This window comes from Pituophis catenifer, unplaced genomic scaffold (genome assembly GCF_029215685.1).
Source record: "Pituophis catenifer annectens isolate HBS135680 unplaced genomic scaffold, rPitCat1.0.hap2 SCAF_14, whole genome shotgun sequence".
In the NCBI taxonomy this organism is placed as follows: domain Eukaryota; kingdom Metazoa; phylum Chordata; class Lepidosauria; order Squamata; family Colubridae; genus Pituophis; species Pituophis catenifer.
Genome location: NW_027256894.1, coordinates 22675919 through 22743643, shown reverse-complemented (window position 1 = coordinate 22743643; position 67725 = coordinate 22675919). Strand labels below are relative to the sequence as shown.

General features: G+C 45.2%; 2 protein-coding genes across 2 annotated transcripts; one reads left to right on the top strand and one right to left on the bottom strand.

Annotated features, from left to right (window-relative positions):
- Positions 1-576: 576 nt before the first annotated feature.
- On the bottom strand, positions 577-19856 carry KLF13 (KLF transcription factor 13). The gene is made up of 2 exons (XM_070953620.1): positions 19310-19856; positions 577-1003 (listed from the first exon to the last, which is right to left on the bottom strand). Exons 1-2 carry the CDS (start codon positions 19854-19856, stop codon positions 711-713), a joined length of 840 nt encoding a protein of 279 aa, XP_070809721.1. The 3' UTR covers positions 577-710.
- Positions 19857-39796: 19940 nt separating this feature from the next.
- Positions 39797-65805, top strand: TRPM1 (transient receptor potential cation channel subfamily M member 1). The gene is made up of 27 exons (XM_070953825.1): positions 39797-39919; positions 41742-41821; positions 42001-42196; positions 42847-43060; positions 43601-43725; positions 45205-45376; positions 46753-46927; positions 47420-47543; positions 48426-48498; positions 49232-49332; positions 50297-50470; positions 51202-51336; positions 52011-52061; positions 54176-54316; positions 54573-54602; positions 55493-55785; positions 56077-56305; positions 56534-56650; positions 57006-57137; positions 57578-57706; positions 58050-58301; positions 58963-59137; positions 60178-60198; positions 61102-61246; positions 62372-62574; positions 63610-63742; positions 64536-65805. Exons 1-27 carry the CDS (start codon positions 39797-39799, stop codon positions 65776-65778), a joined length of 4986 nt encoding a protein of 1661 aa, XP_070809926.1. The 3' UTR covers positions 65779-65805.
- The last annotated feature ends 1920 nt before the right edge of the window (positions 65806-67725 follow it).

Below are 67725 nucleotides of genomic sequence, written 5' to 3'. Positions count from 1 at the left end.
AGAATTGTTTCAGCATGAAACGATAAAAAAAAAAAAGAAAAAGAGGGGGAAAAGTGAGGACTGGTTGATTGAAATTGTGGAGGAGATGGTCCAATCTCTTCAAGGGTTTACCCCAACTGTGAAATCAAATCGTTTGAGTGCAAAGATTGGCCTGACTTTCTTGCTGTATTGCAGGAAAAGACCGAAGCCCAGTTCTGAGTGCAAATGTCTTTATCAAACAAAGCTGCTGCTGGAGGTGTCTTCATGGTACATAAATAGATACATCCCTGAGTAAGAGGAGAGTTTGATGGAAGAAAATTAGAATCAACCTGGCTGAAGAGACATTCCTGGTTTTGCATTTTTGCATTTTTGTTGCCCTACAAAATTCCCTTTGACACCTGAGCAAAAGAAAAAAAAACACTATACAAAAGAGCATCTTCTTAAGGCTTAAAAACACACACACAGAGACAGAGCAAAAAGAAATGTCCAGAAAGAGGTTCCTGGAAGGACCATGAAGAAAAACATGTAAAACTCAAGTCCTACTCTGCCAAATAAAAAATCTGCAGCAATGTTGCAGGAGAAAAATCCCCCCCACTCTCTCTTATTCCCTTCAAAACAGGGCCAACGTTTTCTCTTGCTTTGCTTAAAGACGGGGTGCCAAGCGAAGCATGACAGAGGAGGCAAAGGACCGGATGCAAAGGCGGAGAGCAGAGTGCAGGCGTGGGGAGGTTTTAGGGGGAGCTGCCGGGACTGTCCCTGGGGCTGGATCCATCAGACCGGCTATAGTCACTCAGAGACCCAGTCCTGGAGCTGCAGCCGCTTCGTCTCTTGAGCATGCTGGGATGGAAGTTGGCGTGACGGCGGGCGTGCTTGGTGAGGTGGTCGCTCCGCATGAAGCGCTTTTCGCAGAGCGGGCACGAGAACTTCTTCTCACCCGTGTGGGTGCGGAAATGCCGGGCTAGCTCGTCCGAACGGGCAAACTTCTTGTTGCAGTCTTCCCAACGGCATTCAAAGGGCCTCTCGCCTGCAGGGACACACAGAAAAGAGAAAGAGGTCACCTCCTTGGTTCAATTCCGTCTTTTATTACGGTCACCCACCAGAATTCAAACATTAAATAAATAAAATAAAACAGAAGAGAACAAGAGCTAATAGTGTATTACAGTTGGGTGAGTGTGATCATGGATAGATGGCCAAAGTCTGCCTAATTTGATAGACATTGTCCAGGATGCTATAAAACACTTCTATGGCTTTCCCGCATCTTGGTTAGTGAGCTTATCTTCCTGGGCAGTCCGAATGCCTGTTTCTAGGGAGGGCAGTTTAAAATTATTATTTTTCCCTTCCTGTGGACGAAGGGATAATAAACACGCTGCAAAGTTGCTTGAGGTTTGGTGGGCAAACGAAGAAGGGGCGGCGATGAAATTGTCCATCTCTTTTGTCCCTTGATTTATATCTGACATGCTCTTTTTAATATAGCAAACCCATAAATTCAGAGAACAAACAATGGGGGGAGGGGAGGGGGATGTCACCACACCTTCATAAATGCAGAAGAGAGGATTATTGGTCAAGTTACTGGCAGTTTCTACAGCAAGGAAGATGAGCAAACAGACATAAATTGCAGAAGGTTGACAAAACAGTGTGTCTGTTCCAGCTCAGCTAAAGGACTTTTTTTCCCCCAGTTCCCACCTATTAAGGAACAAAATTGCATTTCCTTTGGATTCTCAGATCAACTTTGTCTACCCAAAGGACAGAAACAATTGCTACAAGCTTGAGGATCAAACAGCCCTCCCACTATTCCTTGTGGGGTAAGATCCTATTGCTCTATTTTCCTGTCATGTCGGAGGTGGGTCTATTATGTTACCTTAGCCCTGTGTTTCTCAATCTTGGCATGTCAGCCCTGCCCCGACTTGGTCCTTTAGGCAAGAAAGACCCTCTACTCCATTTGTAGTACAAGGTATAGTTTACTAAAAGCCTAGTGGATTACAGTATAGCAATGGCAGAACTAAAGTTCGTGCACCAAACTTTCCTGGTTAACTTTCCCTGTCCAGTTCATTCCTCTTGCTAGTCCCTTATTGTCTAATTATATTTGAATCAATAGTTTTAAGAACTGTCTCTTCAACGGTGAGCTGTTATGTTCCATTACCAGCGCTTTGACCTTGAGATGTTGTCTCTAGAAGGTATGATGAATAGTTAGTCTTCCGCCCCCTCCTAACCAGCTCCCTCCTTCCGTGGCAGACTGGCAGATGGCAAATGCAAAGCTCAAGTGAATGATGGCAATCCTGACATGGCAACTTTAAGATGTATGAACTTCATCTCCCAGAATTCCCCAGCTAGCAATGCGAGGGAGTTGAAGTCCACACATCTTAAAATGGTCAAGTTTAGTTTATTTGATTTGTATTTGATTTGTGTGTGAAACATTGCTCTAAGACAGTGTTTCTCAACCTTGGTAGCTTGAAGATGGGTGGACTTCAACTCCCAGAATCTTAGCTGAGGTATTCTGGGAGTTGAAGTCTGCATATCTTGGTAATTTAAGATTGAGAAACACTCCCTTAGAGACCAACTGAAATGCTTCACAGTGTTTATCTATTTATTATATTTATATGGCAACAAACAGACTATGGGTGGCAAACCATCATAACCTAACTGAATACCAATATTTCCATCAGTTGACAGTGCTGCACTGTCCTCCAGAATTCTTCTTGAGGCTGGAAGTTAAGCAGAAACAACAAGGAAGGAAGGCAAGATGACAAATGACAACATCTCCAGAGCATATTGATCAAGATTTATTAATCAACCCTATGAGAAATATTTCTAGCATTGAGTTTTCTAATAGATAGATCTAACTATCCAGGATGTCCATTTCTTCCTTCCCAAAATGAGGGTGAGATATCCTTCATTAGATGAAGATAACCAATGATATGGTTATTAAATGACTTAATCAATAAAGATTCTATTCTATTCTATTCTATTCTATTCTATTCTATTCTATTCTATTCTATTCTATTCTATTCTATTCTATTCTATTCTATTCTATTCTTCTATTCTACTCTACTCTACTCTACACTCTACACTCTACACTCTACACTCTACACTCTACCCTACCCTAGTCTCCAAAAGGTTTCAGAGTTTATTTCATGTGGTTACACGATTCTGTGACCTTCAGTTGAGGAGGCGACAGAGAGAATAAAACCTATTTATGTTCTCCCATGACCCCCAGCAGGATGTTTGATGGCCTCCAACTGCCTGTTCTCTTGGGTATCACATGCAGAAGGCCTGTCGTGATGGATAGATTTGAACTTTTCCACTGGCTCAGGCTTCCAAAGGCAGCCTCTGAAGCGGCTCCTTTCTCTCCCCTATCTGTACTCAGAGCTCAGAGGACCCCTCTATACAGCATCTCCTGAGCTCTCCTATTGTCCCTTTCTCTGCAACCAGGATGGAGGGGTGGGGAGGATGTGGTTATACAGTATCAAGTGCCCTATTACTGGCAGGAAAGAAAGCAACTGAGAAAAAGAGAGCAGTAGAACTCATTGCCTCATATTTGTTAAGGAACAAGCAGTGTGGCAAAATGTCTTGCATCAGACTCAATTCTTCAGAAGCCACCTGTGCAAAACAGTTGCTGGGCCCCTGGAAATATCTGTTGGCTATTAGGACATGGGCTACTGCTCTTCAAACACGGGATCATCCTGTTGGTACAACCAACACCCACAAGAATAAAAAAAAAGAGCAGAATAACAAAAACAGATTTGGAAGGAACCTTGGAGGTCTTCTAATCATTCCTTACACAAGAAGGAAACCTTGTATCATTCTAGACAAATGGTTGCCCAGTCCCTTCTCAAAAGCCTCCAGTGATGGAGCAACCACAACTTCTGGAAGCAAACCGTTCTACTGGATGATTGTTCTCACTGTCAGGAAATTCCTACTTATTTCTAGGTTGCTCCTCTCCTTGATTAGATTCTCCATCCATTGTTTCTTGTCCCGCCTTCAGGTGCTTTGGAGAATAGATTGACTCCCTCTTCTTTGGGGCAGCCCCTCAAATATTGGAACACTGCTCTCATGCCACCCCCAGTCCTTCTTTTCATTAGACTAGACATCCCCAATTCCCACAACTGTTCTTCAAAACATTGAATCGAATGTCCGTGTCTGTCTTGAAAACGGGTGCTTTCTTGGTTCCATAGCAGTTGATATTGGACCATGCCTCACCATCAAGAATAGGACTTTGGCCAAAAGCATCTACCATCGAGATGCAGGTAGTCCTTCACTTATGACCGTATTTGGCACTGGGAATTTCGGTTGTTAAATGAAGCAGTTGTTAAGCGAGTCATCACGTGACCAGTCAAACTTACAACCATTCCTACTGTGGTTGTTAAGCAAATCACATGGTTGTTAAGCGAATCATACAGTCATGAAGCTCATCTGGCTTCTCTAACTGGCTTCGCTTGTTGGGAACTGGTTGGAAAAGTCGCCAATCGTGAACAGAGGACACTGCAACCAGTCATAAACTAAGCGCCCAAATTACAGTCATGTGACCTCAGTGGTGATGCGACAGTCGTAACTTCGAGGAGAAGTCATACATCCTTTTTTTTCCTGAAGCCATCATCCCTTTGAACCAACATTTAATGAATGGTCGTATGATGAGGATGACCTGAACACTTCCAATCTAGGGAGGGATGGAAGGGCTGTTTCTCCAGGGGGTGTAATAGTGCAGGGGTCCCCAACCTTTCCAGATTGGCAGCCTGGCACGGGGGTGGTGGTGGAAGAGAGGGATGGTTCTGTGCAAGGTGCACACCTGTGCACAGCTCCATTGTGCAAGTGGAGCTTCACACATGAGCACAAACACCCACCGCTCCCACGAGTGGAGCTTCATAAGCAGGTTTGCCCATCGCTTGTGCAGCCCAGTTCCAAACGGGCGAAATAGAGTATGAACTCCATGAGTTTGTAAATTAGGCTTGTTCTGGGCATAGAACCAACCCCCCTCCCCCCCAGCCAGAATATTCGTTTCTGCGGCAGGAAAAAGTGCTGGGAACCACTCCGGTGATAGGCCAATCATGCACAATTTTTGGGGGGGGCGGGGGTGGAATTGCACCGGCTAAGCAAACCAAGGAGTATTTTTAAACAAAGCGTCCTTAAATAAGGCTTGCCATCTTTGGGCAAAGATCTTTCCACTTCCCCTGTTTTTTGTACAGGCACTTCAAACTGACCAACAGGCTGAACCTCAAAACCTCCCTCTGGGCAAATGAGATATTTGGGGTTTGCATAAAAGGTGCTTTCTTTCCAGGGTTGCATCAAAGGAGAAAAGAGAGAGAGAGAGAGAGAGAGAGAAAAAAGCCGATCTTAACCATTGGCCTCTTTCTTTGAACTGAACGCAGAGCTATTTTAAGCCCAGCCCTTTATTTATTCCCCTTGGAAGGTTTTCATTTATCTTTGGGGTTTCCTGGTTGTAAAAGCCCAAAGACTTTCAGCATAGACAAACTCCAGGCTGTGTGTCATCAGGGTTTGATTTCGGTCTGAACTTCGGAGTCAGCAAGGCTATTTATTCCTTCCTAGATCTGTGCCACCCTGGAGCTGGAAAGACCTCTTGGAAAAGAGGGCTCGGTTTTTCCATGAATAATTTGAAAACGAAACCTCACCCTTCCTTCCCTCATGTCCCCTCCTTGCTTTGGCACCTTCTGCCTCCACCGTTCTTGAACGGGTCTCATCCTGACATCACTGAGCTCCTCAAAGAATATGGCTTGGTGACTCCAGGAGCAGTTGACTGCTCAGGAGTCACCAATGACTCAGGACAGTTAATTTCAGCGGTATAGAAGGATGGTCTTTTATTAAGGCTACATATTATGGCCTGTCGCCCCTCCCTTCCCTCCCTCCCTCTTTCCTTCCCTCCCTCCCTCCCTCCCTCCTTCCTTCCTTCCTTCCTCCTTCCTTCCTTCTTTCCTTCTTTCCTTCTTTCCTTCTTTCCTCCCTCCCTCCCTCTCACTATAGGCTTCCCTTAAGCTCTCCCCCAAGGAGCTGTAAAGACTCCTGTCATAAGACCCATTAAGGGTGCCTGGCATCTTTGGAGCCGCAGTTCCTTATTCAAGTTTCAACACATCTCCCAACGGTGGGGTGGGGGAAAAGGTTGGCATTGCTCACATGTTTTTTTCAGTAGCTCTGTGTGACACTTTCCACAAGGCTGCTAATGAGAACCAGAAAGGATGTTTCTGTGTTTTGCAGCAATCAGTTCATTGGCTTTAAACATAATAAGAGGGGTAATGGAAAAGTTGTGTAGACAAACAATAAAACCAAAGCAAACTCTTCCTTCTTTATTTTTATGCACACAAGCCAGGAAAGCAAGAAACTCTGCCAAAGAGGTGAAACTTGAGCGTGTCTCCAGGTAATCCTCGACTTATGACCACAATGGAACCCCAGATTTTTGTTGCTAAGCAAGACATTTGTTCAGTGAATTTTGCTCCATTTTACTGCCTTCCTTCCCAGGGTTGTTAAGTAAATCAGCTGTTAAAGTGAATCAGTTGTTAAATGAGTCACACGGTTGTTAAGTGAATCTGGCCTCCCCATTGACTTTGCTTGTCAGAAAGTCACAAAAAGGGATCAAGTGGCCCCCGGACACTGCGACCATCATAAATATGAGGCATTTGTCAAGCATCTGGATTTTAATCAAGTCACCGTGGAGGTCCTGCAACAATCGTGTGAAAAATGGCCCTAAGTCACTTTTTAAAGTGCTGTTGTAACTTTGGTCGCTAAATGAACTGTTGTAACTTGAGGACTAACTGCATAAGGAACCTGCTGGCAAAGGCACTGGAGAGCACGCATTTTCCTTCCAATTTGCTGTCCAAATGGACTGTTGATCCGGGAAGCGGCATAAATGAGCCTCCATCGTGGAGGTCCATCCTCCGAGAACTGAGCAGCCACACAGGTCTCTATACACCAGAGGTCTTCAAACTTGGCAGCTTTAAGACTTGTGGACTTCAGTTCCCAGAATTCTCCAGCCAGCTATGCACAGAGAATTCTGGGAGTTGAAGTCCACAAGTCTTAAATCTGCCAAGTTTGAAGACCTCTGGTATAAACTGATCTGGATAAGGGGTGGGGTGGGGTGGGGGGAACCGTGGGACCTTTTGAGAGGGCATACATACAGGCTACAAAGAGTGTGTACTCAAGGATTAATTGCAGATTTAATCCGGGCCATTTCTGAATGCGGGCCACACCTGTGCCTGACTCATCGTAAGTACACGTGGGTGGATTACAAAGCCTTCTCGGAAGAACAGCTGTCAGGGCTGAGGACGGGGCTTGCCAACGAATGTTTGCATGCAAACAAAATCATCCAGCAAACAATTGGGAGACCCTGAGAAAGCCGCCTGGGTGCCCAGGCTGTGCGTGGCATCTGCTCTTCTGGGGTAAGAGCGTTTGCAGTCCTGTGCAACTAATCAAGGAGAGAAGCCATTAGGAGGAATTTCCTGACAGGGAGAACAATTAACTGGTGGAACGGTTTTCCTCCAGAAGTTGTGGATGCTCCATCACTGGAGGTTTTCAAGAAGAGATTGGACAGCCACTTACTTGTCTGGAATGGTCTAGGGTCTCCTGCTTGAGCAAGGGGTTAGAAGATCTCCAAGGTCTATCTTCTAGATCCTTGGCCCACAGAATTTGGAGGATGCCCGTCCTGTCTGACCAGATTTGAGAGGTACAGACGACTGAGGATAGATAGTCCTTCAAATAACCTGGTCCCAACCTACGGAAGGCTTTAAAGGTGACAACCAGCATCTGGAATGGCAGAAGCACCCTGGCGACCAATGCAACTCATACAGTAGAGTTGTACTGTTATATACCCCAGGAATCACAGATTTGCTCATCCTGATTAAAATGGACCAATAATAACCTCCTAGCCTTGAAAAAGTTTAAAACTTTGCTTAAATTCCCCAGACTGAGCCACCAGTGAATTGAGAAGAAACTCATGACCATCATCTCTGAAAATACTAGAAGGCAAACCTGAGGAAAATACAGTAAACCAAGCCAGAGGCTATGTCTTGTTTTGTAAACCATCTCAGATGACTCAGTCAACCAAGATAAACGACTGGTGAAGAGAACTGCTAGGCAATTTGGTCTTGAGTAATATTCATTTTAGGTCAGAGGTAGAATTGAAAACATCAGGAGTTGCACAAAGAAATATGTCCTCGGTCTTTTCCAACATGAAGAACCTCAAGAGGTGCTGAGCTCAATTCCCAGAATTCTCAGCAATAACCTGTTGACTGGGGAGTTCTGGGAATTGAAGTCCCCAATCTTGAGGGACTGACAATTCAACTTCTTCGGCATTTAATGCAGCAGCTCCTAGCAGTTTTCCAATGCAAATTCCACATGCTGATTTAACTTTTTAAAATCATACCTGGTCAGGAAACTAGATATCTCAGAAAGCGTTTTCCTCTCTATGAATCATGAAGCACAGTTTAAAAAATAGGTGAAGCTTCAGTTGGATTATTAGGGATGGCTTTTTTGATTCTACCCTATGGATGCCCCCCCTGATCTTGGTAGAGAACTAGTGCGTTTTGCAAAGTAATTCATTTTTATTTCAATCTGTAGGTCTTTGTGAGTTGTGGCCTATTCTTAAATTGAGAGTCGATTAATCCCATGCTTTAATTAAAATAAGTGTGGCCCTAGGGTGCCTTTTTCTGATGTTGAAAAAAAAAGCAGAAGACAACGAAATTCAGCAGACAAATGATCTCATTTATTCTTTGAAGGAAAAGTCATTGTCCACCATTTATTTTTATTTCCCCAGGGAAAGTAACAAACCAGAAATGCATTGCTTATAAAGAAGAATCCGCCATGCTATTAACTAATTGAAAGAGGTACTGCCCCAATTATGCAACTAAAGATCTGCTTGCTTAATCTACCAGTTAAGTTTTGCAGCCCCTTTTAAGTGAGCCGTATCTAAAGATGACCACAGCATTGATCATCTGAGAGTCATAACCGTCTTACCACTGCTCCCTCTGTACTTTGAGACCCATTTCAAATACAAAGGACACTCTGCTTCATTGCTTTTAGTCTCTGAAATGAAAGCAGTCCTCACTTAGAGACCTGCTTGATCTTCTGACTTAGATGGGTTGAAAATTGGGAATTTGTTTTCCTTTGTTGTAGAGCACAACACAAAGGTGTGGAATAGCTTTAGTGAGAGAAGGTTTCTGAGGGTTGCTTCATTGACAGTTGCCCTCTGAAATGGATTGAGCCTTCTTCTCGTTGGTCTTGTTTTCTGGTGGCTTCACGAATAGAAGTCTTGGTCCCGATAAGGAAGTGGTTTCCCACTGTCTTCTTTTGCTGTGTGGTTGTTTGTCTGAGTTTAGCTTTCAGATCTGAGACTTCCAGATGGTTCTCTAGACAAACAATGACTATCCATACTTGGTTGACTTCTTCAGGACCAGCCAAAGACTGATCATAATTTTGTTGAGTTCCAAAAGGATTGACTGGTCTCTTCTATGTCCTTCTAGCTGCTTCATAACCCCGATGTGGAAAACACACAGCCAGTTTCTCCTACATAACTTTGCATTTGTGACTCTAGAAAGTTGCAGACGACTTCTTTTTGAGAGACAGACTACGATGGTTGTGTGCATTGTCATCACCCTTTGAATGTTTTGCCTCTCTCTGGCACTCAAGCAGGAAATGTAAGACAACCATCATCCTCCAGCAATAGGAAAACATGCTTTCTGCTCAAGTCAAGTGTGCAAATTCAGATAAGGTTGAAAGAGGCATCGAGGCAATTGAGGCTGGTGGTTTTAAACTATGTTCTGAAGAAAGAGATTAAAAAACAAAAAAAAAATGTCTCATTGCCCTGCTAACTGTGTACTTCTGGTAGGTTAAGTAGGACCCACAAAACGCCTGGAGCTCCAAGGTGCAAAATCTGTTTGCTCTTGCAGAAATCCCTTTCACTTCAAAGTGGGTTGTGCAAGAGGTTTTACTTGTGCCTTGTGCTCCACAATGTTTTCTCCAGAATGATTTGAAATATTTTTCCCTTTTAGTGTTGAAATATCTTAGGAGACGTCTCCCAAGTTCAGCCAACTGCTAACGTGTCCAATTTCTCCCTTAAGCACCAGTGAATCTCCTGGACATGAACTGCTGAAACGACAAGCTCTGCAAAACACAGGCTCGATTTGTCTGGCCGCTCAGCCTGCACTTAAATAACCCTCACTGTCTGGCTGTTGTCTCACCAGCATACAGTAAGATCATGATCTCACTCAACCACGTGAGCTACTCTCCAGCGAAAGCCAAAAGGGGCGACCAGTAAACAACCAAAGTAGAGCCATCCAGGGAGCCTTTAAGAAGGACGTCTGAAGCGCATGCCCTCAATTTGGGCTGTGGCTATGCCTTCCTGCTTTGGCTCCCTCAGCAACATTTCAGATCCAAACAGTTAATCCAGGATTCTTTGGAGGGAAACTGGGGAAGGAAACGCAGAGGCCCACTTGAAGTTATAAAACAGAAAAAGGAATCACGTGGCCGCCTCAGACGCATTCTAGGGTTCCAGGTTTGGACATGCCCCAGCCGCGCACAGCCAGACAAAACAGGAGTTCAACACATGTGCGCTGAGATGTAAAAAAAAAAGTTGCTTTTTTAGAACCGATCGAAATGAAATGCTTTGTGTTCAACTCTTGTCAAGAGAGCAGTTTTGCTCCGTCCCTCCCCATCCTAAAATGTAGGATATGCAGGACTCAATAAAGGAGAATATTTGTAGCTCCGGGTTGAAATGAGGCACCTTTAGTGCTTTCTGAGCTTGGTTGTTTTCTTGCAGATGTTTCATGGCCCAAACTAGGTAATAACTCTAACTCTAACCCTGACAAAATGTCTGCAAGACAAGCTCTTAGAGTACCAAGGATTCCTCATGCAGGACTCATTTCACTTGCTTTAGATGGTAGCCGAGACCCTGCTCTGGGTCTCTTCATTTGTGTCCCAAAGAGACACAATGGGACAATTGTGAAGATTAGGAGAATAATCTAACTTTGGGATTCCCCACTGAGTAACGTGTGATGCTCCATGATGGTCTTCTGCTGAAATTTCTACCCAACATTTCTTTCTTTCTAGGAAGAGATCCTCTTCACTTGAACTTTCTGACTGGTTACAGATGGTTGGTTTGTTCGATTTGGAAACTGGGAGAAACTGATGGTGTGTTTTTCACATCAGGGTTATGAAGCAGCTAGAATACCTGAGGAAATTCTCTGAAGGACATAGAAGAGACCAGACAATCCTTTTGGAACGCAACAAAATTATGAACAATCTTTGGCTGGTCTTGAAGAAGTCAACCAAGCTTGGATGTAGTCAGACCTGACACATCTCCTCACCATGAAGAGGTCCAGTATTTCCAACCAAAAAGTGTTCCCCATATAAGCCTAATTCTACATGTCAAATTGTGACCTGAATGATTCCCCTTCTGCTTCTTTGAAGACTTCCCTCCAAGCTGGTCTCCCAACCCCATCATCTTCGAGACATTTCCCTGGAAACTCTACCGAGAAGAAGCCAAGAGAAAGCTGCTCTATTTCTTTCAATGTTGAGCCTGCCCAAACAATTCAAAATCATCATTGTTTCCCTATCCACCCTTCCTTGATGACCAAGGGAGAGTGTCCAAGGAGGTCATTAACCCTGTTAGTTTCCTCCTGCCACCTTCAAGACCACCTCTTTCCAAAATCCAAACACCCCAACTTCTGAAGGACCCCAAAGAAGATCACGTCCTCTGTTGCTTCCACTGGATAACAGAAGAGTTAAAATCCCGCCTATTCGGAGCACACCAGAAGGTGAGGCGAAAGATTATTTTGGGAAACATATTTGATCGTGTGGACACTCCAGAGACTGCGAAGCAGGATTAGAGCAGCAGCAGCTGAAGAGAATTTTTTACAGGCTGGCTCAAAAGGGAGCAATTAAATACGCAATTCCCTTCCCTGATTCAAAAGCAATTTGACCCAGCAATAGAAGCCTTGAATTAACTGGCTTTCAACTCAGGTGGATCTGATATTGACACGGTGCATGCGGGATAAGTTCCTAGTCAGATGGAATTAAAAACTGCCTGCTGATATTCCTCAATATTCCTGCAATTGCTCTTGGCTGCCATAAACTCATTTGGAAAACATTCTTCCTTCCCCTAATGTAGGATTTGGAGTGAAGTTGCTAAGATTCACAAATACCTTCCAACTCCAGAGAGCTGGGCAAATCTGCTTTAATCTGCTTGCTGGGTAAATACATATTGTTTGTTTGTTTGTTTTTAAAAGAGATTCCATATATCAGCGTCCGTTGTGCCTTCTCCGTTTTCTCTTCGAAAGAGCAGGACAAAACCTCCTGTCTCCAACATGAGCTTGATATGTTAACAAGGCTAATTAGTCCCTTGGCACTCCTTTGCCATTATCTCCAGCAAATGTTGCCAGGGAACTCATACCGGGGGCTGTTGGCCTCCTCATTACAGTAAAGAAAGTGGGATTGAGGGGGTTGGATAAAGAGAGGGCTGAGGACAGAAAACGTTCTTAATGCTTAGTTCTTTTGTCTCCGGCCAATTCATTACAATGAGAATTATAGCTCAAAGCAATTAAGACGCCGAGACCACACCAGACCTGCACCCTGGGTGTCCAGATTCCAACGGAAGGAGTTGTTTATAAGTGCATACCTCAAAATATAAAGTGTGAATTTAACCAACAGGTTTTGAAAACAGAGTTGGTGAAGGGGCACAGATTAACGGCGAGTGCCAACTTTGAATGTTTCTGGCAGCCAACACCCAGCCTCCTTGATGGGCTGCACAGTTAGAGACGTCCTGTTGACCTGCCTGATTTGGAGTTGTGGAAATTGAAAGTGCTTGGCACGTTTCTTGGATTAGAGCAGGGGTGAAACTCAAGGCCCGGGGGCCAGATTCAGCCTGCGGAGTGCTTGGAGACCCCTGCCCTACAGAGTAAGAGAGATACGAGGGGAAAGCTATCATGTTACTTTTGTTAATGTTGATTCTGTTCTCCCTCTTTGCATGTAGCAGTAACCAACTTCTAGTGTGCTTGAGATGGACAAATGTTTGTCAAACATGGATTGGGGCAGTGAAAATCAAATATTTCTTTTATCTTCTCCCAGCTGTTCAAGGAAAACACACTTGCTTGAGGAATGGCAGCTTTCTGTGCCAAAAAAAAGCTTTATTTTTTTTGCTGAGTGTTGACATTTCTGAATCTAATGAGCTAGGCCTTGCCTCCTCACTATTCATTTATAAGCAAGGAAGGTGTGGAGACCCAATGAAGAAGAAAACATTAATGATCCATAGTGAAGATCTCCTTTCTGTGTCCCTCAGATCCCAGCCAGAGGTGGGTTTCAGCAGGTTCTGACCAGTTCTGGAGAACCGGTAGCAGAAATTTTGAGTAGTTTGGAGAACTGGTAAATACCACCTCTGACTGGCCCCACCCCCATCTATTCTCTGCCTCCCGAGTCCCAGCTGATCGGGAGGAAATGGGGATTTTGCAGTATCCTTCGCCTGCCACGCCCACCAAGCAACGCCCACCAAGCCATGCCACGCCCACCAAGCCACACCCACAGAACCAGTAGTACAAAAATTTGAAACCCACTACTGATCCCAGCGCAGGGAAGGCAAGTATTCATTCAGTCCAGGGTCCAATCTGGACTCCTTGCTGCTATGCAACAAAGTCCCAAAACTGGAGGGTCCTTGGTGGTCTCTGAGCTTTGTTGTTTCCTTACAGAAGTTTTCTTACCGTATTCTGGTAACATCATATAACCTAGATGGGTAATGAAACATCTGCAAGCACCAAGGACCCCACGCAGTTCAACCCTGAGCTGCAAGCATTCTCTTGGATTGCTGCCATGTATGGACTTCAAACGCTTCAGACAGCATGCAAATGGGAGCTATCACTGATGGTGTTACCTAGATGGGGAATGAAACGTTTGCAAGCCAACAACCAAGCTCAGAGCTACTGTGGGAAGCAAGCCACACTCACTTGCACTGCTGATGTTACTTGGTTGAGTCATGAAATGTCTTCAAGAAAACAGCCAGAGAGCACCAAGGATCCTGCAATCCTCCTCCTCCTCCTCCCTTACCAACCCCACTATCTTCTAGCACTGAAGGTGTTCCCTTGTTAGGTAATGAAACATCTGCAAGAAAACCACCAAGATCAGAGACCACCAAAGACCCCACAGTCCCCCTCCTCCTCTTTCTCTCCTTCCAAACCCCACTCCCTTCTAGCACTGATGATGTTCCCTAGTTGGGTCATGAAATGTCTTCAAGAAAACCACCAAACTTGGAGAGCAACAAGGACCCCCACAATTCTGAACTACAGGTATTCTCCTCTATTGAATTCTCAAAACAGCTTTTGCTCCTGCCTCAATTCCAACTGGCTGCAACCCACTGGAATTGCAGCCAGTGGGTTGCAGCCGATGGAATTCCTGCTTTTTTCCTCACTCCCACTCACTGCTCAGTTTCTCCAAATCCCACTGAACGGCTTCCAGGAAGCCCTTTGCAGCATCCCTGCCAATGTAGCTAGAGGAGCAAATGAAATATTATTGCTTGTGGGCGGACCAAAAGGCCACTGATAAAATGTCCTTAATTCCTGCCTCCTTTGGTGGCTTATAATGTTCCAGGATGGAATCGTATTTCAGTTCTCTTGTATGTCCACCTGCAAAAAAATGTTGAAGAGGGAGGAACAAGCAATTCTTTTCAGGGAGAATTTGATTGCTCCCTTAGACCAGTTTTATCCTTCCTTCCTTCCTTCCTTCCTTCCTTCCTTCCTTCCTTCCTTCCTTCCTTCCTTCCTTCCTTCCTTCCTTCCATTATTGCTGTCTACCTCTCAGAGCATACCCAATGATAAAAATCACCCCAAAAGAAGAAATACCAGGCCTGTACAAGTATACGTTTTGGTCTGGATCAACACAGAAAACGTTGGAAGGTCTTAGATCAGGGGTGTTCGACCTTAGCAACTTGAAGACTTCTGAACTTCAACTCCCAGAGTTCTGCAGCATGAATTCTGGGAGTTGGAGTCCATAGGTCTTCATGTTATCAAGCTTGGACACCCACTGTCTTAAATATTCCATGGACTATGAAATATGTCAAGGCCATCTTCTCAACAGAATGCTGGGACAGGATAGACACCAAATTTTGCTAAAAATAACAACATCAATTGTACACCCAGTAAATCTGCTTTGAACGTGCATACATGATTGAGAATAAACACAGCCAAGGGGGGGAAAATAGCTATCGAAAGCCCGCTTTGAAGGTTTTTATCAAGGACCCCAGATCTACATTGTGACATATCATTCTCTCTGTAAAACGAGAACCATGTTTTTTTCTTGCAAATGAAAGCTGAACTTGTGCATGCTTTATGATTTCAAGTTTTTTTTTTTTTTAATTCTGTTTGCTCTCTGTGCCCCTTGATACTTTCAGGAAGGTTTCAATTTCATTTCTTCTTATGATCTATTTTTTCTGCTTTTCATATGTGATGTGGTTTAGGTTTCTTTGTTCTTGTTGCAGCAAAATAATTTTATGAGCACCGAATCGGAGAGAAACAAAAAGAGGGTGGAGAGGAAGTAGACCTGTCTAGCAAGTAGAAGGTCTGTCTTGCCATCATCAAACGTTATATGAGGCCTCTTTCTAAGCCTGGAGAGATCCTCTTAACTTTCTACTGGCTGTTTAAATACAGCACACTCTGTGTCTATCTTGTACTTTGTTCACATGCGGACAGAAAGACAATAGGAGAATAATGGAATAATGGTGCTGGAAGGGACCTTGGAGGTCTTCTAGTCCAACCCTCCCTGCTCAAGCAAGGAGACCATCTACCATTTCAGACAAGTGGCTGTCCAGTCTCTTCTTCAAAACCTCCAGTGATGGAGCACCCACAACTTCTGGAGGCAAGCTGTTCCACTGATCGTTCTCACTCTCCAGAAATTTCTCCTTAATTCCAGGTTGCATTTCTCCTTGATTAGTTTCTATCCATTTCTTGTCCTGCCTTCAGGTGCTTTGGGGAATAGATGGACCCCCTCTTCTCTCTGACAGCCCCTCAAATATTGGAAGACTGCTATCATGTCCTCCCTAGTCTTTTCACTAGACTATGCCCAATTCCTGCAATCGTTCTTTGTGTGTTTTAGCCTCCAGCCCCCTAATTATCTTTGTTGCTCTTCTCTGCACTCTTTCTAGAGTCTCAACATCTTTTTTGTATCGTGGTGACCAAAACTGGACTATCTCTTGATTCTATCCCTCTGTTAATGCAGCCTGGAGGTTGTATCAGTTGCAGTACACACAATGTCAGATCAGCAGAAGTCAATAGGCAGCTAAGGGATTCAGGGAGAACAGCAGGTGCCTATTTCAAAGAAGCTTAGAACAAACCTTGGGTTAAGTCAACATTTGTGCCCGTATTACTTCATTACGAAGTGCGTTTGGGGAAACCTCCAGCACGTGGCCTGGATTCACGCAAAACCGTGCAACTTCCCGAAGGAACAAAGCTCAGATTGATGTTTGAATGAAGCCTTCAGATTTTCTCAGAGCATGCCATTCTCAAAGAGGAATTCAGTTAGAATCTAGTTGGTCCTAGCCAGGCAGTCCCCTCTCTGGTTTTAGGAGAAAAGTTGTCATTTTTGTTTTGTTTCGCATAGTGTTGGTTTGTTTGCAATCCCACAGATTCTTTATTTACTACAGCAGAAAGTTGTAGAAACAGCACTCTCTACTCATGATAGACCACATTGAAATGTCATCGTACCAGAAGAAGAAGAAGAAGAAGAAGAAGAAGAAGAAGAAGAAGAAGAAGAAGAAGAAGAAGAAGAAGAAGAAGAAGTAGTAGTAGTAGTAGTAGTAGTAGTAGTAGTAGTAGTAGTAGTAGTAGTAGTAGTAGTGGTGGTGGTGGAGGAGGAGGGTGGGGGAAGGGAAATGTTGATTGGTAGAATTATAGATTTAATTTCCCCATTTCTCCTCCTCTAAATATCTCTTCCATGTGAATTCTTCCCAACATTGTATGTTTATATTTTAACTAAAACCGTTGAATTGCTGAGAGCTCTTCAAACTTGCAGAGCATAATTAAGTTTCAAATATGTCAACTGAATAGGAAAAAAAAAACCCTACTTAAATAAATAGCAGCATTCCTTTGGAGAAGTCTCCGCTCGTAGGAAGAGCTCAATTTGGAAGGTGATACGTCATGAATTGTAGGACAGCTGACTATGCCTGTGAAGGTGAGGGTGCCCTTCCCTTCGCCTTTTGCCCTGATTTTGCTCATTCTTTACACTTGGACCACAAAGTCAACCCAACCACTTCTGGTTGAGCTCCATGCCAAGGAGCAAAGGAGAAGGCCTACCTCTTTCCAACAGCAATCCCAAAGAGAGGAAGGTGGCTAAAAGCCAGCGACCCTGTTTGACTTTCACAACTCCAACTGGCTCCTGAATGAAGTGAACTGGTTGGGTCTGACCCTCCCTCTCCCCGGGGCACCAGCTGCCAAGCTCTCCTCCTCGTCCCCCCCCCCCTTTCGACTGCCTCTCTATCCAGCCGGGTTTACGAGCTTCAACCCTCTTTGTCTCCTGGGTCTAAAAGGAAGCAAAAGAGAAGTTCAGGCAGGAGCAGCAGAAGAAGAAGAAGGCGTGATTTGAGGACAGCCTGCCAAGTCGGAGTGGCAAGGGAGGGACGGGCGAACTTCCCTCCACATGAAAGCTACGGTTAGGGAGGGTGATGAAAACACAATGCAAACAAGAAAAACAGCCCTTCCTGGAAAGTGGCACCACCGTTCAGCCCGGCCAGCGTCATTCGGCAGAGATCGTGTAAGACCCAGGCGTCCTTGCTGGAAAGAATACTTGGCTTTCGGACAGGATTCTTTGGGTTTTTTTTAAAAAAAATACACATATATATAGCCTAGAAGCCTCCTTGCAAGGAAATGTCCCCAAATGTAGCCTTGCTTTACAGGGGTAGGTTAGATTCGACAGGATATCACTACAGGATGCAGTAAATCAAGAAGGGACCGGACAGCAGAGAAGGTCCTATTTTGAGGCAGTGACCTTCTTTTTGTAAGAGAAGAAAAGAAAGAGAGAGAGAGAGAGAGAGAGAGAGAGAGAGAGAGAGAGAGAGAGAGAGAGAGAGAGAGAGAGAGAGAGAGTAAGAAAGAAAGAGAAAGAAAGAAAGAAAGAGAAAGAAAGAAAGATGATAGATAGATAGATGGGAGAGAAGGAGGGAGGGAGGGGGAGAAGATGAAAGAGGAAGAAATGAAAGAAGATGAGAAAGGAGGGAAGAAAGACAGAAAGATAAAGAGAAGATAAAAAGAGAAGGAAGGAAAGAAGGAAGGAAGGAAGGCATAATTAAGCAGAGCAGAACATCAGAAAACTCAGACATGAAGCATAATTCTTATCCACATAGAAATATCTCTGCTAAACCCACAGATATTCCAGAGACCAACTTCTGGCTGGGTGGTGTCCCATAATAGGTGAAGGAGGCGTTTTCCCACTCCTTGTTACCCAACTCCTTGGGTGGCACCCCCAAATTATGCAAAGTTATTCCACCAAATAACCGACGTGAACAAACCGAGGCAGTGCCCACCGGAGGCACAGATTGAAAACCAGCAGCAAGTTTTAAGCAGAGAAAAATACAGACCGACGGGGCTTCTTGGCATTCTCACCTCCATCTTGATTAGAATGAACGTAAAGAGAAGAAGTCCCCATCCTGGCTTTAACTATGAACAGGAGCTGCCCCGTTTACATTTTCTAGCATTAAAATTGAGTCGATAATGGGGTTCTGGAAGGGCTCCCCTCCCACCTCTGTGAGACGGTGCAGTATCCAACAAGGAGAAATGGAGAAAAAGTTGGAAGTATGCTCCATAATAGGTACAACAGAGACCCTCAGGAGTAGGCTACCAAGAGTTGGGTGGATAATACTCAGTGCAGAGAGCCCTAAAGTACCCCTTGCACGCACGGTGTTACCTCACAAAAAGCCAGGCGCTGGCAACTCCAGAGAGAACTGCTCTGCTGGGTGAGAGAGCCAGAGGTCAGAAGAAGGTCTTGAACTGGCCATCAGGTGAGAACCAGGCAGGAGGAAGGAGGAGGAGGGAGAAGAAAGAGAAAGAGGGGGACAGGTAGCAATTCCCCACCGGCACTCATTAACAACGGGTTAATGAGTGGCAACCCCAGCAGTGGGGTCTACATAAGCCTGAAGTTCTAAAGGGCTGTCCTCAATCTCTCTCCAGTTCAGTTTTGGAAGTCTGAAGTCCAGAGGTCCATCAGTTCCTCCTCCTCCTCCTCTTCCTCCTCTTCCTCCTCTTCCTCCTCCTCCTCCTCCTCCTCCTCCTCCTCCTCCTCCTCCTCCTCCTCCTCCTCCTCCTCCTCCTCCTCCTCCACCACCACCACCACCACCACCACCACCACCAAGCAGAGAGCTCACCTGTGTGGGTCCTCAGGTGAGCTTTCAGATGTGAAGACTTGCCATAAACCTTTTCGCATCCCACATAGTGGCATTTGTGTTTTTTCTGAGGTAATTCAGGGTCAAGCTGGCACCGTCCCCTCCTGCTCCTTTGTTTCGGGCTGGGCTGGTTGCCTGCCGCCAAGTTGGTAGGTGTGGCTGCTCTTTCTCCTCCACAGTTGCTGGCTGGCAAGATCAGGTCTTGGCCGAGCGCTCCCTGCAAAAGAGGAGCTTTGGCTTCCTCCTTTCGCTCCATCCTCTGAATCTTCTCCAGCTGAAGTGAGGAAGACTTCGGAAGATGTTGGTTTAAGTCAGCCAAAATGCTGGCCACGGCATACACTGAGGTGGTACCCCCTCCGTTGTCTCTTCCCACCTCCTTCCCTTCAGGTTTCTCCTTGGGAGTCAAGTCTGTGAGAGGGGAAGCCACCCCAGCAGGTGGAGGTCTTGGTCCTTCCGCAGGACCATGGATGATCGCCCGGCTGGACATGGAGACAAGGCACTCGGCAGCAAAGTAGGCAGCTGTGGCCATTTTCCACACCTCTTGGGGTGCACAAATCCACTCTGTCCACAAACAAACAAAAACACCTCCAGACGCTTGGCAGGGGTACCTTCCTGAGAAGAGAGCAGGTTTCACGAGAAGGACACTGTGGGCAAAAGGCTCACCCCGTTGCCCTCTTAAGAGGAAAGGCTGCCGGTGAAAGCATCAAGACAGACGAACCCCCTGCAGAAGAGCTGGCCACTCGAAGCAGACTGTCTCCATCGCAAGTCTGCTGCACCTCCGGCAGCTCTTCCCTTGCATGCTGGCGGCAGAAGTGAGCCAGCCTGTTAGAGCGCCTTCAAACCCCCCTGGGGGTGTGGCTCTGCCAAACATCTGGCCGTGATGTCACCACAGAGAGGCTGCATCCTGGGCTGATCAGGTTAGCAGCCCACGAGACTCTGCCTGCCCTGAAGGCAGCTCTGCCAGGGGAGAGACCCAACAGCAGAGTGGCAGAGCAGGGTGCAGCCACCGAGGTGGCTGTGAATTTGACTTTGGCAGGAGACGGAGAGCAAGTCAAACGAAAGGAAGGAGCTGATTGGCTCGGGCCAAGCCAATCACAGCTGCAGGATCCCCGTTTGCATAATTCCCCAGATGAAGAAGGCATGGCTTTTTCCTGCCGGACCCGAAGGAGGGCCAGAAATTCAAGATTTGCCTTTGCCTTGCATTAACTCAAGATCAAAGTGATGTTTTCTTCTGGCCCTGACGGTGCAAAACAGGAGTTGGCCAGGGGGAGAGAGGTCCACCCCAAGGGTTCCCCAATCCAGTACTCTCTGCCCAGGCTGGATGCCCTTCCCCATTGCTCCCAACCAACTCATGGAAGGCCACCCTCTGGTTTATGGACTAAGGAATGGTCAAATTCAAGCCAAGGCAGTCAACTTTCACCAAGAGAGGGCAATTTTCCAGGTCTACATCTCCAGCTTGTATCTGAGTCCAGTTCTGAAATGCAAAGATGACACTTGCAATTTAGGAATGCCTCATCAAATTGTGGGGACCCCCCGTAGGAGTGGTGAAGCAAAGGCATAAAATATCAGATGGAGCTTTGCTCTGGAATCACGTAAACCTGTCCACCCACTTTCCCAAAATTCTGCTCACTCGCTCTCATTGTATTCACCAATATCCCATGCATTGCAGCTCTCCTGACTTCAATGACCTTCTCAGCCTGGATACCCAACTTGAGTGAATGATGAATGCAGAAAAGACTTTGAGAAATTAAAACCATCTTTTTTAAAAAAAAAATCTTGAGAATATGCTGCCCACCAAATTGGTTTCAGGCATTGGCCCACCCCATGAAAAGTTGTGCAAGTCCACATTTCTGCTTCCGAGAACACCAAGGGCTTCTTCCTCTGTTGAAGCTCTCCTGCAACGTAGGAAGACATTCAAAGCCACTTGGCATATGCAGAACTCAGGGAGGCCACTTCTATTCTTCTTTTCTTAGCTCTGTGTTTTTCAACCGTGACAACTTACGATGGGTGGACTTCAACTCTGCTGATTGGAGAATTCTGGGAGATGAAGATTGAAAAGTTTGAAAAACATTGTCCTAGACCAACTGACCGTGCTTAGTGCCTATTACCAAAGACACAAAGCAAAGAAAGAACATCTGCAGAACTTCATGAGAACATAGACTAAGGAGGACAACTGTCTGCATCTTTAGTAGTAGATGTAGAAGCTCTAGGCCCTGCATCCAGCCAGGCCATGGTGAAGGAAATATTGTGTTCTAGGTCTGGAAGAATTTGGCCACATGAACTTCAGAATTGTTTAGTGGCTCTGGGCTAAGATTCACTCAGGTTTTGGCTCTGCAGATGGCAGGTTCTGCTCAGTTCTTACAACTTTTTAATGTCTATGTGACTTTGAGGTTGTCCTTTTAACAGAATAACAGAGCAGAATAACCGAGTTGGAAGGGGCCTTGGAGGTCTTCAGAAAACCCTAAACCATTTCAGACAAGTGGCTGTCCAGTCTCTTCTTTAAAGTCTCCACTGATGAAGCACCCACAACTTCTGGAATGAACTTCTGAAGCAATGAAATGGAATGGAATGAACTTCTGGAACGAACCACTGAACTTCTGGAGGGGTTGCCACTACATGGCAACCGTTGCAGAACAGGATTTTGCTCTGCGCTGTTCCCATCCGTGGACTCTCAGGACTTTGGGCTTTTTCATCAGAGGCCAGCAGATTATTCTGCTTCTCAGGTGAGATGCCTGGTCTGGAGAATCTTCCTAAACACATCCTCTCCCCCCCACTTCTGCTGAGCGCGCCTTTATGGCCGTTGACTCGTCAGGCGTGGGGTTGGTAAGCGTGGTGCAGCAGATGCCAGCTAATTGCCGGCGTTCATTCTGCAGCTGCCATGGGACCGAATCAGCCAGCTGGGGCAGACCCTGGACATGCATCTGGACTCTGGCATTGGCCGACAGCCCCCAGAAACAATGCTCCCATTGTTTGGGGCCAGAGACGGCAAACACCCCTGCGCCCTGCTCAAAGGTTAATACTTCAGAAATTATCTGGCTGTGCCCATGTCAAACAAAGCTACTGAAATGAGCAATCATGTCATGGCTCTATCTTCTCTCCCCCTCCCCTTAAAATACTTCTCCCCCTCCTCCTTCTCCTTTTTTTTTTCATGATGATAAACTGCTTTGCAGAGCAAATGGGATTTTGTCCCCCCGTTGCAACTCAACAGCCAATCCTATTATTTCATCGAGGGCTACATGAAAACGAGGAATTAAGTTGCAGCTGCAGGGGAAGACCAGACGCTCTCCGCGCATTCATCTCGGTTATGGTTTTCTCCCATTTCCCCCACCCCCCATAAGCTTGCTTTGCTTCATGTCGTAGCCTGATCAAACATGAGAATTGCAATTGATATCCACATGAGGATGGCAGCTTGGCATCCAGAGACAGATGTGTTTTAAAGCACTTGTTGCACTTGTGATTAGCCTGCTCAGATTGCCGTGGAATTCATGGCCCTGATGTCTTAAGCCCCCAGTTGACCATTTGGTTGAATTTGGAGAAACAGGAGGGACCAAGTGGTGGCCTTCAACACATTGCTATTGACAGCAACTCTCTGAGGTGGACCCCCAACTCAAGTTAGAATCCCATGATATTACCTGCAACATGGACATGTTTTTTTTTATTGCACGCATACAAAATCGTTAGGCCCAGGGTGACCATGTTTGCAATACGCCAGCAGATGTGACTTGGCAGCAAGACATGCCTGCTCACACAAAGACCTAGCTTGGTAGCCCATGTGATTTCCAATTTATTTGCAAAAATGAAACGCTCTACCTCTAGTACATGGATCATGGAGGTGCAGGTGACCAGGCTTATCCTGGAAAGAGTCTCTTCGTATGATCACTAACTATTGACATTGACTTGATGTCAACTGGTCTGTCCATGTGATGTCACATGTCTGGAGAGACCTCCTAGTTTCCATCTCTTTTGGTGATGCTTTGTCTCTCATCCCTCCGGACTGGTAGATTTGGTTATGCTGGAATATCAAGAAGAGCTCTAGAAACAGAACTTGACCGCATCCATGCAATGTCCCCCCACCTTTGTGCCACGCCCATCCTGCCACATCCTGCTGCAACATTCATTCCATTGAGAATTGGCATCAGACTGGCCCCTTTTTCCTGAAAAAAGAAGATGCAACCCTTCAGAAGAGCTATGCTGTCCAACAAGTGTAATTAAATCATTCCCCCAAGCAAGAGCATTGGAGACCTGCAAATAAAGACCCAGCCACAGGAATAATGGGAGCCGGGAGAGACGTGGGCACGGATGGCGTCAGAAAATCATAGCATTGCCACCAGCCCCGCCTCCTATAATTTGCAGACCCGGGTAGAAAGCCAGGGCTGAATGGAGACGTCTCCTTGAAAGGGAGCAAACGGGGCAGGTTTTCTGAAAGGCAGCTGAGAATCGGAACACAAAGGCTTGCTAAGCCTCCTCCATCACCTCCTCCATCACCTCCTCCAGTGCCACCTAAACAGCCCCAGGACCATCTGCGCAGCCCTGGCCAAAGCCCCCAGGAACAAGGTGCTCATTGTCCTCCGAGGCAAGGAATACCTGTGTATATTTCAACAGGGGGAAGGTTTTTGGGGTAAGGTGCAATTACAGGCAGCGTGCGCAGCTCAGATCAAAGAGGACGATTAGGTTTCTTGAAGGCTGAAAGAGCTGGATTTTGCCCATTTAAAATTGTTTCAGGGCCCCGTTCAATTTCACTCTTCATTATCGTCTTCTGAGCCGCATCTGAAAGGGCCTCCAAAGTGTTTATTTCTTTAGCAGGAGAGAAACCCACCGTGCATAGTCCTTAATTTAAGGCTGTGTATTTGCTTAGACAGCTAGTCTGCTCTGCTCCTAGGATGAAGTATATAGAAAAGCACGCACATAGGATACTGGTCAAAGATAATCTGACGATAAATGGAAAAGCCAGTTAGGATATGAATTCAAGGAGCAAATTAGGACTTAGCTCAAAAGGAGGAAGGGTGGACGACAGAGCTAACAAGGAGCCCGTGTCCCCAATGGCCCATCTTCGAAGGTTGGAGATCACCATGTGGCAAAATAACCATGGAACTACTAGGAGAAGGTGCCCAAGCCATCACACATCTGAGAATAGATGTCCAGGACCAGGAGCCCAGTTAGCAGATGGACAAGAAGTCAAGATCCAGAGATATTAAATTAAAGTCTGGAGATCTCAGGTGGTCTATTCTCAGAACACAACAGGCATCAAAATCAGGTTTCAAAGGGCAGTGTTATTGGTCAAAATGTAACCAGACAAGCTTTGGGATCAGATAAATTGTACCTTGGAGGGTCCAGGGATCACCTGTTCAGTCTTCTGACAGGTTGCCACTGTTCTTTGATCATGGCGCCCAGTTTGTCAACTAGTGGTGATAGCAGCAGGTATGTCTCGGTAGTAGGTGCTGGACCTCCTAGAAACCTCTCTTTGCTCATGTTACATCCTCACGTATCCATGCTGAGTTGCCTTTCAGAATGTGCAAAACAACCTTCTCTTTGTTACTCATGCAAAGTGTGAAGAACACACAACATCCCACACAAGATATGCAATGTCCAAGAAGAGAGGGTGATCCAGGCCTGGAGGTTTTTAAGAAGAGACTGGACAATCTTTTGTAGGGCACGTTTTCTATTTGAGCAGGGAATGGGACTAGAAGACCTCCAAGGTCCCTTCCAACTCTGTCATTCTGTATTCTGCTTGGATCGGTGTGGTCAGAAAGGAGATCTTTCACCATTTCTGATTCAGCATCCATTGCTTTGTATACCAACCCATTGTTTCAGCTCATTGCTAGTTTTTTAAGCAAAAAATATGCTGAATAGAGGCAATTATTTGAATTCTGGCTTTCATCCACTTTGTTAGCAATTCATAAGTCTTTACTTTCATTCCGAATTTACTCTTGGCTCCAGTGCAAGTATGCCCCTCCGAGTTATGCCATCTCATGAACTGGGCTTACAACAAGCTTCCATTTGCTCTTTTGGATTAGCTCGGCACATTTTTTTTTTTTTTGGCAACCCCAATTTCATGGGCGTGCTTGCCAAAGGCATAAATGCGCACATGTGTACGGAGGGCCTTCCCCCAAAGGACGTGTGAGTTGTGTCCTTCTGTGTTCTGGGAGCTGCTGTCAGCCGCCCCCTTGACACCTGTTCAAGGGCCCCTCCTGAATTTTTCAGAAAAGATCATAGCGCTTTGAGTTGGAAAGGCTATAACAGCTTCCAAGATCCGAGCAGATCGACTTTATTGCAGCTATAAATCTTTGTGAGGAAGAACTTTCAACACTCTGAGAAGGTTAGGCCAAGGTTATTCCTCTGCTGAGATCCCAGCGTGTCATCAGGCTATGTCTTACAACAGTGGTCCCCAACTTTTTTGGCACCAGGGACCAGTTTCGTGGAAGACACAAAATTTTTCCATGGACCGGGTGGGGAGGAGGAGGAGTACGCAATCTAGATCCCACACATGAGCATTTTACACTAGAGTTTGCTCACCCACCGCTCACCTCCAGCTGTTTTGCCTGGTTGCTAATAGGCTATGGGCCAGTACCGGTACTGTGTACTGTGTACTGTGTAATGGACTGTGGCACCGGTCTGTGGTCCAGAGTTTGGGGACCTTCTGTCTTACAAGGTCCAGAATTCCCAACCAACATAGATCTGATTGGGTGTTTTGGAAACGGTCTCCTTGCTATGTTCTTTATGAGCCTAGTTGGAACAGGAATTCTTGATTGATCCTCAGAGTTTTGAATGCTTTGAGCATTTCCACAAGATTGGGATGTCCAACTTTGGCAAATGTAAGACTTGCGGACTCCAACTCTCAGAATTCTGGAGTTGAAGTCCGCAGGTCTTGAAGTTGCCGAGGTTGGACACCCCTGCATTAGATTGTTTTGAGTTTTAGCTTTATCCTATCTTTAAGCTATTTATCATTACTCTTCAGAGAAGAGAGAGAGAGAATAAAAGCAGTAGGGGGGAGGTTCCTGGCATTGTGGTTATTTACAGGATTGAGCAATATTTCTTTTCCCAGCATAAATGGTCAACTTTTCCTTTCTCTATTAATGCCGAAAGAGGTGGGGTTACATCAGCAGTCCTGCTGCGAAATCACCTCTCACTTCTTTAAGCTGATCATCTGAAGTTTTCACAAGGACATTCAAGCTGGACGGTTTACTGCCAGCTGTGCCAAATAAAAGCATGGAAAAAAATCACTAATCCTGATTCAGAGCGTAGTCAGGACTCACATTCTGCATTTACCCCACCAAAATGAAAGGGGGCTGGGCAAAAATGGCTTGGAGCTTGCAGGAAGCTTGATGTCAGGGCTGAAGGACTCTTGAGTTCTCTCTCGGCCTATTCTGGTTGAACCTAGTTGGTTTCTCAATGTTTATTGTTCATTGGGAATATTCAACTGTCTGCCTGACATGCTTCCAACTAAGTCGGACAACAAACAAATTAGACTTTGGGCTTCCTTTGCTCCTTGTTTAGCCTGATACATCTCGGCGACATGGAATCTCTCTGGTGCTGTGTCTGGTCAACCTTCCCAGAGAGACATATCTGACTCTGTGACAGGGCTGATGTCCAACTCATTTACCCCTCGGTGTGTGCTATTTGCACAGGATAGTAAATCCAGGGCATCCCACCTGGCGGATGGGGCCACCAGTCTGCACGAGATAGAAAGCGACACACCTGGTCCCTGCCTGGATTTTCATCTGGAGAAGCCAAAGCAGCAAGGTAGCCATTCAGCCTTTCTTGGCCAGAAACTCTCATCCATCCATCTTGGGCCGAGCAATTAATTAACAGGGTTAACACATTCATGACCCCTTGCTGGCTGGTGGTGAACTGTGAAATTCCTTTCCATTCTCCCAGGATGCCGGTCAATGATTCCTGCCTGCCTCCCATTTAATCACCTGCTGGCCCATGAAAGTCTCCCCCAGGAGGGCCCTGTGGTGTGGGGGTACTCAGTCAAGGCAGAATGGAGCATCCTCCGTCCAGCAGGAGCCATCCATGGAGGGCTGCAGACTGGCAGCATTCGTGGGAGAGATCTGAAAGGAATCCAGACCCCTCCCCCATCTGCTCTTTGCCTGAATATCAAAATCTGTCCCAAAGACACTCAGGACAAGGCAGGTAATTCCTCAACTTATAACAGTTCGTTTAGTGACCATTCAAAGTTACAAAGCCACTGGAAAAAAAGGAACCGTTCTTCTTCACACTTATGACCACTGCAGCATCCCCAGGCTCATGTCAACAGAATTTGGCCACTTGGCTACTGGTTCACATTTATGACGGTCGCAGCGTCCCGGGACTCACACGATCCCTTTTTTTTTGGCAACCTTCTGACAAGCAAAGTCAAGCCAGATTCACTTAACAACCGTGTTACTCACTTAACAACTGTAACCATTCACTTGTGGCCATCAGTCCAGGGCTGCCTGCGTCTGCCTGCCTTGGCCACTGAGGCCTGAACTGAGCCAGTTGCTGGGACTTTTCTCCAGCTTGGCTGGGCAAATATAACAAATAAGGGCCCTCGCCATGTTCTTACTTGGACCCCCACAGTGGCTGTTGAAACCCAACGGTCAAAGCCTTTCAGTGTGAAGCAAGAAGACACATATACACCTACACACAATCACACACACACACACACACACACACACACACACACCCTGCCCAATGGGTCTTCTTGTCAATGGCAGAGGACTGTGAATCCCTGCACCAAAATCATCTGGCTTTGAGGGTAATGATGTTCTAGTGATGTTAGCACTGAAGTTGTTCTCTAGTTGGGTAAGGAAATCTCTGCAAGGAAACGACCCAGCTCAGAGAGCACCAAGGAGCCTACAGTCCTCCTCCTCCTCCTCCCCCTCCCCACTCCTCCTCTGCAAACCCCACTCCCTTGTATCAGTAAACCAAGCTCAGGGAGCACCAAGGAGCCCTCATTTCAGCCCTGAGCTACAAATATTCCCCTTTACCCATTTAGCTTTCCTGGCTGAATGCTACTACAGAATGGCTTTCTCACTGCAACCCAGGGAGGGCAGGCAGCCAGAATAGGAGTCACAGCTCAGATCCCCCCACCATCACAACCGGAAGTGTGGTTGGCACCGCCCAGCACCTACCGCCTGAGACAGCAGCCCTGCTCTGCCCAATGTTGGGGCTGAAAAAGCAACGAAGGGGAAACTGTGCTAATGAGAGAATCTGGAAAGATCGAGATTTTACTCAAACGTGCAAGCTTTAGGGAACCGCAACTCCCTTCCTCAGGTGCAAGTGTTATGAAAAGGCCAAACTTCGTAAGCTTTTGGGAGCAACCACTCACTTCATCAGAGAACAAAAACGCCCTGATTTTTGCAAAATTCTCTCAGTCCCTTCTTTCTTTCCCTGTATCCCCAAGAGTGGAGGAAACATGTCCACAGGAGTCTCAACTCTCTCCACTTTAAGCTGGGTGGACTTCACCCTCCAGCCTCCTGGCTGGGGAATTCTGGAAGTTGAAGTCCGCCCAGCTTAAAGTGAAGGACGACAATCTCTGGCCCAGCTGACGCTCAGTGCAGCAAGACAGACTGATGTATTGTTGCCTCTCTGGTGTGTCGTGTAGCGATAAGAATTTGGACTTGTCCTTTGGGCTGGAGACAGAGGAGTGCCCATGATCCCCGGCTGAAGGGGCAAAGAAGGGGAGAGCAAATACCCTCCAAACCAGAAACTCAGACCTGGTGGCCAAACTTATCTATGGGGTTGGGGAGGGGAAAGAAATAAACAGAGCATACTGATGAAACAGTCTTCAGCTCCCACCTAGAGATCTGGAGGTGGGCCCCATAAGAACCCCAGGAGAAGCAGACGTTGGCCTCTTAAAGGCTCTCCAAGGGAGAGTAGCTTGCATTGGGCCGGGAAGGGAGCCCCAAGCAAGGAGGAAGGCGGCTGGGTGGAGAAGCCCTCGCCCTTTTAAGTGGTGTATGTGCTGCTTCGGCTGTCCTCGCGTGACCTTGCTTTCTGCAGAGCTATTAATACACCCGATGGGAAGGGCTGGTGGACTGCTAAGCACGCCATGGGGCAGCCACCCCGCCCCAAAAGGAAGCTGCCTGCTTTGCCGGAAGTCCCAGCCCTTCTGGGCCAACCCTCCCCCCTACCTCTGCTTTCTCAGAGTGAAAACCCTCTGTGCATGCCCAGAGGCCCATTTTTGACCCCTGGGTAGTCCTGCTTTGCAAGTTCAACTTGGCAACTTCAGCAGACCCAAAGAAGAGACTTTAGTTACTGGGGTCTCGATCGAAACCCTTCCAAGCAGCAGCATGAAAAGGTTCGACGCTGAAGCTTGAGTAGAGGGTCTGGTGGTCTGCACCCTGGTTTAATTGCTGACTTTTTTTAAAAAAAAGTATCAGGTGGCCTTAAATAGGGGAAGGGGAAAGTCTGCTGGGCTGGCCCCTTCCCCCAAGTCAGGCTGTTCTCCAGATCACGAGCCGAGCCTGGCCCTGGTGGGAAGAAGGAAGGGTGGGCCCAGGAACAAATTCTTTGCCACGCTCTAAACCAGCTTCCTAAATGCTTTGCACACCTCCTGGAGCGTTGAGATTTCCCCTGACATTCCTGGCCCCCTCTGCACATTAAATGCATGCCTCCCCCGAGCCAGACATGCTGAATTGCTCATTCCTCTGCTGTCGAGGCAGCCCGAGGGTGAGGTTACAGCAGCCCTACCAGAAAGGAGAGGGCAGGAGACCTCTCCACTTTACTAGGGGATCCTGCAGATGTTGAGGCTCTCCTGGGCTTAGGGGGCTTGCAACCTGGTCTGTCCTAACAGCAACGGCACCCTTTTGTGAGGTTGTTTGAAAGTGAACCACGCCAGAAAACGAAGGCCGGTTCCTAGGCTATTCACCCTCCCCTGTAGAAATTGCAGCCTGGGCTCAAACCTCAAGAAGCATAACAGGCAAAGCTGAACTCGTGGCTGTTGTGTTCTTGGAGACGCCGGGCTGGAGAACAAGAGTGAGCCACAGGCTGGGTCTGTTCCAGAAGGCCTGGATCTGCTTCTCCGCTGGGCTTGCTTGAGCTGGACCTTCATAGTTCTTAGGACACTGTCAACTTTTACGCTGGATGGTTGGACTGTCTTTCAGGTTCTTCAGGAGAACTTCATAGACAATGCCCAGGCGTGTCCTCCTCCTCCAAGAACAGACCACAGACCATCATCTGCAAGCATCTGCAAGCCCAGAAGGGTTGGCCTTCTTCTTGCCATCTCTTGATGGAAGGATTGGGCAAGAACTGATGAGAAAGGAACACCTTCCCATGGATACCTTTCCCCCAAAAGGGCATCAAATTATTTCAGACATGGCACCTGCCTGGATCACCCAGTTGGAGGCCACACAACCCCCTGAATGCCTTGGTCAAATGGCTCTTCTCTTCCTTTCCTGCAGTGGGCATTTCAAGAATGCTTGGGAGAAACTTTTAGGAGAAGTCCAGCATCCTCTTCTCTGCCCTTGGAGCTTCCCCAGAGAGTCTTCAGTGGGTCTAGTCCCACTTCTCTCTCCCTCCCTCCCCCCTCTCTCTCCACCCACTCATCCCTCCATCCCTCCATCCCTCCATCCCTCCATCCCTCCATCCCTCCATCCATCCATCCCTCCATCCATCTATCTATCTATCTCTCTATCTCTCTCTGCATCAAAATAAGACCAGGTTGATTTCCCAAGATTTCCATGTTGTCGTTACACAGTATAATAGTCGGTTGCCGAAGCTGTTTGTTTGTACAGTAATTATACATTCTTGGGAGATTATCTAGCAGTGATGGCAGCTCTGTTTTGTGCCAGCCTCTTGGGTTGCTTGCTTGCTTCCTCATAACTGGATGCCAGCCAAGAAGCTTAATAAATAAATGGGGGGGGCGGGCACACAGGAACCCCTTGGCAGGAGGAAAATTTTCCCCAAAACAGGGGGAAGAAAGGGGAAACTCCTGTTTTCAAAACCGTGATGTTTCCCGTCAAACCTCCTAATGTGCTTTTTGGACTACAGCATTCCTTTTTATGGGGCTGTTCCCGTTGTCTGACTGCCCCTCCCCCCACACACAAGTAGGGTCTCTATTAACGTCTTGGGACCCTTCCCTTCCACAATCAGGTGAGCTAAACAGGTGCTTTGCAGCAGGAGATCAGCAAGCCCTTTTGTGTGTTTGGAGGGTGGGAGGAGATGGTTAGTATATGAAAAGAACAACACAACATCGCCCCTCCCCCTTTCTTGCTTAGGCCATTTTTGCACAAGTGTGAGTCACGGAGAGCTGAAGCGAGCTGGGTGTGTTCTCTTCTGGCATGCATCTTTCCTGGTTCAACACAGTTTGATTTTCAGGCAGGAACAACAAACAAAGGTGGAAGGTTGTGTGGACTCTGAACTGCTGGGGAGCAGGCCCCACTGCCCCCCCCCCACAAAAAAACCCTTTTTCTTCACATTGAACTTCCTTTCTAACTCCCACCGTTCTTGGTCCACCATGAGTTAGAAGGCAGGAGCAACGGTTCACACAACCAGCCCTGAAACAGGAAAGTCAAACACAAACCCAGGAGATGTAGGCTGCAAGAAGGTTGAAAGACCTCTAGAGGGAGTGGAGAGTTAGACTTTTTCCATCTTTCTTGCTGCCATCTAGTGGTGGTTTTGATCTTTGCAGCCCGTATCCTACTTTTTACATTTTGTCCGGGTTTATAAATCCTCAAGAGTTTTCCGTCTCAAGGTTACTGTTCCACAAACTCAACCAGGATTTTCCCTGGACAAGGTAAACCAAGGATGTTGGTCAACATCTTTTCAGTCCATCAGAGACCTCTTTGCTAAGCAAAGCTTTATCAGCCCCTGGAGCAGGAAGGAAGGAAGCCACAGGAACCCCCCACCCCCACCCCCAAGCTAAGAATGGAACGAAAGGAAGGTCAAGGGTTAAGGTAGCCAAGAGTCAAGAGCCAGCAATCCATCATGGCCTTAAGCATTCCAGGAGGTGAGTCCAGAGGTCATCGGAGGAGGAGGAAGAGGAGGAGGAGGAGGAGGGCTGTGGCATAAAGAATGCAGGGCATATTAGTTTAACCTGTTGAGCTACATACTCTAAATCCCGAAGTTGTAGCCACGTTGGACTTAGCTCAAAAAGTGTAGACATGTAAACATTTTGTCTGCCGCTAAGTAGAGGAGAAAGTGTTTAACCAGCCATGATTTTTATCTCTTTTCATCCAATCCAGGGACAATTTTTCAGAACTAGGCCGGACCTCAAAAGGGGGGGTCAAAGGGACAGTGGCATTGAAGGCCCATCACCATCTTCCCGTGGCTGATGTAACCATAATTTACGTTAATGTGTTTCACATTATTTTTGTTCTCTTAAATATATTTCGGACACTTCCCTTCTCTTCTAATGGCTGTTCATTTCACGTGTTTAAACCATTAGGGCACACCTAGGCTATTGTGTTTTTAATGCCCAATTTTTGGTGATTCCTGTTCGCAAATATCGTTCGCAGGACAAGAAGAATTGGATGGAAACTAGTCAAGGAGACAACCGACTAAAAACTAAGAAGAAATTTCCCAATAGTTAGAACAATTAATCAGCAGAATGGCTTGCCTTCTGAAGTTGTGGGGGCTCCATCACTGGAGGCTTTTAAGAAGAGACTGGACAGCCAATTGTTTGAAATGGTATAGGCTCACCTGCTTGATGAGTGGACTAGAAGACCTCCAGAGTCCCTTCCAACTCTTGTTATTGTGTTCTTCTGAACAACTAATGCCTGAAAGGTCAATGGTCAATGATGGTTGACCTCACCAAGCATCAAGGAAACTGTCTTGGGTTGGACTCTCAAAGACAGCACCTTCCTTATTATTCCACTCACTTCAATGTCTTTTCAAAGACAAACATTTTAGGATGTAGAAAGAAAACAGAGAACCCAAAACCCTTCCAGACATTTCAGCTTTGCAGTTTTGAGTGTTTTTTTTTCTTCTAATCTTCTGCAAGGCCAATAGGCCATGCTTTCTTGGTCCAGTCTTTTCCTGACGGTTTCAAGTCAGGGCTGAGGACAAATTCTCCCTGGACAAGTGGACGGTATCCAAGCTTCAAAAATGGAATTTCCCAGCCACTCGTTCCATAAGGTGCCTCCGAAATACGATCTGGAGCAGAAGTCACCTGCTCTAAGTTAACCTCTTTGAAGTTATAGGTGGTGTGTGTGTATGTGTGTGTGTGCGTGTGTGTGTGTGAATGCGCATGTGTGCATGTTCTCTCCTGCTGGCGCCCTCCCACCGAAGCCACAGGCTTGTGCTGCAGAAGGGCAGAGGCTGTGAGTCATGCCCGGCGCTGAACAAAACACAGCCACACCCACCCTTCCAGGAACAAAGATTGAGATCTGTACAGCACCTGTTGTACAGTGGACGTGTGTGTGTGTGTGTGTGAGTTCGAGGGCTCCCGCTTTGAATGCAGATAGAGAAAGTAGGTCAGCCCTCAGGTTCTGCATGGAAGAAATGTTGGTTTTGGGGCCGTGCCTGAAATCTGGAGAGAGAACTCTGGTGAGTTTTTCTTCCCATCAGGATTGCGACACAAAGAACAAATGAAGGAATGCTTTTGAAGCCCAGGGTGGAGTTTGCTGGGCCAATTTTACTTTTCTCTCTCTCTCCCCCCTAATATTTCTGTTGTATTTGGGGGCAAGGAAAAGGGGGTTGCCCCCAGCCGCCTACCTGCCAGCAGACTGCACCAGGGTGGCTACGATGAAGGAAAAGTGGCCATGGAGTTAGAGTAAAATTCATGGCATGCCAGCAGCATCCCGGAGCATCATTTGGAAATAATGTTTATAAAAAAACCAAAATAAACAACCATTTCTGGATGGTTGGCTTTGCAAGACCACCGGATGGGTCCGTTTCTTTTGTTTTAGGTATTTTTCTATTGAACGTTTTATGAAGAGCAAAAATAAAAAACCACAAACGGATAAAAGTAAAAGCGGACAAAAAGAAAGACAAAAAAGAAAGAAGAAAAAGAAGAAAACAAAAAGGAGAGACTTCCAATTTCCTTTGCAGCAAATAGAAGTATCATCCTAAAGTTGTCTTTTTCTCTTTTACCATATGATTGCAGCAAAAAAATAATAATGAAAAAATCTTTTCTATTATCCAGGGATTTTTAAACAAACGGATCCTTTTGTTTGTAAGGCATTCCATCTCAGAAGAAAGGAAAACAAAACCTTACAAAGCTGAGCCAGCTAAAAATTCATTTGTGTTTCAGCAGAAAACCACCTGCCGGATTCCTGAGCAAAAGGAAAGATGGAGCCTCCCCTCCAAATATTAATGGAGGCAAGAGGGCTGCGTTGGCTTAACATAATGTTCATTTAATGCAAGAAGTTGGATTCCTAGCAGCTGCTTCCACCTCCCCCAAATCTGTCTTCCCACTGGGAAAAATCTAATTTCTCCCAAAGGGACCACCATCCAGAACACTTGGAAAATAAGGAGTGTGTATCTACTAGGTTTCACACCACCACAATCACAACTCTGTGAAGTAGGCAGGGCTGAAAGAGAAGGACCAGCCCAAGGTCTCCCTTCAGGCCGAAGGTAAAACCATAGTCTCTCCGTTTCTTCTCCAGCACCTTCACAACTAGCCCAAGCTGACTTCACTTCACTTCACTTTATTTCTATTCCACTATACATAAAAATATTTTCAGGCGCTCTTAAGCTTCGACACACAATGGCGCCCTCGTCTGTTCTGAGGAAGTTCTGCAGCTTTATAAAAGCAGAATTAAAATTTGCAATGGGGACACATTTTCCCTTAGAAGATTTTATTTCCTCCCTTCCTTTATTCTTCCTTACAAAGAGGTGTGGTTGGAAAAATAGACTCCCCAAAAAGTTGAGCTTTTGGGAAAAAGTTGTTAACTTCAGTAAGTGCTCAATGGAGCCAAACACTGTCTATCTTTAGGGTATATCCCCTTGGGATCTTATTTTAGCAAGATTGTATGGGTGTGGAACTTCCTTTAAAAAAAAAAAGGCCTGTTGTTTTTAAAACTTTTCCTTATGAATATGTGTCTGGACTCCAGCCAAGCTTTAAACCTAAGATCGAAGAAGAAGAGGTAGAATTTTTTTTCCCAGATGCAAAAAGGGGCCATTAACCACATTCACGATCCATGAACGTCAAAGTAGCACTTTGGGAAGTTTGTAATTTGGCAGAAGAAAAGTCTATAATGATATGAAATACTATGTGGTTTTGGAACCCAAGATCTCAGCAATTAAGAGGTAGGAGCAAAGCCATGAAAAAGTTGGAGTTGTAAAAATAGTTTGAGCGTCAGCAAGAATTTGCAACTGCCTTGGGAAGAATCCTTAGGAAGTGAATATCTTCAAACGAATGGCCTAAAAGACTGATCTAAGTCACTGCTGGCCTTCATTTTATCCAACCCAACATTATACTGAGTTAGAGAAAGAGCAGAGTTCATTTCATACGCACAGTGGCCTTTTAATACCCAGGACAAAGAGTGATTGCGTTAAGTTCTTCTGTGGCTTAACAAAAAAAATCCAGATTAACAGAGTTGGAAGGGACCTTGTAGGTCATCTAGTCCAACCCCCTACCCAAGCAGGAGACCCTACACCATTTCTGACAGATGGCAGTCCAGTTTCTTCTTGAAAGCTTCCAGGGATGAAGCTTCCACAACATCTTGTGAGATGCCACCAAGGGATCACAGAGCTCTGCCTGGCATCTTCTGCTCTTCCATGGAACTGGGAACAACTGCAGCTGATGACATCCCTCCCCCACCCCACCCCCACCCCCGTGTGTACATGAGCAGAAGGAGGTGTGATGGAAGCCAACAAAATGAGACTGCAGGCTGCTTTGAAAGAGGTGCTGGGAACTGGAACAATTTCCTGGCAATTTTCAAGCATTGTTTTTAATTGCTATTAAAAACAAAATGTCAAAATACCATTTCTGCATTTGCGGACTCAGAATCTGCTCTAATAACATTTTGACCAAGATTTCTAAAAGGATTTTGACCAAGACCCTGCTTGGAATATGGCATCTGGTTTTGGCTGCCATGATATTAAAAAGATGTTGAGACTCTGGAAAGAGTGCAGAGAAGAGCAACAAAGATAATTAGGGGGCTGGAGGCTAAAACATAGTTTAATGAAAAGGAGGACTAGGGGTGACACGATAGTAGTCTTCCAGTATTTGAGGGGCTGCCACAAAGAAGAGGGGGTAAACCCAGTAGTGGGATTCTGCCAGTTCGCACCACTTCAGGAGAACCGGTTGTTAACTTTCTGAGCAGTTTGGCAAATTGGTTGTTGGAAGAAATCATTAGGGCAGGGAAACGGTTGTTAAATTACTTGAATCCCACCACTGGGTAAACCTATTCTCCAAGCCACCTGAAGGCAGGACAAGAAGCAATGGATGGAAACTAATTAAGGAGAGAAGCAACCTAGAACCGGAGGTTTTTAAGAGATTGGACAGCCATTTGTCTGAAATGGTAGAGGGTTTCCTGCTCAAGCAAGCAGGTTGGACTAGAAGACCTCCAAGGTCCCTTCCAGCTATGTTATTCTATTATAAAGGATGATAAATATATTTTCAAAACTTCCTGCAGAGGGCACTGGTGGCATTAAAAAAATATCTTCCAACAAGAGAACAACTATCCTATTTACACACATGCGTGCGCACAGAGAGAGAGAGAGAGAGAGAGAGAGAATGAGAGAAAGAGAGAGAGAGAGAGAGAGAGAGAGAGAGAGAAGATCAAACTGAATAGAAATACTTGCGGGGTCTCCCCACTTTTTTTTTTTTTTAAATTTGATTTATATGCCGCCCTTCTCCGGAGACTCAGGGCGGCTTACAATGTGCTCAGCAATAGCCTTCATCCTTTTGTATATTTATACAAAGTCAGCTTATTGCCCCCACAATCTGGGTCCTCATCTTACTTCATCTATTATTTTATGGCTGCAGGGAAGAGTTGAATGGTCATCAAAGGGTTTTCACACACCTGAAAGGAACCTGCTTCCACTTTGGCTGAACTTGCAAGTGCCCAAGTGACATTTCTGAAAGGTCTGTGGGGCAGCTCATGGAAGAAAGTGTCTAACTTTGCTCAAAAGAGGTCTGGGTTGGTCATCCTTCTAAGCCAGTTGTTTATTATTATTATTATTATTATTATTATTATTATTATTATTATTATTATTACCATTATTATTATTATTAGTTAATCTTTAGTGAGATTCATAGCCTTTGAGGCTGGTTAATAGCTCAGCAGCTCGAGTCCTAACCAAGGACCTAGGAACTGTTAAGGTATCGTCGGAGGATGTAAGCTGTTCCGAGTAAGGTGGTTTTTTTGTAGAGTCAAAATGTTCAAGTCCGGCAAATTTAGAATTTCTAAATAGCGGGGCAGCCCTTTGGGTATTGCTCCGAGGGCTCCAATTACAATCGGGACAACACACGATTTCTTTTTCCACAGTCACTCAACTTCAATTTGTAAGTCCCGGTACTTTGTGATTTTTTCTTGCTGCTTATCTTCAATCCGTGCATCACCAGGTATTGCAATGTCAATGAACCATACTTTTTTCTTTTCAACTATTGTTATGTCAGGTGTGTTGTGGACCAAGTGCCTGTTTATTATTATTATTATTATTATTATTATTATTATTATTATTATTATTATCATGAATGGCTAAGAAAGTTTAACCAAGCAGATGTGATACTGAACAAACCATCTTGAACACGGAAATACTTATTTCAGCGCTTCCCATATCAGGATTTTCTTCCAGAAACTAAGGTGACCAATCGTCCTCCTTTACGGAGGACAGTCCTTCTTTGGTAAGTTCTGTCCTCTCTCGAAAAGTGTCCTCCTACATGTCCTCCTTTTCGATATTTGAAGACTAATCTGTAAATCTCTGTATTCGATCGATGCCGATCCGATCTGTTGCGTGTGATGTGACGTATTTGACATGATGATTCGACAAGGCTCGGTACAGTGTGGGGAGATGCGGTTATGAGATGCATGCACTCCGCACAGGAGAATTGTTTTGAGAGAGTGCGCCACGCGCAAGTGGCTTTGTTTACTTCTTACCTTAACACAACACGGCACACACGCACGCATTAGACTCATTGTTGCAATGAACAAAATGTTTCTTTTATTTAGGATATTTTTTTACTTCAATTTATTTGTGCCCTCCTTCTCATTGTAAAAAAGTCGGTCACCTTACAGAAACAGAAAGTAGAATTTTAGATCCATGCTTTGTGAAGTCCAACAGGTGTCGGGGCCACATGTTGCTTTCAAAGGACTCCTGTTCCTAGGGAATCCCGAACAAACAGGGTTCAGAGTTAAATATAATGCTGCCACCCTGTCAATGAACATGGATGTACAAGAATACCTTGTTCAGTCTGGAATAGTTTTCTGACTTCAAGAAAACTCTCAGGGAAGAAGAAACCTTTCTTAGAAGAAGTTAGGAATAAACGTTCGATCTGAATAAAAATGAAGCAATTTATGGAAGAATACTTCTTTCTCCAATGGAGGAAATAAAGTCTAAGTATTTGACTTCATCTTTGGGTGCAAAATATCCGACAAATGAGTTGCTGGTTCCCATCTGCAGGAATCTTGATCATATTTGGGAGAAGAACAGGAGACGAGAGGCCAAGAGAGCGATGGTGGGGGTGTATTTTTCTTGGCATTCATGGTTGGAGACGCACAGCTCGCTAGGCATTCAGACATAAATATTTGGAGTTGGACACATGGACAGCAGGGCTGAAATAATTATTTAGAAATCACCTCAAATGAGGAGGAAAGATTATGAGGGAAGTTGCTAGAATAGACTTCTTTGGAAGCAAAATTCGAAGACTTGTTCAGATGTCAGCATCGCAACCACAGCTCCATGCATCGAAACCCTTTCCCTGACTTGTAGCTCATGATAAAACTCTAACCATCTTGCTTCTCAAATATCCTTGGTGTTTATGTTCAGCACGATCCCTTCATCTGAATCAAACTGATCCTTGCTCTTTTTCGGGTTTGGAAAGTCAGCTTGGACCTTCCTTATCTCAAAGGACCTTGGTAATCTCCTTCGAGGCCCTTTCCCTGTCCCATCCCTTGGCATTCACCCCTAAGCTTCTAGCCCTCTGCAAGCCATCTGCCTTTTCTCTTCTGTCTTTCAGCTTGGCAGCACCAGATGATGTTCAGATGAGTGCTCTGGGTTGGGATAAAAATCCTTTGGAACGGATGCTTTTTTAAAGTAGATTTACCTTCAATCACCATTTATTAAATCTCTCTCCACTGGAAACCATTGAATGGGGCCGGGAGGGTGCATTAAGCCCCGATTATAGAAAATCTGGAGGGGGGGGAGTTATCAGAGGGGGTAGAAACATAGCTTTATGCCAGTCTTTGTCTCATATTCCATATTTACTTGGCTTGGATCGCTCAGGTTTCTAACAAGGAGAGACATTCGCCTCCGATGGCTTCAGCTGGGACAGAGCATCTTCTAAACTTTATCAGCTGCTGGTTTCAGATGACTCCAGCTGGGAGCATGTCTGAATGAGGTTCAGCCTTGGCTGGGTTGGTTAAAAACTAGCCAGCCATGGAGGGCAAAGGCTTGGGAACCAAGAAGGGGCCGGGAGGGAAGCTCAGCGGCTCCGTCCGAAGGATGAGCAGCTCCTTCCAACGCACTTCTCTGAAGGGTTCCATGTCTGGATCCCAGAAGGTAAGGTGGGCATTTTGACCAAGAAAAGTCCTCGTGCTGAAGGGAGGGAGGGGGGGAGGGAGGGAGGGAGGGGGGGCTGAAAGCTCTCTCTGGAGAACAGCAGTTCAATGGGGAGGGGGTGTTTCACTGCTTTTGTTGTTGCAGATTTGGATTGAGCCCTGTGAGGGGTATTTTGAGGTGGAGTTGAGAGCTTTTCCTTGGAGACTGTCTTATACTTTTGAGGAGAGGGACATTTTGTGGGGGATGGTTGGCTGAGTCTATTGGTCAGGCTGGGGTAATGTCAGAAGATAAGGTCATCTAAGGTCTGGAGAAACAAGCCAGATGGGTGGTAGACTCAGATACTTGGCTGTATCTAGAGGGGACCTTCCTAAACTCCCTCTAGACAAAGATCTAATGACCCTGTTCCATCCTAAAGGAATTATGCAAGGCGATTCCTGGTCAGTTCTGCTGGGCTAATTCAGGGGTCAGCAACCCGCAGCTCTGGAGCCACATGTGGCTCCTTCGTCCCTCTGCTGCGGCTCCCTGTCACCCAAAATATGTGTCACAACCACCAATGTGCGACACTCACTGGCACACAATTTATTGAGCTTTTTGACCTCCAGTAGGCCAACCATGGATAAATAAGGTTTTTTTAAAGGTAAAAAATGATATATGCAGGAGTGTTGGCATCTGAAACAATTTATTTTTTTGTGATGGTTAGTCAAGATTATTTGCTTGTGTTTCTTTTAAAAAAAACAAGATGTGTAATAATTGAAATTAGGTGTAACAAATTGGTGAGGATGGATTGATTGAATCAGGCAGGGTTGGATCAGAAGACCTGGTGGTATGGCAGTGATGAGGTATGATGTCTGATCACTAACTTTGTGTGAATGCTGATTGAGATAGATGATAGATAGATAGATAGATAGATAGATAGATAGATAGATAGATAGATGGATGTATGTATGTATGTATGTATGGATGGATGGATAGATGGATAGATGGATAGATGGATAGATATGATAGATTGATAGATATGATAGAGTTGATAGATAGAGATGATGGATGGGTAGAGAGCATGAAAGAGAGAGAGATTAATGTTAGGCAGTTTTATTTTGGTTAATGTACTTAAAACTTGGCTAATGCATGGAAATGTTCAAAGAACAAGCTTAATTAAGTCGCTTAAAATATATTTTTACAAAGCATGTTAAGTTTTTGAACTGAGTTTGGTTCCATTTATTTTCTATTTTGGTGGCTTAGTATAGAGTGGAAACCATGACAGTTTAATTCTTTTATGTTTCGATGTTGCGTGAACCTCCAAAATGTGTTCATTCAGTAACCATTTCAAGCAGGCTGGTAAATAGCTTTGAGATTTCTTTCAAGGGGAGGCAGTAGAGAAAGAGTCTAAAGAAAGGAAGGATGTGTGCTCCGTTAAGCAAATCTGGCTTCTCTCATTGACTTTGCTTTTGGGAAACCAGCTGTGAAGTTTGCAGATGATGATCACATGTCCTCCACTGCAACATCATCAATACAGGCTGGTTGCCAAGGTCCTGACTTTTGATCACATGCCATCGTATGTGAGAGACTGGGTCACAAGTCACTTTTTTCAGTGTCATTGTAACTTTGAGTGGTCACTAAATGAATGGTTTCAAGTCAAGGACTGCCTATCATTTCCTCAATGTTTTTGGTGCCCTGTAGTGGGTGTCTAAATATGTGCACTCTGATGTGATGCTCCTATCACCTTGAGAGAAATAAGGATTTCTGAATACCACACATCTCGTCCTTTCTCCTGGTTTCAGTTTCCGTGTTTAGACCGAATTGCTTCTCCGCTTTCACCCCACAGGGTCAAAAAGCTTGGATAGAGAAGACTTTTTTCAAGAGAGAATGCATCCGCATAATTGTCAACAGCAAAGATGCCACCAGGTGACTTTCCTTCTGTCTTGGTGTTTGCATTGGTAATTCTTTGTCATCAACTGATTTTGCTTTTAAAGAACTGGTGTAAAGAACATCTCCAGACAATAAAAGAAAGAAAAGTGGTTAGATGCCAGCCACTGGGCCTGGTTTCATGTTTTGATTTTGACCTGGTTTTGCTTTGGCCACAGGTGCTGCTGTGGTCAACTCCTTCTTCAACACATCCCCATTCCAGCTGAAACGGCAAACAAGGATGGAGAAGACCCAACAAAGCAATTAGAGGCCCAGCCAGAAAAATGGTCTATCAGTAAACACACCCAAGCTCTCCCCACTGATGCCTTTGGAAATCTTGATTTCCAGGGTGGAGGTCATATCAATAAGTCCATGGTAAGTAAGAAGGGTTCGTTCTTTAGAGGAGTCAGTGAGGGCTCACCAAGATGGCCTTCTTAGTGATCTTCTGCTAGGGAGCCCCGGGACATTGGTCCTTAGGCAATGCCTAGGTTTCCACCCAAACCAACTTGGGAGCCAATGTAGAGAAGGGACCTTTGAGAAAATCTGAAGGAAACCCAAAGAGTCGAATTGTGTTCATGGAATAAAATGTGCAACTGGTGATAGGCTTAGAGCTTCTGGTGTCAGGTGCAACAAACCAGATCCACACATGAAGGTCCAATTAAATTCATTGCTAAAAGTCAATGCACAGGAATCTTCTCAACTGATGGTTAGCAGCACCTGCTAGGAGTTAGGAGTTAGATAAGGGAAAACAGAATTGAAGGGAAGTTGGACTTGCTTTGCTTGTGGCTATGTAGGGATTCCAGGCCGATCCCTCTTTTAACTCCTCCCCAAGGTTCTGCCATTCCTTCTCCTACATCTGGCAGGAACCCATAAAATACATCTGGAAAACAAAACCCTAACTCTAGAGTAGGCTCAAACTGTTTTCCTACCAAACTGGTTTGCCAGAAAGGAAACCAAAATTGGAGCTGAGCTAACTAGGATTTTGATCAGATCCAGCAACGTTTCTGTGTCCTTTTATCTTGCAGTACATCCGAGTGTCCTACGATACCAAGCCGGACTTGCTGCTCCAACTCATGGTGAAGGACTGGCAACTAGAACTCCCCAAGCTCCTAATATCTGTCCATGGGGGGCTCCAGAACTTTGAGCTGCAGCCCAAACTTAAGCAAGTGTTTGGGAAGGGACTCATCAAGGCGGCCATGACCACTGGGGCCTGGATTTTCACTGGAGGAGTCAGTACAGGTATCTAATGGTCAGCTGTCCATCACCTTGGAAGTTCTCTGGGAGGTCTCTTTCAAGAAGCTGGCTGAGATCAATGCCATGCTTTCTAGCAGGGTGTGTTTGTGTGGGTGGAAGACAAAGAAGCATTGTGTGCTTTGAAGGATGGCCCAAGTACTACAGTAACTATTGCACTGGGGATGAGTCATGGCTAAGCTTTGCAACGAGCTTGAGACAGACTATGCTGCCCAAAGATTTGGTGGAACTTCTAAAACTGCTGTGGTGGAACTTCTAAAACTGCTGTGGTGGAACTTCTAAAACTGCTTTGGTGGAACTTCTAAGAATTGTGGAAGATTGACCCTCCCAGAGAACTGCAGAAGGGTACCATCATTGTGAAACTCGTTTTCCATCTGGCCATTCAAGAAGATATCCAGTTTAGGTCCTAACGGGACTGTCTTAATCCGTGGGAAAGGGATGGGGGTCTTTAATGGAGAAAATGTTCTCTAAATTGCATGCCAGCGCCCCAGGGAAGAGGCTAATGCACTGGTCTCCTCCCTCATGCAGGAATCATTCGCCATGTTGGAGATGCCCTGAAAGACCACTCTTCCAAGTCCAGAGGACGCATCTGTGCCATTGGCATTGCCCCATGGGGCATTGTGGAAAACAAGGAAGATCTACTTGGGAAAGATGTGAGTTTGTCCCACACTTCTGGGGAGTTTTTAATCAAGTTTTTCCCCCTCTTTCCAACTTGATTAACATCCAGGTTCTTGCTCTTTCATTTGTAACTGCCTGTGTTTCTCTATCACAATTCCATCTCCTTTTCTTACTGGAAAACAAATGATTGAAGTAAGGAAGTGATTGCCTTGTTTTGTTTTGTTTTGTTTTGTTTTGTTTTGTGTTTTGTTTTGTTTTGTTTTGTTTTGTTTTGTTTTGTTTTGTTTTGTTTTGTTTTGTTTTGTTTTGTTTTGTTTTGTTTTGTTTTGTTTTGTTTTGTTTTGTTTTGTTTTGTTTTGATTCAGGGGGCTGGAAGCCTCCCTCATGCTTTCCTTACCCCAAATCAGCATGCATGCCATTATTGCAAAGTTATGGTCCCCATCATCGCATCTTCTAAAGCAGATGTGTTCTTAGGGCCTCCTTAAAAACAAGCAAGGGAAGGTGGAGCTACGCTGGCTGGAGAATTCTGGGAGTTGAAGTCCACAAGTCTTAAAGCTACCAGGTTTGAAGACCTCTGTTCTAAAGCTTTTCTCCCAGTCCTACCAAGCAAGAGAGATTTGGCTGAAGAGCACCCAACAGGAGAGCTTCAGATCTTTGGATGGCCTCCTCTGAGGTGTCATCAGCTCCACCTTTCCTTGCTTGCTTTTAAGGAGACCCTAAGGACACATCTGAATTCCTTCAGCAGATCCTTAGACAAAATCTTAAAGAGTTTGTTGTTTCCTCCCATCTGTCATTTTAATTCATAGCTCTGTTACCTCATTTTTAGTTCCTGCTTTGTTCTTAGCCACAATTTTGCTGTCACTTTCTCATTCAGTTTGGAGGCAACGCTAACTCTTAGCTTAGTGTTGAATGGATCAAAGTTGTGTGTGGGATTTTCCCTTCCTCCTTCTCACGAGGGCACAAGCTGGAGATGGGAAGCCTCTTCTTCGATTTTTCAGATTAACCAGAATTCCCCTGAACTTCAACCTTTTCCACCCCGACGCCTTCAGGAAGTGTCCTCTACCAGAAATGGCCTTGATTCAAAAAAGCTTTTATTTATTTGCTTGAAGAAGAAACAAGGTGGCAACTGATGCTAGAATTAAATTAATCTCTCTCAAGCTTTGGGCTGCCACGACCTATGTTGTGGATTTCATGTTGAGAGCCCCATCTTTGCTCCTGCTGCCAGATGCTGCGAATCTGCCCCCTTTCTTTGCATCTGGCCACCTTATCCAGGAGAGGATGCAAAACTGCCATCTGCCTGGAAATTTATATTTGGCTGGCTGATGACATTCTCGTTAAAGCTCTCTATTAATTGGCATTCTTCCTCCTGGGAAATCATCTCTGGATGGCAGAGATCTGTACAGTGGCACTCACTGTTTAATTTCTGTGACAGCCAGAGACAACTGCATCGGTGTGGGTTGGGATGTGGGGCCCTCCCCTAAACTCAAACAACCTTGTGCTTTTCTGCTTGACAGGTGACGAAGCTTTATCAGACGATGTCAAACCCACTCAGCAAACTTTGCGTGCTGAACAGCTCCCATACGCATTTCATCCTCGCCGACAATGGCACCCTGGGCAAATATGGAGCAGAGGTGAAACTGAGACGCCAACTGGAAAAGCACATTTCTCTGCAGAAAATCAACACCCGTAAGTGAGGGGGTTCAGGTCTTCTGCCCCCAAAGGCCCTGACCCCCATAACAATGATGAGCCATGGTTGTTTTCCTTGGCTGAGGAACCCTGGTAGTGCAGTGGTTAGAATGAAGTATTTCAGGCAAACTCTGCCCACTGCCAGGAGTTCGATTCTGACTGGCTCAAGGTTGACTCAGCCTTCCATCCTTCTGAGGTCGGTCAAATGAGGACCCAGATTGTTGGGGGCAAGAGGTTGACTCTGTAAACTGCTTAGAGAGGGCTGTAAAGCACTGTGAAGCGATATATAAGTGATATTGCTATTTTCCTTCCTTCCCTCCCTCCCTCCCTCCCTCCCTCCCTCCCTCCCTCCCTTCCCTTCCCTCTTTCTAATCCTTCCTTCCTTCAGCCGTGGTGGTGCAGTGGTTAGAGTGCATCACCAGGCCCCAGGTTGACTCAGCCTTCCATCCTTCCGAAGTTGCTAAAATGAGGACCCAGATTGTTGGGGGCAAGAGGCTGACTCTGTAAACCACTTAGAGAGGGCTGTAAAGCACTGTAAAGCAGTATATAAGTCTAAATGCTGTTGCTGTTGCTATCCTCATTTCCCCTTGAATCCAGGAGCTTCCTGATTGCTGACCAAGCTTGTATGGACTTCATGACCTGCGGGGTTCCCTTTGTCATCCTATGCCTGGAGCTCAGAGTGAGGCAGGGGTCGCAAAGGGCTGCTCAGCTGTTGTCTCTAACGTCAACCAGCCATGATTTGCAACCTAGCTCTAAAGAGTTTGGCTTGGCTCCTAGGACGACCCTTGGAACTCAAAACCAGAAGCCATTGTGGTAGTTGAGTAAAGTGTGCCCTTATGGTTAAGTGTAGTCCAGGTGCATGCAGCTGCAGGGTTTGTGTATGTCTAGCTTAATGAAAATAAGGACATGATAGCAGAGTTCCAATATTTGAGGGGCTGCCACAAAGAAGAGGAGGTCCACCTATTCTCCAAAGCAGGAGAAGGCAGGACAAGAAGCAACAGATGGAAACTAGTCAAGGAGAGAAGCAACTAGGAATGAAGGAGAATTTTCCTGACAGCGAGAACAATCCACTCATTGAATGGCTTGCCTCCAGAAGTTGTGGGTGCTCCAACACTGGAGCTTTTTAACAAATGATTGGACTGCCACTTGTCTGGAATGCTACAGGGTCTCCTGCTTGAGCAGGGGGTTGGTCTAGAAGACCTCCAAGGTCCCTTCCATCTCTGTTATTCTGTTATTCTTATGTTGCACCCAAAATTATGTGCAATATACTGTAAATACGGATGCCAATAAAACGACGCACCAATGGAGAACTGGAGGTCTCCCTATCCTGAAAACCTTTTGTTGACCTCTGATGGTGTGCTTGATTCATTCTACAGGCCTGGGGCAAGGAGTCCCTGTGGTCGGATTGATAGTTGAAGGGGGCCCCAACGTGATCTCAATTGTCTTGGAATATCTGCGTGAAGAGCCCCCACTTCCCGTGGTCATCTGCGATGGCAGTGGAAGAGCATCGGACATTATATCGTTCGCACACAAGTATTCGGAAGAAGGCGGGTGAGCTACTGGGGTACAGGGACACAGCTGGATTTGCCCTTGGCCCTTTTATTTGGGGAGTGGGTCCTTTCTTTCCCAAAAGTGTTTATTTTTTATCTGTTTCCCACCAAGGTCAATGAGTTACTACCTGTAGGGGGCACCACATGTTGTTTGCTATAATTCTGGATAAAGAATAGAGTAATATGGGGTCCTCGGTGCTCTCTGAGCTTGCTGCCTTTCCTGCAGACATTTCACGACCCAACTAGGTAACAATATCAATGTTGATGAAGATATAACTGGCGATGTTCCTTAGTTGGGTCACCAAATGACTGCAAGAAAAACACCAAGCTCAGAGAGCACCAATGGACCCTACAATTCAATCCCACGCTACAAATATTCTCTTCTATTGATAGAATAATACACAATGCACAATATCTAATGTCCCCTTCTTGATTTCTGAAGCCTAACAACCTCCCCCCCTCTCCCCCCCCGCTTTCTCTCCCTCAATTTTAGCATAATAAATGAATCTCTTCGGGACCAGCTGCTGGTCACCATTCAGAAAACGTTCAGCTACAGTCGGAATCAAGCCCATCAGCTCTTTGTGATTCTCATGGAATGTATGAAGAAGAAAGAACTGGTAAGGCCGTTATTGCAGTATTTATGGGAGCATTTATCAGCAATGTGATTTGGTCTGCTGCTCTTACCTCTACTTTACTGCTTTGTCAGTGTTGGCTGGAGTGTTCTCGGTGGTTCCTGACTGCCAAGGAGTAAAGTCATGCCTAGTTCAAATCAGTGCCGCCTTGTGATTCATCAGACCAGGTTAATTGCCGCGAGCAATGAGTGACAGCAATAGCCACAGATATCAAATGGTCACACAACCGGACATCTGGGTTTTTAGGGAATCCCTTTTGATGATGATATAATCAGCTTGTCCTTCTTAAAAGCCTCCATCAGCGAATGTCTTTTTTTTCCCCAATTGTCCTCATGATAATAGCAGTTAGGAGGCTATGAGAACCAGTTTGATCAGATTAACTCTTAATCCCCATGTTCTTCCTGAAGATAAACGGGGGCAGAGGAGACATCTCTGTGGCTCGTTCCTTCTTCCGGCCAATCCAGCAAGACTCCTTAAGGCTTCCAAACTGTGCGGCAGGCTTTATCGTTGCTTCTGTATTAAAGAAAAGGAAAAGGTTTAAGAATCAAATCCTTCCCCTCATCCCCTCTGGTTGGACCCTTAAGGATTGGGGAGGAAAATCCATATGCAGGCAACTTAACTGACTTAAAATATCTCTTTCTCTGAAGAATGTTAAATTGAGATGTAAATCGCAGTGCAGAGTCATCCCTCATGCAATAGATTGGCTGTGATTTTTATAGCAATTGAAAGACTGATTATGTACCATCAAGTCGTTTTTGACACCTAGCGACCACCGAATTGAATTCTTGAAATCTTCAGTGCCCCAAAGAGAAACATAGAAAGATTCTTCCTCTGCTTTTCCTCATGGTTGTCTTTGCTGGTCTTTAGATCACGGTCTTCCGCATGGGATCTGAAGGGCAGCAAGATATTGAGATGTCCATCCTAACGGCTTTACTTAAAGGTGAGCTTACCATGCAGGGAGTGAGAAGGTGTGGAGAGGTTGAGAAAGGAATGGAAGACAGGGGAGACTTGAACAATCTAGAGAGAGAAGTCAAGTCCACTGGCAGCTTCTCTCCTAAAGGGCAACTCAGGCCAAGTGGGAAGAACCTTGGAAAGAAGCAGTGGTGAAATCCAATTTTTTTAAATACTGGTTCTGTGGGCGTGGCTTGGTGGGCGTGGCTTGTAGGCATGGCAGGGGAAGGATACTGCAAAATCTCCATTCCCTCTCCACTCCTGGGGCCAGCCAGAGGTAGTATTTGCCGGTTCTCCAAACTGCTCAAAATTTCTGCTACCGGTTCGCCGAACTAATCAAAATTTCCACTACTGGTTCTCTAGAACCTGTCAGATCCTGCTGGATTTCACCCCTGGAGAGAAGCCTTTCAGAAACTTCAAAGACACTCTGCCTTCATGAACTCACTAATAACCAAGGCTGGGAAATTCCATACAAGACCTGTATGGACCCCAAAACTATCACTAAAGATACTTTACTGAAATCTTTGAAGTTCTAACTTCCTCTAACTACTCAACTTAGTGGAGTTGACACAAAGAACAGAGATATTGAGAAAAATAATACATCCTTATTTTTCATTTTAGGGTGACTTAACCCATGACAAAAGAAAGATTGGGCATTGTTGCCACAAGTCCTTTCTTGTATTGGTACAAAACTGTTGGCCTGGGCTTGTTTGTTTCCTTAGGTACCAACGTCTCTGCATCTGATCAGCTGAGCTTAGCGTTGGCTTGGAACCGGGTCGATATTGCCCGCAGCCAGATCTTCGTCTTTGGGCACCATTGGCCGGTAAAGATATCTTAGAGTCAAACTTCCTCCTCTTGGTATTTAAAAATAAAGTTTTACCTGTATTTAGATTTCTCCCTTGAAAGGAGAATTCTTGCTGGAATTCTTGTGCTAGTTATCTTAACCAGACCTTTGAGGGATTTGTTCTTGGTTTTAATCATCTCCAGTCCAAGCTGCTGCCAGAAGTCTACACCAGGGGTCTCCAACCTTGGCAACTTTAAGACTTGTGGACTTCAACTCTCAGAATTCCTCAGCCAGCTTTGGGAGTTGCCAAGGTTGGAGACCCCTGGTCTACACAATGCAGCAATAAGAAAAGGCCTTGTATTGTAGCTGGCCTTGTGTAGTATGTGCTTACCCTTCAGCCTCTCTCCCTTGTCAAATCTGCGCTGTCCAACCAGTTCTTCCTGCAATTCCGCCAGCCAAATTTGCATGAGAAGAGAAAGGAGGACGTCCAGTGTCCTTTTGCACTTACTTTTTATTTTCTTTTTTTAATTTTCTTTCTTTTCTTTTCTTTTCTTTTCTTTATTTATTTTGTCAATCATATATAAGATAACAGATAAAAGTATAAACATAATTTGAATACATGAAAAGAGTAAGTAAAAAGGAACATTAGGACAGGGTTGGTAGGCACGCTGGTGCACTTATGCACACCCCTTACAGACCTCTTAGGAATGGGGTGTGGTCAACAGTAGACAGTTTAAGTTTAAAGTTTTGGGGGCTTTGGGAAGAAACCACAGAGTCAGGTAGTGCATTCCAGGCATTGACCATTCTGTTGCTGAAGTCATATTTTCTGCAATCGAGTTTGGAGCGGTTTACCTTGAGTTTGTATCTATTATTTGCTTGTTTATTGTGGTTGAAGCTGAAGATCTGATGATCTTCAGATCATCTCTTTTGGGGATTGAAGAGAAAGGAGTCACTTGTTCCTACCCCCATCTCAACTATGTGTCTTGTGTTCTTTCCTTTCTAGCCACTGGGAAGTCTGGCCCCTGCAGATGGGGCCCTTCAGGAAAAGGAGAAGAAATCTCCCGCCCCTCAAGCGAAAGGTGGAAGAGGGAAAGGGAAAGGGAAAAAGAAAGGTGGAAAGCAGAAAGAGGAACCGGAGGAAGAGCTGGATCCAAGGAAACTTGAACTCTTGAACTGGGTGAGGTTGGCAAGGGCTTGGTGGCTCCTTTCAGCGTCGCCAAGGCTGGGAGGAAGGTTTTCATCTACATCAACCTGAACCTTTTCCTCTGCATGTAGCATTAAGACTCCTCTGAACCAGGTGCTTTCCAGGTGCTTTATTTGTTTGCTAGTCCTTGTGATCTTTGGCTTAATGTAGAACATAAGAGTAACACAGTTGGAAGGGACAGTGGAGATCTTCTAATCTAACCCCTATTGAAGCAGAAGGTCCCACACCACCCTGGACAAATGGCTGTCCAGTCTCTTCTTGAACACCTCCAGGGATGGAGCACCCACAATGCTGGGAGGCAAGCTCTTTCATTGATGAATCATTCTCACCATCAGGAAATTCCTCCTAGGTTCTGGGTTGGATCTCTCTTGAATGATCTTCCACCTCTTAGGTCTTGTATTATTGACTTCATTCTACACAGTTTCTCATGGTGCAAAATAATGCCCAGAGAGTATCCTAAGAGGATTCTTTCTGGGCACCAACTATGAAGATTCTGTCATACCTGCAAAAAATTAGGATGGATTAACTCCAAACTGAGTTAGGTTGAGGCTCTCACAGAACCCTAAGCCATAAAAAAGAAACCGAATCTAAAACTAACCCAGTTTTGCCAAGATTACCTCCATATTTTCCACCAGCTTCAGTATTTTTTTGCATTTATGGGTCATGCTCCCTCAACACATGCTTTGTATCGGCATTTTTTGTAGGTAAACGCCCTGGAACAATCAATGCTGGATGCCCTTGTCCTGGACCGGGTGGACTTTGTGAAACTTTTGATTGAGAATGGGGTCAACATGCAGAGATTCCTCACCATCCCACGTCTGGAAGAGCTTTACAACACTGTGAGTGACACTCGCAAGTTTCTTTTTAAACCTGTCCCATCAGGTGGAGTTTGGAGTAGGACAACTAAGCAAGCCTCCCGGAGGGTTGTGAAGGACCATGGGGTGAGTTCTTCTAAATCTTGGAATCATCTGCTGCTTTTAGAATCATTAGAATGGATCCTGTGAGTCTTCCTTCTGAAACAGGCTGAGTGAGGGTTTTTAACCTTCCAAAGCAGTGCTTGTCAACCACGACAACTTTAAGATGTGTGGACTTCAATTCCCAGAAGATTGGGGAATTCTGGGAGTTGAAGTCCACACATCTTAAAGTTGCCAAGGTTGAGAAGCACTGCTCCAGTGGAACAGACCTAGGGGAGGATAGCAGGTCAACTTGGAAATGGAATATCCTTCATGTTTCTTCCAAAGTCAAGAAGGTAGAGAGAAAAATTGAGAGGTGAAGATGGACAGAGGGGGAATTACTACTAAGGTATAGTGATACCCTATCATTATCATGCCACGTTGAATCAACCAAGTCTTTGCGTTAAGCCAAAATAGGGATTCTTTTCTTGGGCATAGCAGGTCATGTAAACACCTTGATATTCTAATGTTTATGTTTCAATGCCTTGCATAAACTCTACAGAAATGCCTTCGATCACCCAACGTTTTGTAAAAGAAAACCACAATGTTCTGTTTTTCAGAGACTTGGCCCACCAAACAACTTGCATGTGATTGTGAGAGACGTGAAAAAGGTAAATTAAAAAACAGTGGGGTGAAATGGGGGTTCCCAAAAATGTTTCTCACATTTATTTCAACTATCAAAAGATAGAAAGTGAATGTAAAATGGGAAGAGACCTGATCTCTAGGCCAGGACTCGTCTCCGAAATATTCCTTGAAAGATCCCTAGTAGAGTCAGATTCCAGCCTCTGCATTTCATTTGACCTGTTTGCAAAAGTTATTTTTGGGTTTAATATCTGGTGGACCTACCCACCCTTCTGAATCAGCAATGATTCCTTCCGTGCAATGGGAACAGCACGGAGTTGGGGGAAGACATCTTGCCTTTTTTTTTTTTTTTTGAGAAAGCTGCAGGGATATTAGCCCCTTCCATCTTTAGTTTCACAAGCGGAAAAGAAACATTGCTTGTAGTGGAAAATATAACCAAATCTTTGGGGAGAGAGAACCCTCTATCCACCCCCAAAAAACACATAAGTGTATGTTGCTCTTAGAGGGTTTCCCCCCCATAAAAGCAAATTTAAAAATTGGTTTAGAAATTTGATAAAATATATATGTTAGAGAGTTGGATGCTGAAGGATTTAATAGGGCAGTGACGGTGAACGTTTTCAGCACCGAGTGCCCAAACCGGAATGTGTGTGCATGTATGTGTGTGTGTGTGCATGCATGGTTGTTTTTTGGCTGTTTTTGGCCATTTTTTTGGCCATTTTCAGGCTGTTTTTGAGCTGTTTTCAGGGTGTTTTTCAGCCGTTTTGGGGCCATTTTTGTGCAGTTTTCAGCCTAAAAACAGCCCAATAAACAGCTGGGAAATGGCCTGGGTTTTTGGCCATTTTTGGCCATTTTTCAGACAGTTTTCAGGCTGTTTTCTGGCTCTCTGGCACCCACAAAGACCAGCTGGCCAGCGTGCATGTGAAGAAACCAGAAGAGCGGCTGGTGACGATGCGCGTGCCTACAGAGAGGGCTCTGCGGGCCACCTCTGGCACGCGTGCCATAGGTTCCCCATCACGGTAATAGGGTAACCAGCTATGGACTGTGAAAAACTGAGCCTCTAGAGGGCAGCAAAGAACTCAGAAAACTAATGTTTTACAGCCACCTATTGGTCATTTAACTCCTTGTAACCCAGATCTGATAATCCTTCTAGCTGTTTTTTAAGCTTTTTGGTGCCAGGTACCGACACAGATTGGATCCTGGAGATTTCTGGTGCCTGTTGGAAAAAAAACAAAAAAAACAAGGGAAACCGTGATAAAGGTGTATAATAGGAATGGAATGGAGCGAGTGAACCAAGCTAAGATACTTAGGTTGTTGCTGTCCTTAAAAATTGGAGTTCCCAGAAAAACGGATTGGTTGCGACAACCTGCACGATTTGGTCGGTTGAAAGCCAATCGGCTCACTTTACGTGTCTCTTAGCCGTTGCCCCGTGTTTTCCTCCGTCGCTCTCGATGAAACCCGAAAGGCTCCCCATTGAAACAGTCGAAGCATTGTGCTGAGATCAAAGCTCCAGGAAGTGGGCCAGAATTGAATTGAAGTGTTCATAATTTTCAGCATAATGACCTCCAAGGTTGTCCCACCTACTTGTGTACCATGTCTGGCCCTTCAACAAGCTTCTGATTGTTTGGTGCTGGTGGACAGATGTCTCGTCAGGAGGAGGCATCTTTGATGTCTTTGGGTCCTTCTCAGAAGCAAAAGCTCCTGGGACGGACAAAAGATAATGTAATAAATAAAGGAATGAAATCAACTTCCTTGTCTGCTCCTAAATTGAAATGTCAGCATTGTTGCTTATTAGACATTCTCATTCCTTGTTTCTGCTTCCCTGTTTGCCTTATTTGGGGAGGGGGTCTTTTCGAGTCAGTCTTGACTCTTGGCAATTGCCTGGACAAGGTCCTGCAGTTTTCTTGGCAAGATTTCAGAAGCGGTTTGCCATTGTCTTCTTCCTAGGGCAGAGAGAGAGTGGCTGGCTGGCAGGGGGATTCTGGGAGTTGAAGTCTGCAGGTCTTAAAAGTTTCCAAGGCTGGACATCCCTCTATGCTAAACCCTGTCCTAGGGTCTTTCAGATTGCAGCCTAATCTGGAACGCCTTGTTTCTTGGCCTGCCTTGTTAGCCTCTTTCAACAAGTCCATTTTGGTGAATTCTCTAGGGAAATCTACCGCCCGATTATCATATCAGCCTCATCGACATCGGTTTGGTGCTAGAATATCTCATGGGTGGGGCGTATCGCTGCAATTATACACGGAAGAGTTTCCGGACCCTCTACAACAATCTCTTTGGACCTAAACGGGTAAAGCCATTTTTTTTTTTTGCAAAATATGCTTCACGGAATAATTATACCTGTCCTTCTCCCCTGCTCTGCTCTGTGTTTTAATTTCAGCATAATGAGAATATGGAGTCCTTATTCCATTGTGATGGATGAATGATTGTCCAATCTTCTCTTGAAAACCTTTTCTTTTAATTTTATTGTAAAATACGTTAGATTGCAACTGGAAAATGATTACTTTAAAACTCATTTTTCTTCCTCTTTTTTCCTCACCATGCAGCCTAAAGCTCTTAAACTTCTGGGCATGGAGGTAAGTTCTTCATATATATGGGTGGAAATCCTTAAAAAAAAGAGTAAAGATTAAGCATTTCATGTTTTATTTAAAAAAAAAAGATCTTACTTTTGATGGCCATTTTAACCAGAAAGATCCTTGAGAGAGGCATACCTAGTTCAGAATGAAACTGGAAGGGACCTTGGAGGTCTTCTAGTCCAACCCTGTGCCCACTCTGCTCTGGTCCACAAATCACTGTGAAAGGATTGCAAATACTGATTTTGGGATTACCAATAAGCTTTAGCAAATAAGGAACATGCAAATAACAAGGAAGGCCTGTAATTGAAAAAGGCAGAGGGAAGAAGATCCATTCAGGAAATCAGGCAGAAGTGAAGAATTCTGTCTGGCCCAGTTACTTTGATCTAATGCAGTGTTTCTCAACCATAGCAACTTTAAGATAGGTGGACTTCAACTCCCAGAATTCCCCAACCAGCATTCCCCTGCAAGATTGCACCCATGCTGCCTAGTCGTCATGGGAGAGGAAACCAACTCACCTGAAGGTACCAGATGGCTAAGAAACATGTCAACGTATCAGCCACCAACCCAGTTGTAGCATTGCACTCAATTGCTTCCATGTCACAGCATGTGTAGGGAATTTGCGTTGAATAGTTGCATGCCACGCCTGTAAGAATATTCCCTGGTCTTTAGAATATCTGCAAGCATAACCACTCAGCATGCTAGCATTTCTCACCTTGTTCTGGAGCTCTCTGATGGAACTGCATGACCTTTTTTCTTAGTACATAAAGTAATAAAGGCAGACAAAGAATCTAATGAATGAAGGAATGAACCCTTTACCCAGATCATTTGTAGATCATGGCAGATGACTGAGAATAACGAGAGGTGATATCAACTCTGCTACTTCTTTCTAGGATGATGAGCCTCCCACCAAAGGGAAGAAAAAGAAGAAGAAGAAGAAGGAAGAAGACATTGACATTGATGTGGATGATCCAGAAGTCAGCCGTTTCCAATATCCATTCCACGAGCTCATGGTTTGGGCAGTGCTGATGAAGAGACAAAAAATGGCCCTCTTTTTGTGGCAGCGTGGAGAAGAAGCCATGGCCAAAGCTTTAGTGGCCTGTAAGCTCTACAAAGCCATGGCCCACGAGTGTATGGAGAGCGAGCTTGTGGATGATATCTCTCAAGATCTGGACAACAACTCCAAGTGAGTCAAAGGGCACAAGGGATTGGTTTGTAGGCAACATCAACCGTGTTCTCAGAAGGAGCAACACAATCCATCCTCTCCTTCTGCCCCCTTTGAAAAATGGTACAAGTGTGTTGGTTGGTTGGTTGGATTGTATGAGGTTGGTTGCTTGGCTGGCTGTGGAATTCTGGGAGTTGAAGTGCACACACCTTCAAGTTGACAATGTTGAGTAACACTGGTCTGGAAGCTGTTGGACAAGATAAGGATTGAGATGACATCCTTGACTGGTTCTTGCTTTCTTGGTTTCTTCAGTGTTTTTGGCCAGCTGGCTGTGGAGCTGCTGGATCAGTCCTACAAGCACGACGAGCAGGTGGCCATGAAACTCTTGACCTATCAGTTGAAGAACTGGAGCAACTCTACTTGCCTGAAACTTGCGGTGGCAGCCAAACATCGGGACTTCATTGCACACACTTGCAGCCAGATGCTGTTGACTGACATGTGGATGGGAAGGTTGCACATACGGAAAAACCCAGGTCTTCAGGTAGATGTAGACCATGAGTTCCTCCAGAGAGATTAGCCATAAATAAATAAAGCAGCCAGCTGCCACCTCCCCCCACCCCAGTTTTTTGTTCACTTGAACATGAAGGGATGATGGGAATCACAAGATCAATGCAGCTGGAGAATATCTAGCCAGGGAAAATCAGCCTCTAGGATCCCCTGAGCTTTAATGACTATTTAATGACTTCCCACCCTCTTTTCCCCCACTCAGGTCATCATGGGGATCCTCCTCCCCCCCACCATTCTCTTCCTGGAATTCCGGACCAATGACGAGTATCAAACATCCAGTGAAAAAGAAGTTGGGAAAGAAAAGGAGGAAGAGAATGCGGTCAGTCTCACTCTTTCCTAGTCCAGAGTAAACTCAAGTCAACTCAAGGACTCCCTGTATTCCTTTCTTTAGAGGAACCCATCGTGGGTACATTCATTCTTCCATCTATTCTTCCATACTTTTGAACCAACAGGTTTTGCAAGAGTTTCCAGTCCTCAACCTGGTGAACCAGAGATGAAAATTCATCCAAGAAAGTAGAACTATATACTATAAAACAGAAGTGTTCTAGGGCTTGGTGGAAGCCTATTTGAAAAACAAGAAAGCTATTTAGCAATGAGAACTGTTTCAACTCTCTTTGTTGAGAATTGGGTGATATTTGGGGGTGATCGGTTGCCTGGTTGTCTCTGTCTTCCAGGATGCCAATGCCGATGCTGGATCTCGAAAAGGAGATGAAGAGGGCGGGAAGACTAAGCAGAAAGGCCTTCCCATCGGAACAAAGATCTGTGAATTCTATAACGCACCAATTGTGAAGTTCTGGTTTTATACGGTAAGTAGAAATATATCCCTGCTGATCTGAAAACAACATGGTTAGTATCTCTTTTGCCAGTGTATTGTGGGTTCAAGGAAGTTCTCATTGGGATGTGAGGTTCTCCACTCTCTTTAATGAGGCTGGTCCTGATCTACTTCATCAGCTTTCTAGAAGAATCTTCTGGGGCACACAAGGCTGAACTTAGTAATCCTTAGCAGCATCTGATATTTTGGTAACTCTTGGTGATGGACATCTTGGACTGTAATTTGGAGAAGAAAGCATCCTAGGGGACAGGTGGGCTCCTCTCTACTGGACCAGAGACTTGTTTTGAGCATATGATTATGCTAGATGTCCTCTGGAGTCTCTTTTGAATCTAAATTCTGCAGTTCTTGGAGAAAGTGTTATTATGGTCCTCCAACAGACCAGCAAAGACATGAGTTGCATGATCTCATCCTCAGATATGCTACCTGGGCTACTTAATGCTGTTCAATTACATCATCCTGGTCCGGATGGAACGGTGGCCCTCAATCCAAGAATGGGTAGTCATCTCCTACATCTTGACTCTGGCTTTAGAGAAAGTCAGGGAGGTGAGTAAAGTTAGCACTGTGTTGGGTCCTCTAAAATCTTTAACCCGGACAGATGCCTGAAATAAGAAGAAAGTTCACGCATGAGAAAACTTCTTCACATTTTTGCATCTTTCTATCATGAACTGGTATATCAGGAAATTAAGGCCTAAAGTTCAGGACACACTTTGGAAGGAAAGAAGGAGCAAGGAGGAGACTGACTGACTTTGAGATCATTCCACCTTGAGACTTGCTGCTCATTATACATGGAAGCACAAAAATTGAAATCCTGCTCCTGTTCCTAACCCCCCCCCCATCCAAGTTTATCTTCTCTCCTCCACCCACACCTGAATTGCTTTATTTTCAGATTTTGATGTCAGAACCAGGGAAGCTAAGTCAGAAAGTCAAAGTATGGCTGCAAGAATATTGGAACATCACTGATTTGGTGGCCATCTCTGTGTTTCTGATCGGAGCTGTTCTTCGCTTGCAAAACCCACCTTACATGAGTTACGGAAGAGTGATCTATTGTGTGGACATCATTTTCTGGTACATCCGTGTCCTGGACATCTTTGGTGTGAACAAATACCTGGGACCCTACGTCATGATGATTGGGAAGATGGTAGGTAAATGCAGGTGGTCCTATGCATCAGAGGACAGTGGCAAGAAGGAAAAAAACAGGCTGTGCGGTGCCTGAAAACAGGAAGAACCAAGAAACCTGTGGAAGGATCTAGGGATCACCTATGGTCTCTAGACATCACCTTTGGGGTCTCTAGCCTCACCTGGTTGGGCAATTTGTCTCCTATCATTACTCCTCTGGTCTGGCCATCCCAATTAATCAGGTTAAACCAAAGTCTCTGCCCTTGCGTTAAACAGTTTCTTACGTCTCCACCTTTTAAGACTGATCTCAAAAGAGAGACATCTGGCCATCTTCTGTGCCTAACACGAGTGCTAGGGAACTGCTTCTTCATGTCATAATCATGGAAAGATTATAACTGGGGAAAGAGGATCATCTCTCCCATATGACAATAGAGCAGCCATTCCCTTCGAAGGTCCTCTGGTGGGTTATCTTATTGTAAAGTTCTTTAGTCAAACATCCAAAACTGATGTTCCTGCTCCCCTGGAGACCTTGTGAAGTCTACTTCTCCCTAGATTGCTCTTGAAGGTTTCCTTGAGATGAAAGCTTGAGGCTGTAAATGCTTCTTGCCCTGAGTCTTTGCTCCCACTGATTCTCCACTAAGACTTCATCCCGGGCTCTTAACTCAAGTTCTTCTCTTGGACAGATGATTGACATGCTGTATTTTGTGGTCATTATGTTGGTGGTCCTGATGAGTTTTGGGGTGGCTCGCCAAGCCATCCTCCACCCCGATGAAGAACCCACCTGGAGATTGGCCCGTAACATCTTCTACATGCCCTACTGGATGATCTATGGAGAGGTCTTTGCTGATCAGATAGACCGTAAGAGCAGAGTTCATAGTAAGATTCTGTTTCCTGTTTTCAGGCAGATGATCAGATTCAAAGGAATCCATGACCCTTTTTGAGTTTGGAACCTTTTCTTCCTTTGATGGCATTCTTACCTTGGTCATTTCTCCCAACCCACCCATCACCTTGAGGAAATCCCTTGCATTTTGTCAGGTTGAAAGACAAGAAATTGTTCCTTTCAACAACATGGCCTCCATCCATTTTTTCTCCAGTGTATTCAGCAATTTGTTGTCTTCAATCCATTGCTTGAAGTTCAAAGCCCGAGGGATATAAACTTGCCACCAAAGGCCTACTTGGAAGAAGGAAAGCTTTGGACTTCCTACAAAATGTCTAGTTCCTCCTTTCCTGGATTTGGGATTTGCATCTTTTTTATAGCCGAGTTGCTTAAAAGACTCTTACTGGCACTTGGAAAACAATGGCAGGACTGAATATTCTGGTCTTCTCATAAAAATCCCCTTTTCCTAAATCACAGTTCAGCTTCCTGAGATCTCAAGAATTAAAATGAACAGCAACTTTTTAAAGCCCCTGTGGCTTTACCAGGTGCGATCAATGGGTGTGATCAAAACCTTGCTTGCCTCTGGATGAGGATCCTCACAATTGCTAATTGGGAAGAGTTTGGTTTGCATTCCCACAACATTTTTCTCCAGATCGCAGCTTTCCCAGGATGGCCTTGGAGTCCATCATGTTGTGATTCCCCAATGATGTTTCGTGCTTGTGTTGACTGTGATCCTAGACATTCCTTTACATCATGGAAATAGCTAGAATATATATTTGCACGATCATCTGCCTGCTGCCATGAATAATATTTTAGAAAGACAAAGAGCAAAGGAAATTCCAGAGCATGACAAAGCGATTGTTCCGGAGTCTCTTTCTTGCCTCTTAAAAATATTGGACAAACGTATTTCTTTCTGGCAGCTGAAAAGTTTCCTAATCTCAGCCACGTGCTTTCCTTTCTTCCCTCTCTTTTTAATTCTGTTTCTTTTGTTTCGTTCCTTGCTTTCGCAATGCTGCGCTAGTCTATGCCATGGAGATTAATCGTAAGTTGATGAATGAATCAAAAGTTCTTCCCCCCCGCCCCCCTGGGTAGGAGATTCCTTCCTTTGCTTCATCAGGTGTTTTGGGGTTGAGTTCAGCTCAGCTGTATAACACCAAAAAACAGCCCCAAAGCTGCTTTCAACATGCATCTTAAACTTGTCCAGCTGCCAAAATCCTACAGCTTGCAATGCTTGGTGGGCACACAGAAGGGTGGTGGATGAGCAGCCGGTGAGAATTTAGCTTGCTCTCTCTCTAAGCAACGGATTACACGGAATGCTATTCTTGCATTTGGGTTGGTGGCAGTAGCTCTTCCATCTGTTACACCTTCTGTTCTCTTCGGCTGGCGGGGAGAAATGGGAACTCGGTGTTTCTCCACCACTGTAGAAGGAAGAAGCTCTTTTCAACCGTCTGAGTGCAGGTTTCCTAGCATTTTAGCTCCCCCTTAAAATCCACCTGCATCTCTCCCACTCAAGAGATGAGGTTGGCATCCATCCAGACGATGAAATTCACATCCAGGACGCCTCAAAGATTTGTGGGAGACATTTCCCCTTAACTGTAGTTAAGGAAAATACACTTGATGGCCACTTCAGTGGGGGGCCTGAAGCCTCCTTAATCATCCCCAAAGTTGCTTTTTCCAAAACTTTCTCAGTTTTTTTCTTCACAAACAATTCGCTTCTCATCCAAGAAATTTCTGAAGATCTGAAGAAGCTTCTTGGATGAGAAGCAAAACATTTGCAAAGAATAAATCAAGGAAGTCTAGGTGCCTTTTGCAAAAAGCAGTTTTGGGACAACCATGTCCTGAAGGATGCAGAATCTCCATAGATGCCTCCATAATCATGCTTCCCCATTTCTATAGAAGTGTGTCTGTGCCAGAGTTGTGAAGGCTAATCCAATTTCCTTCCCAGCTCCTTGTGGGGATAACCTTTATGATGAGGATGGCAAACGGCTCCCCCCTTGTATCCCTGGTGCTTGGCTGACTCCTGCCATCATGGCTTGCTACCTGCTGGTTGCCAACATTCTCCTGGTCAACCTCTTGATTGCTGTCTTTAAGTGAGTATTTCATTTTCCTCCCCTTGTCTTCCGGTCAAAAAGATCTCCAGTGTCAGACTTCGGTTGGCAGGATCCATATGACTCTTGACCAGTGGTGAAATTCATTTTTTTTTTACTACCAGTTCTGTGGGCGTGGCTTGGTGGGCATGGTGTGGCTTGGTGGGCGTGGCAGGGGAAGGATACTGCAAAATCTCCGAAATTTTGGGCTCAATTGTGGTCGTAAATTGAGGACCACCTCTATTGCCAGATTATGCAAATTATTCTCTGCTCGTTCCCAATTACAATGGTGCTGGGCAGAGATTCTCTCGAAGGACGCACCTCCCACTAATATTCTGTCTCATTTACTCTTTATTTATTTATTTATTTTATTCAATTTGTATCCCGCCCTTCTCCTAGTGGACTCAGAGCAGTGCACAGCCAGAACTAAGCAGAAAACAAGGATTCAAAGATATTTCCAGTGCGTATTTTTACTTTGCTCTGCCTGGGCACAAACGTAGAGGCCTAGATAAACACGTCTGTGCCCACTTTGGGTGTCGTTCTGCTTTGAAATCAACAAGCAACTTTTTATTTTGTTGCCCGCAGCTGAGTGTCCAATAGTTGAAAAGGGCATGTGTTTGAAAAAGGAATTGGTGCCAGTTGCACAGCTAATTCGCTTAGGCGTCAGGAGAGGAGAGGAGAGGAGAGGAAGAGAGAGGGAGGGAGGGAGAGAAGCATTAGTTTGTAAATATTGACACAATGATGGTTGTGTGCAGAGTTGGTAAATAAAACCAGCCCTCTAGAAACTGGGTCATGCAGTTGACATATTCTTACCTGTGAAAATCACACCAGAAAGGAGAGGAATAAGGCAGAAATCTGAAGGCCCCTCTCAACAAGCCCATGATGGTGTAAGACGTTACTGTTGCTCATGGCCGAATGTTCAACCAAAGGAGATGGTCTTGTTGTGCTGTCATGGGTTTTCCATTGGATTTCTGGATGCTGGCTGGGGAATTCTGGGAGTTGGAGTCCACAAGTCTTAAACTTGCCAAGTTTGGACACCCTTGCTCTAGTCTAGATGAATCCTAGCTTTGTAGTAGAGAGATCTGCAGCGAGTGACCTGGCTAAATGGTGGCGTTGTATCTCTTGCAGCAACACTTTCTTTGAAGTGAAATCCATCTCCAACCAAGTCTGGAAATTCCAGCGGTATCAGCTGATCATGACTTTCCATGACAGGCCCGTCCTCCCACCCCCCATGATCATCTTCAGCCACCTGTACATCATCATTGTACGCGTTTGCTGCCGCTGGAAGAAGCACAAAGAAGGAGACCAGGATGAAAGTGATCGTGGGCTAAGTATGAGGAGAACACTCTTTTCTAGCAGATGCCTAAGCTCCGGTCATTGGGGCTCTGTCTCAAAGGTGCTTTTTCAAGAGGAAACTGGACTTTCTGGTTTTTCTTTGAAGACGTTTCGCTTCTCACCCAAGAAGCTTCTTCAGCTGAAGAAGTGAAGAGCTGAAGAAGCTTCTTGGATGAGAATTCAAAACATCTTCAAAGAAAAACCAGAAAGTCTGGTTGCCTCTTGAAAAAAAAAAAGAAGAACCTCTGGGACAACCATGACCTGGAGGACTGAGAACCTCCATAGACATTGGGGATCTGTTTCCTGCCTACAAAGACATATGTCCCCCAAACAGAAAACCAGCAGAATAAGGAAGAGGCCGGGCTACGAGCTTCTCCCGTGATATATTGTAAATATTTTTTTCCATGACCCCTAAATTGCAATCCATGGATGATCACAACCTTCCTTTCGCTCTCTTCAATATACAAGAAAACCCAGCAAGCCATCTATGATGATCTCTAGGTTCTCCATTTTGGGGGACTGTTAAGACAAAACTAGGTGCTATGTTTCGTGGATGGTTTCATGGATTTTTTTTCCTGCACCTTGTTGAGGGTTGGATGGATCTATTGATTGGATGAGATTGTTTATGAGTAAATGTGATCAAGATTGGGTTACTAATATTGCAGGATGCTTTCCAATAATTATTTTGAGAGCCCAACTGTTGCATTATTGTTCTCACAGCTAGATGGCCAGCTTGATTTAGGTTAGTGGCATTTAATGATGTTCTCTAGCATCGCCTCCTTCAAAGCTTTAAATCAGTATCTCTAGCAAACCTGGTTCTGCTCCTTTGCCATGTTTCAGCCTGATGACAACAGAGCAGAGATGACATGAAAGAGCAGCTTTAAAATGTGCCCTTCCCTCTTTCCTTTGAAGTATTGTGAAAATGCAAAGGACAGTTGTTGCTTCTTCAAAACCATGCCCCTTGCTATTGTCCCTCCCCACAACGCACCTGCCAGAACAAAGCAACATGACTTAGTAACTGTCCGTTTCAGAGCTGTTTCTAACCGATGAAGAGTTGAAGAAACTGTACGAATTTGAGGAACAATGTGTGGAGGAATATTTTCGAGAAAAAGAAGACGAAGAGCAGTCCTCCAATGACGAACGCATCCGAGTTACATCTGAAAGGTACCCCCAATGGGATATCAGTCCTTTTCCCCAGGAAGCAAAAGAAAATACCGGCTGGAAACATTTTGTTATTTTTCTCCTGGAAATGCCATTTCTGTGTCCACGTTAACGTACAGTGGTTGAAAATTAAAAGTTTTGGCTTCTAGACTTCACCCAAGTCAAAATTGGGAACTACTCCTCAATTGGGATAATTGAGAATTATCCGCCAGCACTAACTTCTGAGCCCTCCTGTTAAAACTGGAAAAAGGAATATTTTTCCTTATTTTCCTAATTTTTCTAAATCCAAGATTCTTCCTTAAGGGAGTCCAACTGATTCCTGATTCCTGATTCCTTATTTTTTAATGCCCTCATATTTTGCCATATTTCCATCCTTTATTTCATCCCCCGCTTCCTAATTTGAACCCTATGACTGGGCAGTGGACAATTGGACACCTCAAGGGCCTGACCCCAAAGCAGTAAAATGATAGTCACAGCTTTCAGCTCAAAAAATCAACTTTTATCAGTAAGTTAAATGGCTACTCTTGAAAAGTTTGAGTTGTCCGGCCAAATACCTGACCCCACTAAATTAATTGACCCTCATTTCCACCCCCCCCTCTTATTTTCTTGTTTTTCCTTTATGATGTTGCCCTGATCAACAAAGAACATTCTCAGAATCCATCAGTTAAACTAATTAAACCCCTGATAAGAACTGAAGAATTTTTTCCCTCACTTCTGTTGTCCCAGCTGGTCGTTCTAATCTTCGCGAGAACATCCGACTGTTTTGCTGAACCATCCGTTTCTTTCTACCCTCCAGGGTTGAAAACATGTCGATGAGGTTAGAAGAGGTGAACGAAAGGGAGCATTTCATGAAAGCTTCTCTTCAGACGGTGGATCTTCGTCTTTCTCAGCTGGAAGACACTTCTGGCCGCATGGCAACAGCTCTGGAGAAACTGGCCGGCATTGACACGTCGGAGCTGATTCTCCCACGTTCTCGGGCCTCCTCTGAATGTGACGCGGCCTATCTTTTGAGGCAAAGCAGCGTGAATAGTTCGGATGGTTACAGCATCTACCGCTACCAGACGGATGAGCTGATCTGTGACACTTTGCCCACTCCAATGTCTCCAGCACTGGCGTTGCGTAAAGCAGATTCCAAGATGCAGCTGGCTCCAGAACGTCAAGGAAGCCTCCGTTCTGTCTTGGGCCCAAATGTGGCAACCTCTATGGAAGACAGTAAGAACACCTTAGAGGTCATTCAGGCTGCCCCTAGCTCATATTCCAGTTCAGTAGACCCACGAGATCAGTCTCCAAGTTATGAGTCCATATCTCAATCTCTTACGCGAATGGATAGTATTGAGAACAGTCAATCTGGAACCCAACTAGCTCTGCAGAATGCCCAGCTACCTCTAGGGAAGACCAAACTGGAAGCCACCATCTCTTATCCCTTGGACAAGCCTAGAGCAAGGAGATACTACCCAACGGAAACAGGCAACGCTTCTCACGCCGCCATAATGAAGTCAAAGAGTTTTATTTTTGCACAAGGCGGAGATTCAGTTGGCGGGTATAACAATTGGACGGTGGTGGACCAAGAATATAGGACTATCATGAACCAAGTGTGCCCTTCTGCGGTTCAGCAGTGGACTGCTGAATGGAAGTATGAACTTCAGCAAAAAATGGATGATGAGCCCCCTCCCGAATATCCAGGTGTTGTGCCTCAGCTGGAGGATCAGGTAGAGCAAAAGTATTTGCTGGCCAGCCCTGAAGAGAATAGTGAGATAGGCAAAGTTGAAGGTCTCAGTCTCTCCCCCATGTCCTCACCACTCATTCAGAGGAGGCCATCATGCAACAGACACTCGGTGAAGTCAGGAAGAAGTGGTAGATATCCACCTGGGCGGTCAAGGAGTTTACACAGCCGTTCTCAGAGAACCAAGACCATTAAGGAGAGGCTAAATAGGCCAGGACATGCCAGTAGCAGCAGCAGCTTGATGATCCCTTCTGGATCTCCAACGGAGGAGCGGAAAACAAATCAAGAAAAACCCTCCACAGAAACCGAATGCTAAACATGGCCTTTTTCGATGAGTGAGCCACAGGAGAAGAGATTGGACTGGCTTTGCTAGGCCTTGACAAGAAAAGACTGATAGGATAACACTTCTCAACAACCTGAAAGGAGGTCACACACAAGAAGACCAAACCTGTTATCTCATTTTCTTGTGCAGCACACTCTCAATCATGGAGGCAGATTCCAACTGGACATTAGAAAAATCTCCTAACGGTGTGAGAACCAATGAGCGAGAGAATAGCAGAATCACTTCATTGGAGCTTTCCAGCACTGGCTAGACAGCTGGTCTGTTGGAGAGGCTTTTATCTGGATCCTGAACTGAGCAATCGAACCAGCTTGATGGTTTCCATCTCCTCTTCCAACTTGAGGACTCTATGAATGGATAAACACAGCAGAGATAAAGAAGGATGAACAGACATGATGGAATGACAGCTTAATTATGTCCCTCCCTCCCTCCCTTCATTATTTTTCTCTCCATCTATCCTTCTCCTTCCTTCCTTCCTCCCTCCCCTTCCCCAAATATTTGCATACAGAAACACCTTCAATGTCCACCACTCCAAGGAACCCTTCCCGGTATGATCTCCTTTGATACCAGTGCAGAACATTTTCTATTTTCTCTTTCCTCCTTCTGGCATCATGCTATGAGGATTGAAGCCATAGGAAACAAACTCTTCTTTTGTTCCTTATAGCATCATGGAATCTTTGCAGTAAGGAGCAACTGATAGTTCAGCTTCCTATAGACATGATCCCACATTGCTGCTTAACGATGCTTTAAAAAATAAAGGAAAAAGAAGGGCAGCTTTGCAGTTTTCTGGGCACAGGATGGGCAAGCAAAGAGGGCATGTTTTCATCTAGCCTGAACAGAAACCCAAGTGGTGCCATTGGGAAGTGTAAAGAGATGAGGGGAGGTTGAGATTCCAGGGTAACTTGAGCCTAGTTCATTGACTTCATGTCCATCATTGGATCAACCATGAGATTATTCAAAAAAGGACCAAGCAGAGAAGCCCAGCCACCCTGCCAAAATGGCAGGCACAACCAATGGGAGGGAAGGGGCAGTTGATGGAGGGATGTTGAGAAGGAATCCCAGGCACTTCACTCAATCAGAGCTGGGTTGCTACTGGGATAGAAAGAAGCTCTGGAGACCACCAGCTCTGAAGAGCTGGGATTGGCAAATAGGGTTGAACGGTAGTGGAAATAGGGTTTTCCATGATAGTGGAAAACACAAGTGTTGGAGAACTTGGAATGGACTGGGAACTGGAGAAGGATGACAAGATTCATTTCTGCCCTCAGGAAGCAATTGATGGTGTATATTGATGCAGGAGCAATTAAAAAGTGCAGCTCTAGCCACTTAATTCACCTAGGTCAGGGGTATCCCAACCTTGACCACTTTATGACTTGTGGACTTCAACTCCCAGAATTCCCCAGCCTGAAAGGAAGGCTGTGGAATTCTGGGAGTTGAAGTCCACAAGTCTTAAAGTTCACACGGTTGGATACCCCTGACCGAGGTGCTAGATCTGTGGGCCCCCGACAAGAGCTGCAGCTATGGATTGGAGAAGTCATGGATCCCTTGCATTTTAGGCACCTTCTCTCAACTTCCCATGTCCCACCCAATCCATTCAGGTTCCTATAGACATGAGCCTACATTGCTGCTTAACGATGCTTTAAAAAATAAAGGAAAAAGGCACTCTTCCAGGCATTCTGCCTCTCTGCCAGGATGGAGGTTAGAGGAATGGATTTCTATTACGTTGGTTTCTACAGCAGTGAGCCCAACAGCCCTTCAGGGTTCAAAGATGAAATCTGGCGTTATTCGCAACTCCTGCAAGAATTTCTATAACTTTTCAGACAAGCAGCCTCAGTTGAGGTCTTGATTTCCCCTTCACCTTTCTGCAAGGATGCTTCTCTCCCACCCTTCCCCAAATAATGTTTTTTTTTTTTTTACAAAGAAAGT

Coding starts and splice junctions, on each gene's coding strand:
- KLF13 (XM_070953620.1), bottom strand. CDS start 19,856: ATGGCCACAGCTGCCTACTTTGCTGCCGAGTGCCTTGTCTCCATGTCC. Junction 1,004..19,309: donor TCACCTGAGGACCCACACAG/GTGAGCTCTCTG, acceptor GTGTCCCTGCAG/GCGAGAGGCCCTTTGAATGC.
- TRPM1 (XM_070953825.1), top strand. CDS start 39,797: ATGGAGGGCAAAGGCTTGGGAACCAAGAAGGGGCCGGGAGGGAAGCTC. Junction 60,199..61,101: donor CTATGCCATGGAGATTAATC/GTAAGTTGATGA, acceptor TTTCCTTCCCAG/CTCCTTGTGGGGATAACCTT. Junction 61,247..62,371: donor CTCTTGATTGCTGTCTTTAA/GTGAGTATTTCA, acceptor TATCTCTTGCAG/CAACACTTTCTTTGAAGTGA.